The sequence below is a fragment of the Mercenaria mercenaria genome, chromosome 3 (assembly GCF_021730395.1).
Source record: "Mercenaria mercenaria strain notata chromosome 3, MADL_Memer_1, whole genome shotgun sequence".
NCBI lineage: Eukaryota > Metazoa > Mollusca > Bivalvia > Venerida > Veneridae > Mercenaria > Mercenaria mercenaria.
In genome coordinates, this window is record NC_069363.1 from 86,312,746 (window position 1) to 86,384,834 (window position 72,089).

Genomic DNA, 72,089 nt, shown 5'->3' on the forward strand with positions numbered 1-72,089 from the left:
AAAGCCCAGATTACCCATTTTCGAACTCCTTTTGGATTTCATCAAGGGAATCATTCTGACTAAATTATATGAATATCCAGTGTAAAATGCAGTCCCTATTGTGTACACACGGTTTTTCTTTAATTTCACCAGGCGACCTAGTATTTGACCCCAGATAACCTACATTCAATCATGCCCTCGATTTCAGCCAGACAAACATAAATTTTCATGAAGTTTTGGTGTAAAATGCAGTCCCTATTTCATACAAAAGGTTTTTCTTTGATATGACCTAGAGACTTAGTTTTTAACCCCAGATGACTCACATTCGAACTTGACCTAGAGTTTATGAAGGCAATCATTCTGACCAAAATTCATGAAAATCACTTGTAAAATACAGCCTCTATTGCATACACAAGGCTTTTTTATTTAACCTAGTGACCTAGTTTTTTTTCCAGATTACACATTTTCAAACTTAACCTAGATTTTATCAAGATAATCATTCTGAACAAAATTCATGAAGATCAATTGAAAAAATACAGCCTCTATTGCATACACAGGGTTTTTCTTTTATTTGATATAGTGACCTACATTTTGACCCCAGATGACCCATTTTCTAACTTGGCCTAAATGTGATCAAGATAATCATTCTGACAAACTTTCACAATGATCAGTTGAAAATACAGCTTCTATCGCATACACAAACTAAATGTTGACAGACAGACAGACGACGGACGCCGGACATCGAGTTATCACAAAAAAAATAGAAACACACTGTGTGAATCAGCACGTATGTTTACAAATGCAATTTCATGGGATTAAGATAACGTTAAAGATAATAATTTCATACATGATAAACAATAGTAATTTCCATAATTCCCATATGGGGAAAGTAAGTAACCTTTTTTAAACATCGTGAACAGCACACCATCCCATAATATTATAAAAATCAATTCTCTAATATCAATTATGCATAGACGATAGAAAACAATTTAGTATCAACGGATCATTGGAGTGGACTATAACAACACTGAGTACTCTAATAGATCCTCTTACTTCAGAGCGTACGTATTGTCTCAGTACATACATTCTAGTGGTTTAAACTGAATATTACCTTTTTGAAGGTCTTCCACATTTGCATACATATTGTCTGTCTTCATCCTGTGTGATACACCTGCAGATGTCGCTATTTCATGAATATTGTCATCTACAGAAATAGCTATTTTAGTTAAAATGATGTTATTTGATCAAATAGTTTTATGTAACATACATTGTTTTAAAAAGAAATCTGCATTTCAGTCACGCTTTCAAAATCAACGCATATCTTAACAGATCACATAATTATGCAATATCGTGGAAAAAAAGATAACGTTAAAGATCATATTTTTATACATGGCAAACAATAAATTCGATGATTCCCCTGTGGAGAAAGTAAGAAACCTTTTTCTAAACATCGGAAACAGCACAACAGCCCATAATATGGACATGTTCATCAGCATAAAGAACATATCATCTGACATAAATTTTACATAGATGATTGAAAACAATTAAGTATTAACGGATCATTTAAGTCGAATAAAACAACACTGAATACACTTATAGATCCCCGAACGTCAGATATAGTATAGTATTATCTCATTACATACATTCTAGAGATTTAAACTGCGAGTTACCTTTTTGAAGGTCTTTCACATTTGCGTACATATTTTCAGTCTTCTTTCCTGTGAGATACACTTACATCTGTCGGTATTTCATGAATATCGTCATCTACAGAAATAGTTATTTTAGTTCTTCTTCTTCTTCTTATCGTTCGCGACTACACTGTCAGATCAGTAGCCTCGATGAAATTTGTGGTTTGCCGCAGATCCTCAATGCCTCCATACAATTTCTGGTGGATTTAGGTATCTATCGGCCAAGTCGCAGCTCGCTCCTGGTCATGCCTTTTACATCTCTGAAGTATATGCTCCGCAGTCTGATCTTCTTCACCACATGGACAAGTTGGCGATGATGTCAGTCTGTATTTCTTGTACAAGTGAGCATTGAGCTTGTTGTGCCCTGAGCGGCGCCTGACCATCATCACTTGTTCAGACCGATCAAGGAGATGAAAAGCATCTTCCTCCATGACGGTGACTTTCTCCTTGTAACTCACAGGTTCTGTTGGTTGTTCTGACTGAGCTCCTAGCTTAGTCAGTTTGTCTGCCTCTTCATTGCCTGCAAGTCCACAATGGGATGGAATCCACTGAAGTGCTACTTTGCAGGGTTATACTCAGGCTCTGCATTCTCCTGGCTAGCTGCGGAGCTTTATTGTTGACCAGAGCTTCCATGACAGACAGTGCATCTGTGAGAAAGACGACTGAGGAGCTTTCTTCTGCCGAGTCTTTAACCATTGAGACTGCCTTTATGAGTGCTTCAGTCTCTGCCTTGTAATTGATGCAGTGTTTTCCTGTGGCTGCATGTAGTGTTTCTCTCTTGCCAGATGGGTATTGAATGAAAACTCCTACTCCTCCATCTTTGACGGCGCATGTGGCTGATCCGTCTGTATAGACATGAGTCCATGATTCCGGAGGATAGTCTTCATTGATCATAGCAAGTGTGAGGCTCTTCCGAATGCCTTCATCCTCTTGCTTCCCGCGGTCAAGACGAGGAACAGCAAGTCTCACAGTCACTGAGGACAGATCATTCGCTAGTGAGTTTATAATGTCTTCACTACCTAAGGGAGTCGTTGGTCTGTTCAGCTCAGTTTTGAACTCTCGGTTGAGTTTCTTTGCTTCATGTACGAAGCTGCTACGTTTGAGTCGATTCTTTGTGTAACCATCTAGCTTGGCTTTCGTGGGATGGTCTTGAAAAGACCCGAACTTCTCTGCTTGAAACAGAACCTTTGCATGTCTTCTGTCCTGTAACGGATGTGTGCCTGTTAGCTTCTCCATGAAGGAGATTGGTGTAGACTTTGTAGCACCTGTCATGATCCGCAATGCTTGGTTCTGGACCTTGTCTAAAGCCTGTTGGTTAGTTTTGGCAGTAGTGGACCAGGCAGTTGAGCTATACTCTAAATGGGATCTCACTGTTCCCTGATATACTGTCTTGAGTATTTGCTCATTTGCTCCCCACGTTGTTCCAGCATGTTTGCGCATCATGGCAAGCTTCCTACGGGCCTTCTCATCTGCTTGACTAATATGGGGCTTCCAGGTTAGCCGTTTGTCAAAGGTCACTCCGAGGTATTTTGCCTCGTCTGCCTCAATCAGCAAAGTATTTCCCATCTTGATTTTTCCCGCCGTCTGCTTTGACGACAGGGAGAATAGTGTGGTGGACGATTTCTCTGTATTGATCGATACACACCAATCTTCAGCCCAAGCTGAAAGCTTGTTGATGGCTTCTTGCATCCTGAATGTGGCTGTAGTGGCATATTCTTCCTTACACCATAACACCAGATCGTCAGCGTAGAGAGCAGCCTTAACTCCTTTCGGTAGTTCAGACACCAGACCATTGATGAAAAGCAAGAAGAGGGTAGGGGATAAGACTCCGCCTTGTGGGACATCATGACGCAACAGGAACTTCCTACTGCTGGCATGTTCTAAACTGACTCTTGCTCTCCTGTTGTGGAGGTATGACTTAATCCACCTCAGCATGTGACCTCCTACTCCAGTCCTCATCAGCTTGACGAGGAGTCCATCAGTCCAGACTTTGTCAAACGCCCTCTGCAGATCAATCCATTCTGTAAGCACGACTTTCTGCTCTTGGAAGGCGTCCTCTATCTCTTGCGATAGGTAAGTGGTCTGGTCCTCAGTGGAGCGGAATTGTCTGAAGCCAGCTTGTTGCGTTGCGAATAGGTTGTTAGTCTCCATGTACCACTTCAGGCGTGCATTCCAATCCTCTCCAGGGTCTTTCCAACACAGCTGGTTAGGCTGATTGGGCGGTAGCTTGCAGCCTGTTTTGGGTCCTTCCCTTTCTTGTGGATGGGGATCATGACTGCCTCTTTCCATATCTGTGGAAGCAGTCCTTGTGTCCAGCTGTAGTTGTAAATTTCCAGGAGTTTGCAAATTGCTTCAGTGCCTAGATGGGTCAGCATTTCATTTGTGACTCCATCTGGTCCAGGAGACTTCTTTGTCTTTAACTGCCTAAGAGCTGTCTGTAGCTCATGCAGTTTAAGACCCTGCTTCATGCATTCTGGTGTCACTTGGCTTGTCTGCCTTTCCCTTTTTTCTCTTCGGGCTTCTCTTTGCCGTTCCCTGTTGGTGGGGATGTTGGTAACATCTTTGTAGTTAGAGGCAAAAGTGTTTGCCGCTTGTTTACCTGTCAACAGTTCACCATTCTCTTCCAGAGTTTTTTTTATTATTATTTATTGTTTTCCCTTCATGTACATCATACAGACAATAATAATAACGTTACATAATACATATAGAATTTTACCAACTAGTTTTATACATGTTATATATCGAATACATGTCTGCTTCTATTGTTTTTCATTTTTATACCATGATGCTCATATATTATCATTTGTTTAATGTACATCAGGAAATTTCTTGAAATCTCACATCAGTCTCACACCCACCCTCAAACATACATATTTTCATACAAAACAACCTCCCACGCAAATCATACACACACTCACACATATCCTTATATACATATGTGATATCAGCTGATATAGTGTTGTATATCTACGTTTTGTATCCAACTGCCATATTCCAATCTAAAAGTATGTTTAGAGAGAGGTTTTTTTTTTTTAAATTATGTAGTTATTTGTAGAGGGAATCCATTCCATTTATAGTAATATTCATTTATTTTGTCATGTTGTAGCGCTATTAACTTTTCCGTTTCCAATCTTGTCTTCAAGTAATTTAAGAAATGTTCCAAAATTGGCATAGTTTTATTTATTTTATTTTTATAAATAAAATATTTTGCTGTTAAAATGATACCATTTTAGCTTTACTTTGTAGAACTGGTTCCGTAATTAAAAAAAGCCACTGTCTCATATGTGAGTTCTAAATGTACGTTATTTTGTTGAAGAAATTTTCTCAAATCTCTCCAAAAAGTTTGTACATGTGGACATTCCCAGAAAAGATGTTCAACGGATTCAACATGCATCTGACAGAAATCACACAGGTTTGATTCGATAAGACCTTGTTTTAGTAGAAGTTTATTTGTCGCTATTATTCTGTGTATAAATTTATACTGGAAGTTTCTAAATGTACTATCTATCGTTGCTGTAAAGATATTTCTATATATTGATTTCCATATTAAATTTGCTTTTGAAGTAATACTCTCCCATTTCGTTTCAGCTTTATTTTTCAGTGCTTCTTTTTTTTTTTTGATGTTCATATAGGAATTTATTTGCCCTTTTTGTGTCCGTAAACCTTTTCAAAATAGCTTTTCTTTTTGAAGTTAAAGGTACATTTTCTATCTTGATTTTTTGTTTTAGTTCTGTAGGTATACTTTTTATTAAAGACATGTATTTGAGGTAGTCATGTTCAGGAAGACTATACAGATTTTTAACGTCTTCATATGTATAGAATTGATTTTTTCGGAAATCATATAAATGTTCGAGATATAACACACCTTTGTCGATCCATGTTCTATAGAAAAATGTTTTATCGTTTACTTTTATTTTCCTGTTATTCCATATTATCTCTGTATTTACATTTGTGCATTCGGACAGAATACCGATTTCAATCCACGCTGTAATGATATCTCTTAAAAAGTGATTTGTCTTATATTTTTTAAATATTTCTCTTTCATTTAAATTACATTCAAAAATCAAGTTTGCTCCTATTTTTTCTAGTTTATTTATGTAAATAGCTTTTATTATTGATTTGTTATTATCGTCCAGTAACTTTTTAACCCAACAGGCCTTTAATGCTCTATTAAACTTGGAAAGATCTATCATTTTTATACCTCCATTTAAATAGTTTTTCTTTATTGTTTCCCTTTTAATTTTATCCGGTTTCTTATCCCATATGAATTCAAACATGTTTTTTTCTAATTGGTTTATTGTTTGTTTTGGTGGGGTTTGTAAAACAGATAAATAGTAAATCAATTTTGGTAGAGCAAAACTTTTTATAACTGTGACTTTTCCCAGTAGCGTCAGTTTCCTATGCTGCCACTGTTTGAGGCAGTTCTTAAAGGATTCAATTTTTGTTTCTAAATTTTTAGATTGCGACTTTTGTATATCTGTGTAAAAGGTAATTCCTAGAGATTGCGCAGAATCTGATGTCCATCTAAATTTTTTATTTGTACAATATTTAAAATTTGTATTACGTATTGAACCAGCTTTTAATACTTGACACTTTTTTTCATTTAGTTTTAGACCGGAAATATTTCTAAAATTGTCTAATATGCTTATTAACGTTTCAAAAGACTTTCTTGAACCATCAGTTATAAAAGTGGCATCGTCAGCAAATAACACATTTTTAACTTCAATATCATCGATATGTATTCCTTTTACATCATTGTTTTTTTAGAATACAGTTTGATAATAACTCTATACAAATAATAAACAAGTAAGGAGAAAGGGGACATCCTTGTCGTACACCTCTTTCGACTTCAAAAAATTCTGACATATGACCGTTATTTATAGTGCAACTTTTTGCTTCTTTGTAAAACAGTTTTATCCATTTTGTTATGTAATTACCAAAATTGAAGAATTCAATTGTTTGAAACATGAAATTATGATTAAGGCTGTCAAAGGCCTTCACGAAATCAGAGAAAAATAAGACTGCTTCCTGTTCTGAATTTTCCATTTGTTCAAGAACTTCAAAAATAACACGAATGTTGTCTCCTATGTGTCGCCCTTTCATAAAGCCTGATTGACAATTGTTTATTATCGATGGTAAAACATGCTTAATTCTATTAGCTATTACTTTAGCCATTATTTTATAATCTGTATTCAGCAGGCTAATGGGTCGCCAGTTTTCAATATATGTTGTATCCTTGTTTGGTTTCGGTAAAAGCGTTATTATACTTTGTGTTTGCAGCTCTGTTAAAGAGATAGTTTCAAAGGAGAACTTAACGGATTTTATATAATGTTGTTTTAAATCATTCCAAAATATTTTGTAAAACTCTGTTGTTAATCCATCAGATCCTGGACTTTTATTGTTTTTCATGTATCTCAAGGCAATGCTGAATTCTTGTTCTGTTAATTCTTCACTTATTGTTTTATTTTCTATTTCACTTAGGGTGTTTATTTGTGGATCCATAAAATTGAATTGTGATGTTTTTTTCTCTTCTTCTTTTTTGTAAAGATTTTGATAAAAACGTTTTTGTTCTTTCAAAATTTGCTTTTGATCAGTTATAATAGTCCGTTTACATGTATCTGTTTCATAGATTTTTTCTCATAGTTTTGTTTTTCTAAGTTTGAGAAGAACTTACTATTTTTGTCATTATATTCACCTTGCTGACCTTTTGACCTCATAATTATTCCTTGTATCTTATTCTCATTTAATTCATTTAATTCTGTTGTATACTTATCATATTCCTCTGTTAGGTTATCAATATTGTTTTTGTCATGTGAAATTTGTTTTTCTATGTCTTGTATTTTTAACTGTAATTCTTTTTTCTTTTTTTCCTCCTAGTTTTTTACTTTTGTAGCGTATTTTATAGTTACATTCCTAATGTTTCCCTTGATAACTTCCCAAAGAGTATTTGGATTTGCCTTTTCGTTTAATGTAGCTGTTTCCTTGATTATATCCTTTATTTCTTTTTGAAAGTCATCTTTTAATAAGAGACTGTTATTCAGTTTAAAATATCCTTTCCCTTTCGGTTGATTTTGTATATTCAGTGTTAAACCTACTCTTGAATGATCTGACTTATACCCGACATCTATTTCGGATGAGTTTGTATTATTGACAAGACTTTGAGATATCAGAAAATAGTCTAATCTACAAAATATAGGCGGTTTATCGCTAGAGTGCCAAGTAAATTGTGATTTTTTAGGATTTTTTATTCTCCAGATGTCGCAAATACCAAATTTTTCCATTACATCTTTTAATAATTTTCTGCATTTTTTATGAGTATTTGGATTTCCGTTCTTTTTATCTAATTCTGGATCTAAAACTGTATTTACATCGCCTCCCGATATAACATTTTTGCCTTCATGCTCTGTAAGAAATTCTTCTAATTTACTAAAAATTGAAATGTCATCATTATTCGGTCCATATATGTTTACTATCAGAAAGGATTTCTCTTCAATGTCTAGTTCAATTGCTATTAGATGACCCCTGATTATTTCTGTAAATCTAATGTTTTCAAATGCAAAATAATTGTTTAACAAAATGCATGTACCTGCACTGTTGCTTTTTTCCCCACTGAAATATGACCCCTTTCCCCAGTCTGATTGCCAAGTACTACTTTTATCGTTATTTAAGTGAGTTTCTTGCAAAAGATATATATCACATGTTTGCCGTTTTAGCCAATAGAATAACTCTTTACGTTTCGACTTATTTCCTTTCCCTCTGACATTGAGACTACACAACTTAATACTCATTTACATAAAACAAAGTCTCTATTCAGAAACACGACAGATGGATACAAAACGCAAAGAAATGGTGAACACATTAACTTATTCGTTTTTGTTCATTTGTATCTTATTGCAATAGACATGTAGCAACTACATACAGGAACGCACACATACAAATATACATATATATATTTATATATTAATTCATGAAAAAGACCACGATACGGGTGGAAATATTAAAAAAAAAGGTTTTAAGGAAATAGCCAAATCCTTTTGAGCTTGTATATTTGATTTATTCCTCAACCGGTTTCAAAAAATATCATCAGGAGGGTTACAAACAATACGGCGTCCTTTGACGTCGTCAATAGAAACAAGGGACGTCACTGTTAAATAAATGACGTCTAATTAACTAACGAATAAAATTGACGTGACGTCGTTGTAAAACATATCTGTCAGGTATGATTTTATGTGTCTCTATTTAGTGAAGGTTTAAGCTGCCTTATAAACATTATTTCTCGTTGTTTTCTACTGTCCGTGAACATTTTGAAAAATGGAAATATTTTATATTTCGGGAACTTAGCTCCCGCACAAACGTCAATATGTTCGCTTACGTAAAGTACCCTTTTGGTGGCGTCTCGGATGTGTTGGTTGTGTAAGGTCACTCTGTTTCGAAGATTTGAAGTTTCACCGATGTATTCTTGTTGACATCCCTGGCACTGAATGACATATATTACGTTTTTCACATCGCAGGATATTGATTGGTTCACCTTGAATATCTTTCCGCATTTAAATGTGTATGAGTCTCCTTCTATAATATGCTTGCACAGACCACATTTTGAGTTGTTGCATTTACTTACTACTGGTTTTCTGATGTTTTCGGTAAATTTTGCTTTTGTTAATATCTTTTTAAGATTTGGTGGTTGTCTTTTACTTTTAATAATTTTGAAATCTGAGAGAACTTTTTTCATCCATGGGTCTCGATGTAGAATATTTAAATCATGTCTGATTTGTCCATTTATTTCAGGGTTGAGTGGGTTAAAGGTGCTGACGTATGGTATGGTATCTAGCAGTGGTGATTTGTTAGCTTCTGATAATATTTCTTCACGGTTTAGTTCTTTTGCTTTTTGAATTCCTGCTGTAATTAAAATGTCTGGATATTTCTGGATCTGTAGGTACTTTTTCAGTTCCTCGAATCTTTTCATAAGTGTTGCTTCATTGGATACTATGAGTTTAAGACGTCTAGCCAGTGAGAATGGTATACTGACTTTGGTGTGTTTCGGATGGCATGTATATATATATACATACATACATACATACATACATACATACACATACATGTGCGTTCGTGACCTTTACTTTTGTTACAGAAAGCGTAATGCTAAATATGATCAAAAATAGGCTGTAAGCTAAAACCTTGTTTGACCGATATGTACCAAGGTTAATGTTCGTATTTTTTGTTTGTTCTTGGTTATTTAATGACATTACTTTGTTTTTCAGTGCTTTACAATATCTATATATAGTTTTTCATGTTTCAAAATAAAGTGCTACTGTACTGTAATTTCTTTTACTTTTTTCTTCTATCCCTATTTTTTTCCTTACCAGAAAAAAGAACGAAAATGGTAAGGTCAATTTAGGATAAAAGTCCTAATATATCGAAAAATAATAGATATCTTTGTCTTTGCGAAAAAAACTACATAATAAAGACGTCTTCACTAAGTATTTTTTCTCTAAAAGATAAATACCTGTGTTTGTCTTTCTAAAGAAAAGTAGAGAACGAAAATCGCAAAGTATAGTATACCTACAAAAAATATTAAATAGATTTTCTTTTTATCTATCAATAATTTAGAAAGTTTGATCAGTATAATTTAAATAAGTATAGTTATCAATACAAGTATATACTTAAAAGCTGTAACAACATTCTATACTTATAACCTTTTCTATACCACAAAACCAAACAAAAGCAATGTTCACCTACAAAAAATATATTCAAAAAGTGTACTCTACAAAAAACATTTTCAATAAGCGCACTCTACGTCTGTTTCTGTTTTAAGAAAGTTTTGATCAGTATACTTTGAATAAATACAAATTATACTGAAGAGCTATAATAGCACACCTAATTCATAAACCTTTTTTTTATCGAAGAGACAAAAAAGCAAAGTATAGCGCCCTTACAAAATATATTACTAAACTCATAATCTTTCTATCGCAAAAAAAAAAAATCCAAAGCATACCTACAGAAAATATTTAAAAAAATGCACTCTACATCTGACCATATTTTGAGAAATTTGATCATTATACTTTAAATACGTATAGCTATCAATACAAATATATACTGCAGAGCTATAACAACTTTTTAGATTCATATTCTTTTCTATCGCAAATCAAACAAAGTAGAAGTTTAACTAACTCTTATACTTAACATATCTCCATATTTTAGAGAATATTATTTTTTATCAGTATACACTTAATAAGTATAGTTATCAATACAAATACAAAATGTATATACTGAAAAACTATACATGTAACAGCACACTAAAATTCATAATCTTTTCTTTCGCAAAAAAGAAACAAACAAAAAACTTTGAAGTATAGTGCACCTTTAAAATATATTATATAAGTGCACGTTTTTATTACATCTTTTCATTTTTAGAGACTTTTAATGAGTATACCTTTAATAAGTATTGCTTTCAATGCGAATAAATAATAAAGAGCTGGAAGAAAACAAAGTATAGCACACCCACAACAACATATTAGCTAAGTGTATTTTACCTCTGTGCTAAAAGTTATCGATACAAATGTATTCTGAGAAGCTATAGCAGCACACTAAAATTCATACCCTTTTCTATCGCCAAATAATAGCAAAAACATAGTGTTCCTACAAAAACATATTAAATAAGTGTCCTTTATATCTGTCCATATTTTAAATAGTTTTTTAATAATTTGTTTTAAGTGTAGTTATCAATACAAATGTCTAAGTACTAAAGAGCTATGACAGCACTAAATTCATAACATATTCTATCGCAAAAAAAGACCCACAAAGCAGAGTATACGTATAACATATTATATGCTGTGCCCTTCCTTCCATTTACTACAGTATTATATTTTTTATATCTTGTTCACTGTCAATAGCAAAAGAACATAGACTATATTGAGTATATACATCAACTTTCTTTTTATAAAACATCAGTCAGTGGATAACCAAAGAGTATAATATCTCTTCCAGAGTTACTGAGCCTCTTCCTGTTTCTTCATCGTTCAGCTGTCTCGTTAATCTCCACAGCTTTTGGCCATCTCGCTCTAGGTTGAGCGGGGCTGTTTTATTTCTCCAGCTCTTCTTCTGTGCTTCCCGTTTGTGCCTGAGGAACTTGGCCTTGGCTTGCTGTAGAGAGAGGTTTCTTTCTTGTGAGGGATTGTTTTCTGCTTCCTCCCTGGCTTCTGATAACTTTGCCTGTAGATTGGCAAATTATGCTCAGCAATTATTTATCCATACAAGAAATTTGAACTTTGATATAGAATAAAATATGAGAGACAGTTATTTTTATGTTATTATTGTTACCCATACAGAGAGTACCAGATTGGATCCTGTGGTAACCTATACTTGATTTAGTTACACGGTAACATATGGTAACACACGAAATAAACATTACGTATACATTTACACCCTGGGCAGTAAGTACATGCATCCTAAGCCCAACCGACTTTTCTATTTCAGTGCGATAGAATGCGATCCTGAAAGTGGAGAAAGTATTTGTTTCTGCCTCCGACACAAAAATGGACAAACACCTATACTGTTCTCGTGTGATACTTTCGAAAATAGAGAAGTATAACAGACATTTAGTAAAGAAAAAAAAATAACATGTAGAATAAGAAAAATATACAAAAGCGTTATTTTTTAATAATGTCAGATTCCGTTACTGTACGCACAGTATTCATTTTATAGCGATGGACTTTATTTTGTGTACATTTATCCATAGGTTCGTCTAAATGGCATTTAGGAATAATGAAGTGTTTTCTATATTTTATCTATTATATATTTTAGAAATGGATTGGCAAATTATGCTCAGCAATTTCAGAGATACAGTCAACGTTAAATAATGTTTCGGCGTGAGTAAATTCTAACTACTCTTTAATTCAGGAAGATGTCAATCGGATCTGTCACATATCATTGATATGTTTCGATTTAGACAGTTTATTAAAATTCGACCTATAAGTCATTTTAACCTGAATAGATTAATAGATATATATTCAATAGCAAATTAAATGTGTTTTCGCTATGTAAGCCATTTATTAACGATTTTTTTTTCGTTACAATTTCAGAGATAAACATTGTCATAGGTATTTAAGACTGTTCAGAGAACAATTGCTAATGTAAGATACGAATCATGTTTAAATTAATTTTCGCTTGGGTATAAATATATTGCTTTTGTTAAAGACCGCTTGAAGGATTTTATCCGCAAATTGTAAACACGCCCATAAATAACACATCAAACTACACAGCCTTGAACCAGGATTTCAAACATATCTATTATTTGTATCAGGCACTAATTGGCTATAATTGGTATGTGACATTTAAAACCCATCAAAATATAATCTAGTTTGCGTCCACACTAGGCAAAGAAATGTGGTTTAAATATATACATGCACTGTTGGAAGTAAACAAATATTTTGCAATAGGCAAAAAAGGTTACAAAGAAGGAGGCTGACAGAAACAAGAAGGAGTCATCAATGTTTAAACTTCTGTGTTCATCTAAGAATTTCTGTTCATTCCATCTATAGTCCATTTTGAGCATCAGCATTTGAATTACAGTACTTAGTAATTTGAAGAAAGCTGTTTGGTGTAAGTTCTTCAGATGTATGTCTATTGTATAAAAAACTACATACACTCTTCACCTGTTTCATCAGTTATAAAATTGTTTTTACTTCAGATAATAATAGTTTACAATTATACACATTTTGAAACACGAAACAAATAATCTAAAAAAATGTCAGTCAGCATTTGTTTCAGTAAAGATATACACTGCTGATGTTTGGATATTGTTTAAAGATCTTTTTATTTACTTCTTCAGTGCTAGATTTTATGTCGCGACGGAAGTTCTTTGGCTCATAACGCAATTTGCAGCTTTAAGCGGTGTACAAGGTACATGTACCCGCCCCGCAGAAAAGAAATTTAATTCATGCGAGGACGTGGGAAACCACCTATCTTCCACAACAAATACACAGAAGTTTTTTCGTCGTATTACTGACTTCTTCAAATCCAAAGAAGTCAGAGACAAGTATTCGAAGACATTATGGCCAATCAGTCACGTAATAAGGCCATAAAATAAAGCAAAGCCTAATGGATCATTGAATAGATATAAATAGACGATAAACATGAAAAAACTAATATTTTTATATATTTGTTTTCTTTTATCTCATATCAAAACTGAACGTTACTCAATGTAACTTAAACTTACCTTTCAAACTGTTTTAAAGAATACGATTGTTCCGTTTTCTTAGCATTCCTATTAGTATATATGTATATACAACCATGAGAGATTATGACATACCGCTGTTTCCCTGTAAAACAGAAAATAAAGTATCTGAAATTATATATTTAAGATTCGTCAGTTTGATCGTCTTGTGTGTGTCTCCTTTTTTATTCAGTATTAATTATATCAATGTTATTAAAACCTTAGCCATCTATGGTGTTCTCTTTTAATGACTCTAGTACCAAGATGAGGCAAGTAAACATTAAACGAAATCTCACTCATGGTCCTATTAAATATTTCAAAAGGGGCCAGTAAATAAAAGGTACAAAGCCTGTATAAATAAAGTAAATACGAATATCCTTTCGAAGCATATTTAAAATGCACAGTAACATAATGGTAGGCCTAGTTTGATTGAATCTGTTCAAGTGAGGTAATGAAATGTGAGTCACCCTTCACGCTCCCTAGCGTTGGTTTAAGCCGAACTCAATTATTCGTGAAAATTTAATAAACTCAAAGATTTATTATGACAAGAAAATACAGCAGTAGCTAGACATTCAAACCGTGCTATTTAGAGCTCGCTAAAATGTGTTGACAATCCGCATTAATTTGAATAAAATGTCAAATATGAATAGAGAAATTTTTAATTCGTAATTATTTAAAAGAAATACACATACTTACATTTTCTCCCAAGGAGTGTGTCACACTTGACATGTAATGCTCCACAGTATGTATATTCAACTCCTTTTAATAAGTCGCTCGCACCTTTAATATAGATGTACACATGTTTATAAGATACCACAGTGACTATAGAATTCAATAAATGTATCATTTGTATTTCATAGACATAAAATTTATGCAGAAACAAGAGCTGTCTCCATAGCATGACACATGCCCCCGATGGCACTTTGAATGAATAGTTATGGCCGATGTTAGAGTTTAGGACCTTTGACCTACGGACCTGGGTCTTGCGCGCGACACGTCGTCTTACTGTGGTACACATTCATGCCCAATAATTTAAAACTCCATGCATGAATGACAAAGATATGGACCGGACACGCCCATCAACGCACTATCATGAAATATGACCTTAAACGTCTAAGTGTGACCTTGACCTTTGAGGTACGGACCTGGGTCTTGCGCGCGACACGTCGTCTTACTGTGGTACACATTCATGCCAAGTTATTTGAAAATCCATCCATCGATGACAAAGATATGGACCGGACACGAATGCACTATCATGAAAAATTACATTTAACGTCTAAGTGTGACCTTGACCTTTGAGCTACGGACCTGGGTCTTGCGCGCGACACGTCGTCTTACTGTGGTACACATTCATGCCAAGTTATTTGAAAATCCATCCATGGATGACAAAGATATGGACCGGACACGAATGCACTATCATGAAAAAATTACCTTTAACGTCTAAGTGTGACCTTGACCTTTGAGCTACGGACCTGGGTCTTGCGCGCGACACGTCGTCTTACTGTGGTACACATTCATGCCAAGATATTTGAAAATCCATCCATCGATGACAAAGATATGGACCGGACACGAAAATTGCGGACAGACCGACAGACTGACAGACGGCTCAGAAACTATATGCCTCCCTTCGGGGGCATAAAAAAAACATATTAAAATTTTCAAAGTTCCTCTTTTGCACTTTTTGAGGTAAAAATCCAAATACTCTCAAGGTCTTTTAGAACTGTCTTTAGTAAAAAAGAAACATTACGACCGTAAAAATATTGATATCGCATTGCAAGGAAGAGTTGCGGTTACATTTGTCATTCTTATCATAAAGTTGTGTATTCGTGAAATAACTTATCGTTAATTGAGAACCTAAATATATAGAAAAAGCACCTGTAAAAAGTTATTCAAATATATATAAATAATTGATCTGTAAATAATTGATTGTAATACACGAATCTGTTTGCCTAATAAAGCATAAACATTATTGTCAGTAGATCAATGCCTGTAGCCATACTAATATTAATAATAAAAAGCTTATCATTTACGAAATATTAGTACGAATGCGCAAAATACAATTTTGACTTTATACACAATGTTTGTCTTACACAAACCTTTTTCCTTGTTTTTTTTTTTATTTTACAAAAAATATATTTCGCTGGTTTGGTTATATTCTCTGAACAAGACTTAGTTTTTTTATTTTCTTTCTTGGGAAATTCTTAAACTATCGTTGAAAAATGAGTGTCCCTTAAAAGCACAGAAGATCCTTACAGTGGTAAAAAAGGAGTGATATTCAGTTAAGTGTTCAAGCCATTAGTGTATGCATGTTTGAAAATTTAATTATACACGGGACAAAAAAACGAAGCAAAGATTATAGGAAACGACGATGAAACATACAAAGGAACACAGTAGGGTTGCCGCATTGATTTGAACAAGGAAGATATAAAATAATGTGTGTGTTCGGGTTTAACGTCTTTTTCAACAATAAGATATAATATGATACCTATGTTTAAAGGCTCAGCAATAATCACCATTATCTATCATATTTGTGGAAAAAAACTTGTTCTGGTAGAAGTCTGTTCTTACCTGAAATTATATATAAATCGAACTTTGATAAAATGCATATAACACCTAAGGAGCATATACAAACATTGTTATGTGTTGAATCTATATGAACTGTCGATAAATCTTATTAACATACATGTATATAAAATCTAGTAATATTTTTAGTGTCATTATATGTTTTCCATTTTGTCTTAATATGGTTCTAACCCTACGTAGTATTTTGCAAGGGAACATTACTAATACAGGGATGGATTAACAAACGTTAATACATTCTATTGCTCGGTGTTATTGTCCATTTGGTGAAATGTTGCTATTGTTGGGTTTTTCGTCAGACCAAAACAATTATATGTTATCTGGCGGCTTTCCAGCTTTCGATGGTAGAGGAAGATCCAATTTTTCTCTTTCTACAATATCACAGGAGCGGGCGAACCACCGACTTTTCATGAACCAGTTGGATAATTTCTCCCCTTAAGGAAATTCTATACTCCAAGCGGGCAAGCGATTCGCAGTCAGCTGCCTTAACCACTTGATAGTGGAGGTACCAAATTAAATGACGAGCAGATCGTGTAAACTTGGTTATGGTCAACATTAATAAAAAATGACTTTCAACGGTCTGTGGAATTAAAAATGACAATAGTAATCTTACTGTAAAAATCAGTGGAAATAACTCTTTATAAGATATGGGGCGATTTTTACTATAGAATTACGGTGTTTAAAACCATAAATATTACTATTGAAATCACTGTATTTGTTTTCCGTAAATTGGAACTCATTACCTTGTAGACAAAAGATAACAAATTTTCGTGTTTTTTCTTTCAGTATAATATTTGTTGTTAACTGATTCATTTTGCTTTGTGTCACGCGGTGTTTATTTGATATTCTTGTAACATTTTACATAGATCGTTTTCTAATGATGTGCAAGAACTCAACAGTGCCCGTTTTAGAAGGATCCTCTTAAGTTGGAGACGACGATACTTTATTTACCAACATCTCTAAAGTTTTAAAAGGAAGTCATTTTCGATTTATGCTTTTTTTCATGGTCTAAAAAGTACTTATATTTTATAGAAACCGAAAATATATTGTAAATATAAGTAATTTAAACAGTACTAAGTCAGTTTCTGAGCAGAGTTTGTTTATGATAAAACTACTAGATGTGTGTCTTTGGCCACACTTCCAGTCATTGTACATTGCACATACTCTGTTAAATAACTCCTGATGAAATAACTTTTAAAGATAATCAACACAATCTTTTAAGCATTTAACGTGTATTTTTGACAAAACCAAGTACAGTTACTCTGGTCTGGTCGAATCAAATACCAAACAAAACACAAGGTACGCAATTTCACATGCTAAACAACAATCTTGTAATGTTTTATGACTCTAAGTCGAATAATGTCTAAGATACATGCGACACAAACTTGTATGCCCCTTTTGTATATTTCTGACAATGAAAGGTCATAACTTTAAGCTGACTGACAGAAATCCGGAACAAAACCCAGGTGTTGAATAATCCGTAGGCTGGATAGATATATTCCAGACACCGTTGCTTTGATTTTCAGAAATATTTACAGATTATATGTTTGAAAGACAGCCGTGCCTAAATACAAATGTGTCAAATATTTTTCGGGTAACACACATGATATGATATGCCAATTATATTTCCATAAATAGAAAAAAAGGTTGATATCATTTCTAATATAAAGAAATATTTAGAGTAAGAGAGAAAAAACTTTAATAACCACATAATTATGCGATGCAGTTGTGGCAAGTCTGAGTCGGTTTTAATATAACAATGTCTTAACGCTCTTCGGAAACTTCATTGAATTATCAAGTTCTGCAACTGAGCACTGAATCCTACATTGCAAAGAACCACGACCTTTACCAGTTTTACTAACTTAACTTGTAGGACAGTCTCATAATGATTAAGCAGTTAACATGTGCGTGACATGCTCTTGTCCGATACTATATCATTACTTTCCGATTAGTCTATATTGCATATAAATTCTTCATTTTTTTACTTGCGTATTTGACCCAACGGTTTAAAGACATCAGCGATCATGAGTAGCATTTATGATAATTCTGGAGGACATGTATATGTATCTAATGTGTTTAATTCAATAAATGTACTTGATGAAGTTTTATTTCATCGGCATGTAACATGCTCGGTATATTAAATGTCAAAATAATTATAAAAAGATAAGAATAGAATGATGTTGCAGCTTTTTAAAAAAAACATTTGATGGTATTGAGAAAAACGGATATCTGAAACGTTCATCTTTATTATGTTTTAAGATATTAAGTGTCACATTACATGATATTACCTGACCTACATACTTTGTCGTAAAAAGCTGTTGGTCCCCGTCAGTATATTTATTGAAACACGCAATGTTGCCCAAGAAGCGAAACACTTCTTGTAAATAAATACATATCTCTTTCGCTGTATGGTAAACGAACTAAAGTTTAAGTAAAGGATATCAGCCTTATCGATCCAGTATATAAAATACTGCGGCCCGTTTTACGGAGCCATCTTAGTAGAAAGATTCAGCCTAGGAGTAAGGTGTTTCGTGGATATTTATTTGAACTATTCGGCTATTCTAAGAATATTAACCAAAAACAAACTAAGATAGTTTTGTGCTAAAAATGAATTATTGAAGAATATTTTAAAAGATACAAGTTATACAATGTATCCTATAAAATAAATGTATTTTAAAAGTCCATACTCAGGAAAAAACTAAGGACGAAACTTACGAACTTACGAAACAGGCCCCATTTTGTTATGATTTTCTAATGCGGCCTGTTCCAAATAGGTCACTAATATATTTCATGTAGTATATTTCTTCCTTTACTGATATTGACATGCAATTTCCAAATGTTTACCCGATTTTATATCATATTATGATTTGCCGCTTGCAAGACCGTACGCCGGATAGATCAGGGGCAGTTCCGGAAGCCAAAACGAACGCCTAGCGGTTGCCCGCGGCAAATCGGCATTACGCGCAAAGTGTGAACGAATTTAGGCCCTTGGTATTGTACCGCATAAATGCCTCCTACTGGTAATTGCGCTTTCTTCGTATTCTCACAGATATCCGTAATATTAGCCTTTCTTAGCTCTTGATTCACGTTGTTGCTGTTAGTTTGTTAACTCATGAACAGAATAACAAAAAAAAATATACGAGTACAAATTCCAAAACATTGTGACAAAATTTAAGGTTCACGTAAGTGTATGTATTTAAAAAACTGGGACACCTTATTTGCAGATGTTTTCCGTTCTTTTCATGTAGGACGTCTGAACAAATATATGCAAAAATTTCAGTTCCAAGAAATGAAGTCAGTTTGATGCATGTAGATTATTATAAACGTTTATATTTTGAAAGAGAACATAGAAAAGTCCCATTGCATAATTAAATAGGTTGCCGTTTTGATGCAATATGTTCATGCGGACCAAATATCAATTGTAATGCTCTTACAAAATAAAACGTGAAGAAAGATTTTTGACAATAAGATGAGTATATTTCAACAGCTTGTGTTTGGTAAAATGGGTTAGGAAGACCTAGAGTAGTCATTTAAAACATTTTCTTTCGAAAATTGCCTGACATTTCATAGAAAGCCTACGTATATGTTTCATTTTTCCCACAGTATTTTGTATTGAAGGTACATTGAATGTTGAATTCAAATTTAACACGGAATATGTATATTTAAACCAACGTATCGCTATATAAAATTGTATGGATAATACTAAAACTTCGTCACAGTACTCAAAACAAAAGTACATTTTCCAGGCGCTCACATGAACTTCCAGAAACGTGTATGAATGTCATAAAAGTAACGCAATACATATACAGCTGTAGTCTAAGCATAAGTTTAGTTTTTTTTCCCATAATTTACAGATAAATTCGGAATAATTTTTGTGAAACGTTGGTTGTTACATAACAGTGGAGTATGTATGGAGATGTAACTATTCACTCAACTTTCTTAACTTATTACTCTCATTTTTGTGTCCATGTTGCTATATGACTGAAATACGTAAAACAGACATTCACGAATAGTTGTTGATTTCATTTCAGTTAAAGGTAGAACCGTAGTTCATAATTTACTTTCAAAATTAATGTAAGCACTATATAACCGATTCGTTCATAAGGAGGACTTTATGGTTCTGTATGACCAGTATAGCCTCTCTTGTCGCGAAACCCAGTTACTTTTCACTCGAGGCTACTGCGTGCCAATTCAAAGTCCTTATTCATACTTCGTAAACCTGGAAACCTAACTTATTTTACAGGGTGGTTATTGTGACTTAGGAAGGTAGGACAACATCGACGCATGCAGATTGCATTAATTTTATTAGTACCTACTGTTATAAAGAAACCTACGACTTTCTGTTTACCTATTGGCGGGACTCCCTAACATGAAGAATTCTACGCTGTAAGCAAGGCTCGAACCCACATCGGTAAGAGGCAAGTAATTTGAAGTCAGAGTCCTTACCCACACGGCCTCGGAGGCCGTTCGCTTAATACTAGTTGTTATGCTTCGACTTCTGTCTTTAAGCAAACTGTTATTGCACTGACTTTATATAGGTCTTATACTTTTAACAATATTCAGGAAAACGTTTATTTAGTTGGAAATGTATTAATTGTGCTTCAAACGTATAAAGCAGTTACACATGAAATTGGGAGTAAACGTTTTAAGCGAGAAATTTCATTTTGATTTGGGATAGAATATTTCAATCATTTTCAAACATTGCAATATCAAAAGAAGGGCATTCGTTATGGCCATGTCCTTGACTAAATCATTATAGTTTTAAACAGATTATTTGGGAAGGATGTGTCTACGACGTAATTTATTTTGGTTATTGATACTACCGCTTCTCATGTTCTCACATGTACTATGAATGTTTTGTATGTCGGTGCGCATTGGAGCTTGAATTGTTAAAATGTACTAGGCGCAAAACATGATCTTGCTGTTACTATTATAAAATTAGCATAAGAGATACTTCTCGACTTATATTCAAATTCATAGGCACAAAGTTATATTTAAAATAAAAATGTTTCTTTGATAGAACTAGACATATTGATTACATTATCAGTTACGTTTGGCAAGATCAAGGTCTGTATTCTTGGCAGGTATATACGTCACGTTGTCACATAATATACGTGCATTTCACTAGACGTTGCCCAGGAAAATCATGCATTGTGTCATAACGATATTATTATAGGCGATTTCTAATTTATGAACAATGCAACACTCGATAAATAATAAGATATCGTTAATAAAAAACACATTAATTTCCGACAGATACAACATGCACAATTATCTTTAAAGTGCTTTTATCTGAAAAACAACACTTTAATCGTAATCACAACGCCTTTTGTTTCTGACTTAAATCATTTTTACGTATCTTGTTTAACGTGTTTATGATAGGACTTAAGTTTTTTACTTAGACATAAGCTGAAATCACCACAAACTTAAGTAAAATCCTCAACTTAAGTCAAAACGTATACTAAAGGTGCTTTATGAATACGGCCCCAGGTGTGTTTGAAGTATGTTTTGGAAGCTTGTGTCTCCTTTCCCTATCCTACGTCCTTACAAACACTTTGTTGGTATACTCTGCCTATCCCATAATTAGATGAAAACTACGGATATTTTGACACTTGAGCCGCGCCATGGGAAAACCAACATAGTGCATTTGCGATCAGCATGTATCAAGACCAGACTGCGCGGATGCTGTTCGCTAACGGTTTCTCTAATTGCAATAGGGTTTGAAAGCGAACAGCATGGATCCTGACCAGACTGCGCGGATGCACAGGCTGGTCTGGATCCATGCTGGTTGCAAACGCACTATGTTGGTTTTCTCATGGCACGGCTCATTTGTAGGATTTAGTTTAATGAATAGCTAAGGTCTTTGTCAATAAAACATATTATAGTAGATATGAAGTGTAAATGTAAAGTTTTCCAAATATTTTATGTCACTAAAAACAAAGTTTATAATACTAACGTTTCTAAAAGAGTTGTGGAAATATTGTAAATTTATAGAATTAGAACACACTAAATGAAAATGACTTGCACATCTGAAGACAAAAGGCAACACCAGGCTTCGTCTTTCGTCAAATCTAAATTATAACATAACCGTACGGATATCTATTCTCCTTAAGTTATTTTAGTTGGAATAAAAGTCCTTTATTATTATTTTCTGTCAAGTTGTTGTATTTTGTTGTGTTACATTGTTTTTACAATTTCTTCTCACATAAATTTTAAACACATTTTGTTTTCTGACATTCAAAATTGTATATCCAAACGCTACATTCAATTAAATGCGTAAATTAAAATGGTTTTATTCTATACCGGATACATTATATCGAAATATATACCGAAATAGAATATGTGTAGTTTAAACTAGCGTTATGATATAACAGTATACTCTATGTCAGCAATCAAGGCCCTAAGAGGGGTAAACAATTGAAACAACACCTGTAAGGAAGTTCTTTTACAGCCTGAAAGTTTCAAGGGTAAAAAAGTAAGTAACGCAAAACAATTGTAAGGTAATGGCAAGTGGCTACAGTCCCATTACTAAAATACTATTATCATTGAAAAATTTAAACTTGTTAAGCATAAAAGCATATCAAAATTGTAGAATCTGCATAACGAATCCTCAATGACCAGAATACTATAGTACGTGTGATCATGTTGAAGACAGTTCTTCCGATGAACGCGGTACACTTCCACGTCGGAAATAGGATATTTGATTGTTCATGTGTAAATTGAAATATCTCTGAATGACACCAGTTGCAATATTATCTGCAAGTGGCAATGCGACGAGGGAAAGTGTAAGATATAGTATTCATGAGTGAAAGATCTTGCATGTAAAACAAACAAATTTTCTTTTTATTTCATGTTTTGATAAAATTTACTAATTTATAGTTTCTTTCCAGCGTAAACTATATTTGATATTTTTCACTGTGAAAATACCAGATATATTTCACTCTAATATTTCAATAATTCACCGAAAACATGTAGTAATGTGCTTTATCCATGCTTTATGGTGTTCATTATGGTATTACTGACAATTAGTATGAATTACTGACAATACTGACAATTAATTCTTGCAATTAATAAATGAAGCAGTCAATTTAAGGACTGATTTATTCTTTTTAGAAGGACATTCTGAACTGAATGTGTGCGAAAATGATGCAATATACGCTTTTCCGGAGCGTCTGTTTATGTTTTGCAATTTAGTATATGGTAGCCAGGAACTTCTAAAGAAAGAACTTGTGGTCTTTCAGGACAAGATTTATGGTTCGTGTACAACATAATTATTACTAAGATTTCTCTGTCAAAATGATTATATTGTCTTTTCTGCAGTACAAAATTAAAAAAGTGTTTTATTTTGCTTAAATGTTCAAAGATTGCTGAGTGTATGAAAATTGCATGATTTATTAAATATTGTCAGACAAATTTCCTGGATAGTTGTCTCCCCTTACAGTACAGAGACCTCTGACATCACAAATATTTTATCAAGAATTTTATAGATCGTTTATTTTATCACTTTTTGTTATATTATTTCGAGTGTTTTAAGAGATTTAAAGCTAATGTGGGTGATTAAATGAAAAAAAAATATAATTAAAAATAAGAAAATAGTATTTGAATTTATTTTCAAAGGGCATTTGTGACGGTAGTGATTACTGCAGCACTACGGGAAATAATCGCTTCTGTGAGCTTGATATTAAGCGTATTCGTAACTATTGTGTACGCTAAAATGTTCGTTATCTGTATACATCATGAAGTTTTATTTTCATATATAAATCATGTTTCGCTTCGCTGGCTAAAGTAATAAAATATGTTTATTCTGTGGTATACATTTAAAAACCTTATTCAAAATGTCAAAAGAGGAGTTTAGATATTTTAACTCGATCAAATGGTTAAATATCCTATATTATACTATGATAAACACGTGCAAATCTGGATTAAACTTTTAAGGTAATTTAATTTCATTTTTAAATCAATGAAACAATCGTACGAAAATAAGAATTTCAGAGCACTTTGCTGATGAATAGTTTATCATTTAATTTTAATCTAAGGTCCGTTTTCGTCTACATTTCAAATCAGATACTTTAAATTCTTTTTCAATTTGCTTTAGCACTGCTTATTGTAGATTTTACTAAGCTCTTCGTAGCTGTAGAAGTCACGCGCATGTAAGGTAAAACCTATGCTAATTTAAAAGCATAGAGCAAAATTAACGTCTACGTCTACATTTCAGACTTAAAACTTTGTTGACATCTAAGGTGGCCGAGACCCATGTTCTCGTGATCTAGTGGAAACACTCTTGACTGTCAATCCAAATCTCCGTGGTTCGAGTCCTGACTCAAGCCATGGTAATTTCTGAGATACTCTTGAGTGTCTTCCATCTTACTTAGAGACCAGTACTGATTCTTCCTAGGTAAGACGGCTCTCTCTCTCTCTCTCCCTCCCACTCCCCCCCCCCCCCCCCCCCCCTCTCTCTCTCTCTTTCTCTCCTACATCATGCACTCTACTATTTATCTTCACAAACAAGCAATATGGGCTTAATAAATCTGTAACCACCTTACCGATAATAAACTACCAAGCTAACCAAATACTTTGCTAATAATGACCAGAAACTTGCGAACTGTTGAATTTGCCCATTGTTATTGTTCTGTACACAATGTCAGCTTTTATATCAAATATGTTAACTATATACATCTTGCTTAACGATCTAATAAGACTAATTTGAGCTTGCAAAACAGTAGTGTAGTTCATTTTTGAATTTAGGAATGTATAAAACGTTAAATTTCATGTTTTCAGAGGTTTGTTGAATATAAGGGTAAATGTTATTTATAACTTTTCACTGTTACGGAACTACACGTGATCGTGAAATAATATGAAGTATATATAAACTAATATTTTTCCAAAAGATAGATAAAAATATATGAATATATGAATACATATAGAATCATAATGCTATGCGTTTCATCACATTAAAATGCAAAAGAAATCTAAAAATTCCAGAGAGTTATTTAATTTATTCCAATATAAACAATATGCCGTCATGACTTTGCGTGTTGTGCTGCCCTATGTTGCACGGGGTATCCTGGTGAAACGCATGAAAGTCATTAATAAAAAGGAAGGTTTTTTTTCTTTTTTCCAAAAACTGTAAAAATTACCTTTAGGACTTCCCTTTCAAAGGATGGTCAGTGGTCCATCTAATTCATGACAACGTTTAAGCTCTTTACCTCTTATATACACACTCAATCAGACCGAGTCTGCAATTATGTTGCTTGGTTGTGCTCTATGTTTCCAAAGTCTCTTTTCACAGATTTTATTAACTATCACAGTAAGCAGTCTTAAAGTGCCGTGTGGCGGCTGTAGCTGTAAAAAGTCTCGCCTCCCCGTACATGGACTTAGTGTTGTTATAGTTTCTTGTCTATTCTGGGCGTGAGGGGTGTCACACATATTACTTTCGTTACCTCTCATGAACAGACCCGATCAAACCGAGTCTGCTATAATGCTATTTGGTCACGCTGTATGCTTCCAAACACCTTTTCAGAAATAAAGTTGTGATTGAAATATCAGCAAGTCAATAGTATGTCTTTAAACATGGTGGCACAGACGAGAACCGTTTTTTGCGGGTCAAAATAATATAATTTCAAAAAACGTAACATCGCTATAAAAGATTTTGAAAATAAAAATTAAAATGTGATAAAAGGTGATGAAGCAAGAAACACAAGTTAAAAGACATATATATGTAAGTTTTTAATTCGATTTCGATCTTACCACTGCATCTCGGATTTTTGTGTTATTTTTAAGATATCAACTGTGTATAATTTTGTTATATTTCAGAAAGAATGTGTCACGTAATACACCACTTTCTTTTCTTCGTAGTCTTAATATGTAAGTCTGATACAACGATTGGAGTTGTGTTTAATCAAAATGGAGATTGTGTAATTGACGAACATTCAGTTATATGTAGGAGCAGCCTACCACAAGTGCTGCCAGAGAATATCACAGAAGTAACAGTAACTGATTTCTTACACGATAACATCATTAATGAAACGTTCGAACATAACAGCTGGGAGTCCGTCACTTATCTGGATATTAACATTAATTACAACGTAAGCATTCGACTCCATGATTATAACTTCTATGCTCTAAGGAATATAAAAATGCTCGGAATACATTCCACCAAATTGACTTTTAATGGGAATACATATATTTTCAGTGGACTTCCGAAACTACAGACTTTGAATCTGCTGTCATGCTTTTTACCTCATGACTGTAGAACTGTTGATTAATTTGGAAACACTTAATAGCTTAGACACATTAATATTTGACCAGTTTGCAACAACAAATACACGACAGATAATTTTGGATAATGCATTTTTTGAAATGACCAGTAAATTGAAAATAAGAAAGTTAAGCCTAAGTGGGTGTAACTTATTAGCAAAGGGTCCCTTCAATGTAACAAATCTTTCATTTTCTTTGTCCGTCGTCGACGTTCCAAATACGACCTTAATAGCCAATCTTGATTCTTCAGACATTAAGCAAATATTCAATCCTATAGCATCAAAACTACAAATTTTAAACATTTCTCACATACCTTCGAGATTTTACGAAATTGATTATGAATTATTTGCTAGGCCATTAATACATCCTCAGTGCAATGAAAGTTTCTATGAATTGACTTATTACTATATTCATAAACTTGAGCGTCTAGAAATGAATAATTTTCTTTCTAGAATGTTAAATAATACTGTCATTGATCTGTCAGACTGCAGTATGAATCTAAAGTCTTGGCATTTAAGATCAAATAATATATCTTAATGCAACTGTATTGTTACCAAAGAAATTGCAATTATTTGAAATTGACTTATCTCTAAATGACCTGGAATATTTATCTCCCTTTGTTTTAGGGTCTGTCTTATCATTAGAAAAACTCCATCTTGGTCACAATAAGTTGTCGCTCATGGCCTCCTTTATAGAATTCGAAAATTTATTCAGTACTCAAAAACCTGAGGTACCTTGATCAATCAAACAATCAATTAAGCTGGCTCCCTAAAACAATATTTGCTAATACATTGAACTTGACGTTTTTGGATTTATCTAATAATCGGTTATCGTCTATCAGTTTTGAAATAACACAATTTAATAAACTACATTTCCTCAATATGGAAAATAATCAGATACACTACCTTGGTGGTGCTAATTTCAGAAATTTTATTTTGTTTTTACAAAAACAACCTATACAAACAAACATAAGCTTTCTAAACAACCCCATAATTTGCAGTTGTGAATCGGTAACTTTTATTTCATGGCTATCCTCTTATGTTAGAACAAGTAACCAACAAAGTTATGATTGTTCGGTCGAGGGCAAACTGGTTCCAGTTGATAAAAACGCTATTGACGTATCACAGTTCTTGTGTACACGTTCAACAATAGTCATAGCTTCAGTATCAACAGCGATAGCAACTCTCTGTATCATATCTGTAGTGACGGCAGCTGTTATATACAGAAAGCGAAAACAAAGAAACGCACGAAATAAAGCCAGTTTTCTTGAGAATTTTAAAAATGGATTGTTACAACAGAAGTTTTTATGATTTTTATCCTATTCAAGTGAAGACGAAGGAAATGATATATGTGATGTTTATGAACATTTAAGTGAAGCATTCAAAGAAAACACTGGAATAGAGCGGGAAGTTATCTGTTTAGAAAATAAACATTTTAATCTAGGATTTCCAATTGTAGACGAAATACTCAGGTGTATATCAGAGTGTTGCGTCGTCGTTTTCATTGTTTCGAACAATTTCTGTGAAAGCCGCTGATGTCAAATGGAACAACGAGAAGCCTATAAGCTTAACAAACCAATTATACTTATTTGCAAAGAGGAAATCGACTTATCACTGGTGCAACCTTTGATGTCTAAGATATTCCGACTTTATACCAGAGCCAAACTCGTCACCAAAGAAGACGGCCAGAAGGAAACTGTGCCAGTCTACCAGCAACTCTCTAGTTCTATTTTAAAACTTGCTACTACTCACTCTGAAATGTAATTATTTAACAGCAAGTGTTTATTCTATATTTATACATAGAGGGGTATGTATCTAACTAAATGAACAGCATATTTAGCGATAGCGTATTCTATTTGTGGAACCAAATACACTGTCATTTACAGGTTTAACGGTGATTGCTTCTTTTTGAGTGGTTCTAGCATGGACTTATCGTTATGTATTATTGCTTGTTTTTCTCGTGTATTGTATGACATATTTGCTTGATTGGTATCATGAGTAATCCTTTCAGTCATATGGTTTAATTGGTGAGATAGGAGGGAATGGACTATTCTGCAAAAAATCACTGTACAAAAAATAATTATCACAGTTTTCATTTTGGGATTGAGTATTAAGAAGATCAAAAATAATTACAGTACATACATGTAACAAAATTGGTACGTGACAGTTCAGATGGAAACATCCTCAATCATTGACGGAATGTGTGGTAAAGCAGCCAGATATCATAGTTACATGGCAATTTGTATTTTGCTATAGATCATATATGTTTTCTATCAGATTTGTAAGTGAAAATGTGAGTACTTAGCTTTTGACATTTTTGTCAGTGATTTCCTCTTTACGTTACAGTGCGCATGTTCTATGAGCCACGCCCCTAGTTACTTTGCATCCCTCGGGATGCGGAATGAAGATATAATAACGCGGGAGTAACTTCTCGAAATTTATGGTTCTGGATCAGTTTCGGGACAGATTTTCATTCCGACTACGGTTAATACGTATTTAAATGACATTTCAAAATATTTTCTTATTCTATAAATGTCATTTATGCACTAGTTTGACGTCCCTCGGGAGTGTAATAAAGCCATAAAAAAAATGAGAATACACTAGTAGTATAAAGCTTTGACGTCGACGTCATTTTATAGTATCGAGAGGACGTTGGTCATAATTGTTTCTTGATTATATAGTAAAGAAAGAAGTAGACTTTTTAATGTTTCGATCGGAAGCTATCATGTGATAAAAAGAATATTACATTTGATGACTTTCCACCATTTGAATTTGTTAAACTCGTTGAATAAAATTGATAAAATGCTCGACAGGGCCTCGCATTTTATTATTTTATTCAACTCGTTTAATAAATTCAATATGAAAAGACACTCATATAATATCCTCTATGTATGTAAAGTATTTCCATCTATGGGCAGGAACTTCCGTCCAGTAAACCAATGTGGAAAAAAACCTACAAAAAGTCTGCATTAAAAGCCTGTGTTTTTTCTCGCTATAATTAATCAAGTGGTTTGCTAATTGTTTTATAACTTTTTTTGTAATAATTATTCATGTTTAATATTCAATTCATTATCCTAATTACATATGCATGCAAAGTACGTGAACAATTAAGATCATTACACGTACATTATCGGTGTCTATTTTGTAAAATAATGCTGTTCCAGGAGGGAGGCTATACAATCAAATCTACAAAAAATACTATTTGCAATCATAAAACGTACCACTCATACTAATAAAACACTCGATTTTCCATTTTATTGATTTGATTTGATTTTGTTGGGTTTTTAACGTCGCAACGACAAAATTATAAGTCATATGGCGACTTTCCAGCTTTGATGGTGGAGGAAGACCCCAGGTGCCCCTCCGTGTATTATTTCATCACGGGCGGACATCTTGGTAGAACCACTGACCTTCCATAAACCAGCTGGATAGCTTCCTCACATGAAGAATTCAGCTCCCCGCGTAAGGCTCGAACCCATATCGATGAGAGGCAAGTGATTTGAAGTCAACCACTCGGCCACGGAGGCCCCCTCCACTTTATTGGGTTTGCTATTATTTTGCTTGTTGCACTCTATGCTCAAACGGTTCTTATTACCAATAAACGTCTCCCTGTACCTGGACGCAGTAATTTTATCATTCCTGCTCTATATGGACTTGCTATGAAGTTTGTAAAGACCTTTCCTTTTCTTGAACAGTATTTACGTCAGATTTGGGAATAAAATTTTCAGACAAGTAATGGATTTTCCCATTGAAACAAATTGTGCACCCTTTGTCGCATATTTGTTTTTATATTGCTATGAAATAGATTTTATGTAGAGCCTTTCTCCTGATACGCAGGCAGACATTGTTACTATACTTAATAATGCATCATGCTATCTGGATGATATTCTTAATATGTATAATCCATTTTTTGCTCATTTGGTGGATACTATCTATCCCCGGGAGCTCCAATGAGATAAAACTAATAATTCGGATACTACTGCTTCATTTCTAGATTTACATGTCTCTACTTACGACAATACATAACAATTTATGTCAAGAGGATTCATTGTAATTTTAGTATTGTATTCCCCTATTTGTTTGACATGTATCCAAGAAAACATGGTATGGGATCTATATTTCACAATTACTTCTGTTTGCCAGAGCGTGCAGTCATGTTTAGGATTTCAATGAACGTAATCAATACATTACTAATAAGCTTTTTCAGCAAGGCTACCGTTACTATAAATTACGTAAATACTTTACTATTGTTATTCAGATTTATTTTTACAATACAGAGAAAATTCATAGATAGGTATATCAAAACCCGATTTATATGGGGATGTGGTTTACACCCCCCCCCCCTATGTCCGCCTTTTGGTCAAGGCCAATATTCCAAATGTATTTAGTAAAGTTATTAAAACGTATAACTCCCCCCAAAGAGATTATGATCAAGCCGTTTTACGAACAAACCGCATGTTTAGTGTTCCGCCTTTATACTGTTGGACGCTACGCTTTCTTCTTTGATTGTGTCTGACGGAACAGGTGGAGGACTCTATGACAAATAGTTCTTAAATCCAAACGGGACTGTGTTATTTTGATTTCTATAGACTGGCCTGTGTTTCCCTAGTTGCCCTGTCTTCTTGACATGGCGTGTGTTTTTAACACTGATCTGTAACTTTGGAAGTGACCGCTCCTATGCGGTACCACACTATGTTCCTTTATTTGTTCGTTTTGTCCACGTGTGATTGCTTTATGTAAGTGTGTGTGTTGGTCGTGTTCACGTCCGTGTGCTCGGTTGCGGTTTGAGGAGGCTGTGTTTTTCGAACGTGGCTTTCCCTTGGTTATTCATAGCTGTTTTTATATAATCACAGAAGTACAAAGACATAATTAAAAATACTGCCAATTAAGGCAAATGAAACAGATAAAGGACATAACGGGGCACCGAAAAATACCTTTTTTTTATTTTCCATATTGCCATCTATCCATATACAAAGTTTCGGGAATATCTCTTGTATTTTTAAGATATCTCTGGATCCCATTTTGTATGACTGACTGGCGGACAGACGGCGAACGGGAGGCAAACCATAAGTCCTTTTTGATGAAAAGCTAAAAACATATCTTTCTAAATAAATACGTTTATGAGAGTGGAAGTATATAGCTGAAGTAAAGCTGCAACTGGGGTAATGTAATAAAAGTCCGCTTTCTGAAAATCGTGTAGTATGCAGTTAGATATTCAAAGGTTCACGTATCAAACTTTTCAACCGAACACAATTATCACCAAAATGTAAACTTTTAAGTCATATGTAATCGGTCACATCACATTGAATAATGAATTTAGAGCTTTTCAAGTTATCAAAAGTTTCAAATTTATTGGCATATCGGCCATTTACATCTATAAAAATGTATGGCAAAGACACAATGTAATATAGACAATACAACAGACTACAAAATGATATATATTTACATAATCATACAACACAAATAACACAAGTGCATTGTTTTAAACAGATTCTTTGACAACATTTGCTATTTTCAACAATTTTCCTTTTACTTGTTACTGACATTAGTTGATTAAATTACTGTATACTAGGTCAGGTAATGGTACCCAAATATGTTTTTTAATTGTTCATAATCTATCACAGCACAACTAAAAACTTAAATAATTTGTATGTTGATGTACGTGTTGAATTATTTAAATCTGCGTTCCATTTTGGACTAAACGTGTCCTAATATTTGTTTAAATTCGATAATTAACCGATTTTTGAGTGAGCAATTCTCAAAACCATTAAAGAGACTGTCCTCTTGATCGTATGATAACACGAAAAAAAAGATATCTGGAATTCATCGCTATATTTCTTAAGAAGGCTTTGAAACTTTGTTACTGACATACGTTAGGGAAACATATGAGATTTATTTATTTTACTAAACTTTCCATTCAAAATTGAAAAGCATTTGTCACGGGGACATCGCAGTTGGACTGCCTTAATTATAAAGCTTGATACAAACGGTCGTTTAAGTACGTGGTGTATTGGTCAACATGGTAGGAAAATTTTACGGGTTCGATTCCCGATTCAGACCTGTTTGTTCTTGATTTAGCATGTTTGAAATAATATAAAAAAAAAAAACAACTCATTTTCTAATGTTCATAATATGAGCAAACTTCAATTTAAAATATAACAAAACAATATTCAAAATTTGGAGTTCGCAAATTATTGCTATAATTAAGTTTATTTGGTTACACATTTCTGACATTCGTATGCAACTTGCAGAAGTTTCCAAGCAATGTGAATAAGAATTAACATTCCATAATCGATCTGTTTCAAATAAAATGTTCAAAATACTAAGACTTTGTTGTACATCAACTAAATTTTCAAACCTGATTGATATGGAAGGGAGATAATTTAAAAATGGTAATAACTTGAAACTGCAGTATTATACAACTGCAATATAATACAAAAGGCATTAGATTTAACTGATTATTTTACAGTTTTACAACGTATGGTAACTAGCACAAGAAATATATTTTCATCTTACAAAAAATCATTTTGCAGTTTCCATCAAACAGCAAAACCACTAAAAATTGAAAATATGGATATTTGCAAGATGAAACTGATTGATTATAAGAGTGTAGACAAGAATGATTAAAGTATAAATAGACCATGCTTATAACTTTAAGATGAATATCACTGATAAAGTATCTAATTACAGTTGCATGATGTTATTATTTTGTATATAAATATAAAGTAAAGTAAGCATAAGAAAATCTTCAGTTTGTAGATAAAGAAGGCTGCAAAAACACGTCATCCTCAACAATCATCACCGTTTCGTTAAGTGCTCTCATAGTCTGTGGTGTCTGTGACATTGATAGATCCGCTGATAATGCCTGCGATACATAAAATACACGTAAAAATAATGGAAAATTGACTAATGTTAGGGATGTGGCAGCACATCAATCACTAGATGAAACGTAGTTGAGGTCAAGCTGTTTAGTACCAATTTATAGTTTACTCAAAAGATGTCTTTGAATTACATTTTTCCAACGCACTTACATTTCATATAATCAAATTCTATGTGTTTGAGGAACATGATAGATGCATTACATACTTACAGAAGAACACATAGTGAAAGAAACAATAATAATGTCAATTAATAAGATAAATTCATTCATATGTGTAGTGTATATGAAAAAGGAATTACATGTACAGGTTATAAATAGACAATCAACACAATACTGTATACTAATGTAACGGCATTGACGTGCATTTAGTGATTATTAGCACGAGTAAACCTATATTTATACTGCGCCCGATTGAAATATTGGTTTGGGAGTGCTAATTACCATGTAAGTCAGGTCAGTGCTGATTAATTAGTTGTTTTTAAATACGAACGATTACACCGTCGTTTAAAGTATTTATATGTACACTATCGACGTTAACGAATTTAAAAGCAAAGGCACGTCGTACAATAACGTCAAATATGAGGTCACAAATTCATGGCATCCAATCACCAATCATTATGTCCGGTTCCTGTCACTGGCGTCGGTTACAGGATTCTGTCCCACGCAATTTTGGTACTTTATTTTAGTAAAGTATATAATAACAGTTGCAAAATAACTTGGATGAACAGATCCCTAACAAAAAGAGATATGTACTTTTGAACAGTTCTATTATATTTCAAACACTGTAAGTTTCAATATAAGCACACGATATTTTGAAGAATTTTTTATTGTATGTCAGGAAGTACGAGAGGTACTGAGACACGCAAAAGCAATGCAAATGATGTAAGTTTTATACCAATTTCTGAATTCTTTCAAAGTGTTTCCTAACTTGTTTATCATATTGAAACAGTAGTAAATAGTGTCTCGGCATAAATATAGAGGAAAAGGCATATATTTCAACTACCCGTTTGCAGAAATTCATTTTGAGAACACTCTACTAACAGATAAACTAACTTAAAGATAGTTTACTCCAGAAAAGTGTTTTACACTTTGAACAAAATTTGTAATTAGCTTCAGTGTTTGGTGCTGAGTTTTTAATGATGCAATTAACCTGTTATTTAATGACAGCCCTTCCTGTGATTATATACGTACACTGAAATATGCCAATAGCTAGAATATCATTTGGAAGAAAAGAATTGAAACAAGCAAACTAATAGCACATTTTACGTTATTATGCGCATTGCATCATCATATGTACTTAGTAACTTTCTTCGTTTGGTCTCAGAGTTGTTTACTTCTACTACCGCTAAACCAGAGTCGTCTTGATTTCTGTGACCAATATGCTTATATGAATCAGTAGACGGGCATGCCACTTGTCCGGGAGTAATATTTATTCGTTATGACTTGCATACTTTTCTCCGATCTTGTTCTCCTCGACAGTTTCGCCATTTGCTTGAAACCTACATTCCGTTAGTTGACACACGCCGTTACCGTCTGTTGAGAACACATAGCCTGGATCTGCACTTTTATAAGTTGCATCTGATTTTGGTGTAGAATATGAATCAGGATTGCTATCAAGACTGGATACGTTTCCAATGCAAATATCAGAACAAAGGCTGTGTACAGCATTTGAAGGCACACTACCAGTAATTATATGGGCATATGGCACATTTTCGTTGATGTTAATGGAATTCAAAACGTGATTGCAAGTAAATTTGTCTTGAACAGCGTTTGAATGAGGAAAACAAAAGTCTGTACTGGACATTTCGGCATTGATACAATCGTTTGAACAAGATGTATCATGTTCAAAAGCACAGAAAGAACAATCTGTTTGACTGTGAACAGTGCTATTAGAAGTTTGGATAGCACAAGGATGTTGCATAACTTGCTGACCATTGTTTAAAGGAATGACATTTTCAGAGATAGAGACGTTGGTGGGCACAGTAATTTGATGAAAACAGTGATGATCAGCTGTTACATAACAATTATTTTGAACAGAAGCGGGTGTTATATGCAATGTAGCCGGTGAGGAAGCCGATAACACTGATCCTGTGCCAGTTGTACAAGGGACTTTCGTAGATTTGTCTTGTGCGATAAAAATATCTGGAATTTGTGTAATGACAGAATTTGAATGTGTAGATATGTCAGAGATAGTGTGTAGTCCAGTTGATTGTTTATTCATAATATGATTATCTGGATCACCATTTTTGTCAGATTTAACTTGCTTAAAGTCTTTTGATACAGGTGAACTTTGTAGCCTAGTTGCATCTGTAGTTGTTGCGTAACTTGAACATTGAGAATTGGCATCGCTTTGTAAGATATTTTTAGAAGAAATTGGGAAGAGCTCAGACGTAGGGGCCACTATGGATGAGGCTATACAACTTGATTCTTGATAATTGTCAGTTGTTGTAAGCGAAAATTCATTTTCATCACTAAAAGAAAAATCATTATTTTTCAAAACGTTTGTTGGACAAGGAATATTGAAAATTATTTGCGTGTCGCCTAAAGGGAACGAAGTATACGCTTGGTGCGATTCGTGCTTTAGCTGTGTCTGGTAATTGTCAGAGTGTGTTGCATTTGTCTCACTGTCAATGACACGCAGAAGTCCTTCAGTTTGCAGTTCATCATCAGTGTCATCTATTCGATTAGGAGTTGCTCTCCTGTAATCAACATAATAATTACTTTGGCCTTTCCAAGTGTCAAGTGCAACAGTGTTTTCTCCACTAGAAAAGGACGTTTCGCTTTCAGACTCTTTATCAAATGCAACGGGTTTAGGTATGACTAGTGCTAATTTTGAGTCTCTTGGACTTTTTGATGTAACACAAAATAGATCTTGTTTGAGCACTGACATATCAGAAGATTCAGATAATGGATACGTCTTTTCTAGTTCAAGAGCGTAGTTATCAGTTGTTGTACCTTCAAGTTCACCGTTGCCTATCGTTGCAAAACGATAATCATTTGGTAAAACAAACGGATTGCTGCTTAATTTATTTCCCTTCACACCCTCATCTGGTGATGGTGTCAGGTCAAATCCACTGTCGTTACTGTCTTGACGTCCAAACTGAAAATTATAAAATATGAAAGATAAATATATACTTACAAAAGCCTTTACTACGCATGAGCGTGCGTATCCACTGTCAACTTTTGTGCAAAGGTTAAATCATTAAACACGTGACTGACTACAGAGAATTGCCTACAGGGAACTAAAATCTGCTTTATATTATTAGTTTTACAGCTTTTGCACACACATTATATTTGACCGTAAAAGTCTAAGGTCACAATTAAAAATATACTATAAAGGATCGGTTAATAAATTCGATCGAATTTCTATGAATACACGTCAAGTCTTTATTCAAATACAAGTTTGCTTACTCACAAAATAGCATTTTTAAGACACTATGAAAACATATAACATCACTTTTGTTGTAAAACTATGTACATGCAAATCATGTTTCTGTTCTGGGAAATTAAAATTGTGTTAAGGAAAACAATATAAAATTCTTACGGAAGAGAATATTTCATGATCAGGAGCATCAGGAATAGTTATAGCTCCAGCTTGCTTTATTACTGTTTGTGCTTTCTTTTTACATCGTCTGTAAATCAGCAAAAACAAACAAAACAAAACTTTATATTAAATAGTGAACAGTCTACATCTGTTTGGAACATATGAACTGATGATCTTGCATAATTACTAGTATATGAAGATGATAATTTCCTAAACTGTATATAACTTTTCATTTATATTTTACATCTTACGGATATCCTTAACAAATATTTAATTATAATAGACAATCATATAAATCTTAGGAAATTGTACCTTAACACACAGAACAATCCTACTCCCGCAAATATAACACCAACAAGCACAGCAACCGAGATCCCCGTTATTTCCGCTGGCTTTAGACCTGCAAATAAAATCAAGATTCTGTTATCATGATGTTATATTTTACATCACTGGATATTATTTCAATGCATTTGGACAAATGAAGTTCCTTAACTTAAAATAATGACATTTAGTAAAATTTCTATGAAATAATAACAAATAAATAAGTAAGTAACTAATGAATGCTACTATTTTGCACGCCTGCACTCTATACTTCCAGATGACATTCTTTTAGACTGTATTTACCATCATTTCAGTACAATGTAGTCCCGAAGTGCCAGATTACAGCTGTTAAAACTGTCCCCTAACTTGAAGATAGTGTTATAAAACTATTATGTTCTTTGGGATTATGGAGTCTATTTAATCTAACTATTTACAGGGTTCCGCTTGACAGTGCTATGAATTGTGTGAGGTGAGGTAATGTAACTATTTACAGCGTTCCGCTTGCCAGTGCTATGAGTTGTGTGAGGTGAGGTGCCCATTCCATGTCCTCTTGTAATTAGAAACATGTGCAATTGAAGTTCGGGGAAATACTTAAGTGACATTACAACAAAAACAGCAAACTCGGTTATTGTCTCTTCATTACACACGAGAATCAATGTTATCAGCGAGTCTACCAGCTGAGTTTTCGAAACCTGGCTTGGGGTGTACAATTATTTCATCGTGTAAGGGTCGATCCAGCTGGCCTACGGAAGGTCTGTGCTTCTACCCAAATGCCCACATGTGCCTGTTATAATACACGGATGAACTCATGGGGTTTTTCCTCCACCACCAAAAGCTTGAAAGTCGCAACATGAAGTAAAATTATATCAGTGTAATGTAAACCCCAACAAAATGAAACAGTTAATTTTATCACGTCATAAAACACATAAAGGACTTTGAACTAGATAAATGCTTCTTCAGTTCGTCCTTGAAACACTTCTTCTAATTCGCATGTTGGGTGCCGATCGCTGAAAGAATGCTTATAAACTCAATGAATATGTATTCAAATTTCCTATGGGAATAGTCTCAGCTTTAAACTCAAAAGATAAAATATGTACATGTATGAGATAATAAAAATGATATGTTAGTATCATTTTCCTTAGTAAATAGACACATATAATAGATATTAGTGATGGTTAATAGATATATACATCTGGAAAAGTCATATGAATGCTTTCACTTAATATACTTACAAACCGGATTACGAAAGAAATCGTCTGCAACATGAAATAATTTATTTCAAGTCAATTTCACAGGATTTAGCAGTAAACAACAGTAAATACCAGAACACCTTACTCTAAACACTGACAATGATGCATGATAGTCAGTTAAATGCAGAAACAACTGCAATACTCATATGACCATACTTTTATTTACTGGTACGCCTGATTTTTGATCGCTTTCTGGTCCATATCGTCCCTCTTTTGTGACCCCTCTGACCGTCACAAGGTACGTTTGATCCTCTTCCAAGTCCCTTAGCACAATTCTTGCTTCACCAAACTGTGACACTTGCAGACCTATTTATCAAAACAAATAACCGTTTCCATCAACACAAACGTAACGTGGCCGACGTTTTGCAAGTTTTACATTTTTACTGTTTTAAAATCACAGTCGTATAATATTATAAATTTTTCCTATTTCCAAAAATGTCTCCAGTTAGTTATTTAAACATCTAAAGTCACAGTTATATGTATTTGGACTTACTTTTGTGGTATTTTCCATTCTGTTTTCTGTATTGCAGATTGTACATTTCTATGTACGGCTCATTTGATTTACATGTTAGTTTATCCCACGTGACAACCAGTGTGTTGTCTTCAGGTCCTGCTGACACAACCACATTCTGAGGCTTCTGCTCTGGGGCTGTTAGGAGAGACAGAGCTGACAATGTGTAGTGATATACAATGTAGCTGGTGTATTTATTCTCCTAGTAAATAATTCATGGTGTACTACACTTTAATTGCAGTTTTTTTAAAGTCCATAGAGAGAAGGAATTCGTTTACTTTACAAGTGAGAACTAGTATAAGAAATTCTTATGAGACATACGGCATAAATATACGTATTTCATGTTTAGGGGTGGTCTTTGGAATCTACCCTTACCTTTTATCTTTCTTACTATGTCACATGTATGCATAAAAAATACTATTTTGATACTTCTTGCCTGCAATTAGATACCAAATTTAGCCAAAACAATTAATGAATGATTGAGGTAAATTACTGAATTCTTAGCAGGTATACTGAGTAAAACGACACACTTAGATTTACAGACGTAACTGAAGACTTACTTCTATCTTTCAGGTACACGCAATCTTGCCACTCTACACCACTGCTGCTTTGGTCTGTTATTACACTTACACCGTACAGGAAATCTTGTGGTGAGTTTATTTGTAAAACAGCGTCTTTTGCATCCGAAGTGAAATTATTCCAGTATACCTCGTGGTCCGGCTATAGAAAATAGATTGGAAAGAACCCATGGGTAAAAATACAATTAAACAGATGATACCATATCCATAAATTTTCTTCTTTTTTTGGAACAATTTGTATTTTGTCAGCATACTCCTCAAAAACATTATATATTTAAGACGCTTCATGTTTTCTCTAGAATGTTTTAGGCCTTATCTCATCTACCTTTTACACTATAAATATATATAAAGAACAGATAAGTCATGCCATATGATTTGAATATTATCCAAGTTGTTTGCTAAAGACTTTTTAAGACTGTTTTAATAATTGTACACTTATAGATGTTAAATTCTTTTCAGAACGTTTAATGCCATTTAGTTTGTTTGTTTTTTTTTGGACATTTTATGTAGACATGTTCTTTGAGCATCATTGAATCAATGTTTAAACGTTTTGTGTCGCCTCGTCTAAATAATGTTTGTTTAATTTCAGGATATTGTACGTTATAAGACCTTTCTGGTTTACTTCTAAGGCTACATTAAAACGATTTTGTCACACACGTTCTTCCGCTATCTCTGATATTATTAGGTTCATATTGAGATATCTCATCTAAATTCGCCATTCTTCAAATAACCTGCGAGCTTGCTATTTTTTTCGCATCGTGTTTTGCTTTTTATATATAAAAATTAAGTTTATCTTTACCTCGTATATATTCAACATCTTTTATATTACCTATTATGCATTTGTCACTTCACTTATGTTTTATACTATGATAGTTAATATCGTCTATAGATAAGATATATGTTCCGCTTTTATTATTTGACCCTACATTATCAATTGTAGCAAATCAATAGATAAAAGACTTTTGAACAATGGTACACTATAAGTATTTTTGTAGGTATCTATATCTCCTCTTACCTCACAGTCTCCGTTCTTATTTCGGCACCAGGCTACAATGAACTTTTTGACATTAGATTTCCCTCGGTGGTCCCAGCTGATGTAAACGTCAGACCTATTGCCCGATTCCACTATGAACTGCGGACTTTTTATTGCTAGATAAATACACTTTGCTTATTAGCCTTAAAAATAACGAGGAATTATTGTTATTTGCCTTGATGTTCTTGTGAAAATAATTTGTGCATTTAAGTACACTATCAATATTTAGATTAAAGTACTAGTACGTGTATATCTTATCCGGTAGGTGATTTTTTAATATTCTAAGATCTTAATATCCATACATATGCATTTACCATAAAAATATAAAAATTACCTGAAGTAAAAAAGTTGGTATTGTGGAGTGTTGATCCCCTTTCTGAGGTTACCATTTACCATTTCTTGTTTAAAGTAAAGTTGTAGTTGTGCTACCAGTAATGTGGAGATTGTACGTAGGAATTCTTCTGCCCAGGTTTTCTCGAAAAAGATTTTCCTTTCATTTCAATTCGTTAAACTGCCCCAGGATACCTTTCATCGGTCCATTCTTATGTTTATTCTTGACTGACTAAATAGAGATATATGTGTTACTGTGGACATACAGCAAAAATGTATTCTTTCAATGTTGTTTTCACAAAAGACAGTGAACGTTACAGTGAAATAAATAAATCTATATTCAATAAGAAAAGACTCTAAAGATAATGGCAGTCTTATTGTCCGAATGTTTGATTTTGTCTTTACAGGTTTGAAGTATACTTCTTGGGATCATCTTTAAAGCTTTACTGTTTATGGATTTCAAAGTTTATTTTGGAAAAACGACGGTAACAAAAAGTAGATACTTGCCTTCCAAAATACACAAACACTTCGTTTTTGATCTTCTCCAAAGCAATCTCTTTGACTCCAATAGTAGCCACCTTCTGACACTCTGGACTAGCATTGGTACTAAAAGGCATTCAAAATCGAACAATTAGATATTTCTTTCATATCTGTACCATATACGAAATGATTTTTATCAATAATAGTTTCCGTTGACGAAATAAAAAAGATTTATGTAACTGCTATGCTTCCGATGAAGGTAGAAGTATTTTCAAAGTTATACTTTCAAGGAAGGCAAAGTGACGAGAGAAAATATTATGGATGGTATTCAGGACAACAAGATAGTTTTTCTTTCTCTAAAAAGATTTTTATGCATTTTATTGGAAGTTATAATAAAAATGAGCCTGTGATAATTGTTTTAGCTCTTAAGGATTTTTTACAAACACAATGCTGTTTGACATTCTGTCAAAATTGTTGCGAACATTGAAGCAATTGTTTTATAATGAAACAAACATACATCTGTTGATTATAAGTCTGTATTTTCATTTGTGAAAATGATACAGTTGAGGGGTCATGCCATGATTCCGCTCTATGCTATATTTGATGGATTATTTGAGGTAAATAATGATGAAAAGTTCTTCTGTATGTACTGTCGGTCTTAAAAAATATTTTCAGACATGGGTGATGTCAGGTGAATGTACGACAAAATAGAAAATTTTGAAGAAAAACATTCTTAAGGGTTGAACTGAAGACAACTTCCGAAGTCGTTTTGTTTTGTAAAATATTTTATAATATTCGAAATTGTAGGCCCATTTTCAAAATCAATAACGCAACAGCCTTAAAGAAAGCTCATTGGCTTACACCTATTAAGCAACACCTTTTCCATCTTGAACTTTTCAGCAGGCAGGCGAAATTCAATAAACTAAGACATTTTGATGATATTAATTATTCGCTGATCGGCATTTTAGGCGAAATTCTCAAAGTTCTTTTGCATAACCCTATGTCGGCTAAATCAGGTATTTTAAGTAGTACATCATTTTTTTAAAATTGCAATTTTTTTTTACATAATTTTTATCCTTATTTCCATTATCAGAAAAAAATAAATTAATGAATAACAGGAAGCATAACATAGCTCTACTTGCATATGACTGAAGCAGATCTGATCCGAGGTAAGTACATCAATCTGTGAAAGATGTTATTTTAAGTAGGTAGAAAATATTGTCGGGAAATATGTAATCAAAGTTTTCCTTTACCGCAAAATATCAGTTTTATGCACGTTGGACCGCAAAGAAACATTTTTCATACACAATAAGCCCGGAAGTAGTTTAAATACCAAAGTTGCCATTAATAACATGTTTGATTGAACATATATACTACGAAAGCATCAAACAGTTTAAGAAAATAGTTTTATCAAACATTCACAAACTTGGTTTCCTATTCTTTGGGTAAATTCAATTTTCTGATAAACATTTAAATACTTAGTGAAAACGCTAATTATTTTTTCCTAAAAATCAGTACAACTTTTTAGCTACATAATTCAATTCATCTGAAAGAATCCATAGTGTAAACATGTTATTTTGCAAAGAAAATAAATGCACTTCCATGTGATCACTATTTAGCCAACATATGGGATATGCAAAAATATAGAAACAAATGTAGTTATATCTTAGACGGACTTACCATACTTCACAAACTTTCTTAAATTCATGTATCTTTAATTTATCGTAAAACTTAAGAGTGAAAATTCTGCTTACCGTCTGAATACGTTCTTGATACGCTATTTCTTGGATCGCTGTAAAAAAGCCGGAGTACATGCCAACTGGCTTTATGCTTACACTGAATGTGTGCTCCGTATATGGATGTAGGTTGCAAATGGTCAAATTGTGTGGATGTCTTTCCGTATATCTAGTAGTGACAAACTCAATAGTCTGAAATGTACAAGATAATGTTTACGCGCAGATTGGTTTGGTTATGTCTGCATCTAGGACTTACCTTCTCTATATTGTATTAATATATATTAAATAACAAAACCTATATATCATTTTACAGTGTTACTCAGTGTTTTATGATTATTAAAATGGAACGACTAAAAAGTGAATTGAAAAAATAACAAGAGCGAAGGTAAAGTATTAGAAACATATGATGTATTCGTTGTTACTGGACACTGGTTTCAAGATAAGAGGTTAGTCCAAGCATTATTATATTTTGGGAAATTATATCTGCTCACTCTAAGGCATCTTATATATATACATTACTATTCTAACATTTCTTTATGACATATGTCAATCATAAAACGAAGATTTATTTTAAAATTTCCTTTGGCTGAATTTTTGTGACTTCATCTTTGGATATGGGCGAAACTGCAAATATCCAATAAATAATAAATGCAAGTTGTGTTAATGTTGCACTATGATACGTAGTACATTACTGATCACATTTGTGATTGGCTGTTACATCTACCCTCCTCCTTGATATATGTGTTGGTATTGATATAGAACATCGACGCGTCTTTGATAACGAAAGCAGACTAATACATATAATACATAGAAGAATTCAAAATTGCCTATTCTGGTTAGGTTTATATAATTTACAATTTAACCATTTGCAACATATTTGTAACACTAGTTTAAGAATATACGGTATGTATGGATTTAGAACGCTTTAAGTTTACCGTTGATGAGACATACCTTTTCATACTATACTTTACATTGAACAATTAATTATGTTTGCGAACTTTAAAGTTTCCAGACAAGATTGTTATGACTTATATCAGTTATAAATTGTGTACTTTATAACAGAACTGACTTAATGATATCAGTATTTAGGAAGTGTAATTTTTTAATAATATTGGTGTTGAAATAATGTTAGAGCTGGCTAGAGTAAGTATTTTTTACACGTTCAGCTTTTCTGAAGAACTATAATACAATCTGCTTAGAACAAGATGATATGAAAAAATATATACTGATGGAAATACACTTTAATGTGCAAGATATGTTTTTATAATGTATACATTTTTCCAGCAGTTATATAAAAGACGTGTCAAATGTAAGATGGTCCCAATTTCGTTTAACTACAATAATCATCCACTATTTAACTGCCTATGTAAACTTGGAATTTATATATTTATATGTATATAGATGAGGTGAAGTTAAAAACATAATGTTGAAAACAGGGCTGAACCCGAAAAAAAGTAGTAAGTCGTAATATAGTTTAGCTTTTATTCTATAAACAGCTATATCAAACAGTTTTGCATTCTACTCAACTTTTATTGATTTGGAATTAAAATGAGTTAACCTACCTGCACATTTACTCCTTTGGCGGTTATATAATTCTATGTTCTTTGGATGTTGTGGTTCTGATCAGAGGTGTTCATAACAACTGGGATACCGTACTGTGAACTATTTTGATGAAATGTGAAAGTGGATTGTGGATCGGAAATGAAAAATACGTCCAATTTGGTTGTGGTTTATAATCAGGTTGTGAATAAAACTGAGTCTTTACTAAAACCTTATATGACTTGTCTAAAGTGTTGCAAAAATACATTTACAGTTCCAGTTGCATTGCTTAAATATTCGATCTTAGTTTTACAATTGTGCTTTCAATTACGTCACTTTAAGAAGACATTAAAAATCACGCGTATTAATTAAATGAATTGTTATTGATAACATGTAACGGTGAAAATTGAATTTAATACCGATTCTTGATGTGTCTATGCGGAACTCTGAAGAGACGTTAATATCACATTTCTGTTTCAATGTTATTCTGACAGTTATGTTAGTGTTTTTAAAATAGCCTGCCCTCGTATCTTGCCAGCAGCAATATCTATCCACTATGTTTAGGTCACTGCAATTATTCCACGATCCCGAAAATGAAGGGATTCTCCTGAAATAGGATGCGATTGTAGAGCATAATTTTAATTTAAAGGAAATATCGATACGTGTTATATATTCTAAGGTATTGAAAATGATTTAACGTTTGAGATTAAAGTAAATGGGATATATCTTGCACTAATTGAAACTCTCCAACAATTGTGGAAATATATTTTTAAACGTTGAAACCTCCTCAAGATCAATGGTAATACTCCAACAAATATCATGTTACTTTCTAAACTGTAATAGCATTGCCATGTTTAAAATTAAGACTTTTCAGAGATTAGTAGTATTTGATTTTGTGTAAATGTGATTGAAGGCAGACAAATAAAACTATAATGCATCAATGATTTTAATTTCAAAAAGATCCTAACCCAAGAGAAAAGAAAAGAAAAGATCCGAAACACATACCTGTGCTACACCGCGAGTCGTTTTGAACAAACTTTTGTAAGGATAGCATTTACTTTATAATGCCATTTTCTGAAATCATGGTATATTCATTCTGAGGTAGTTTTTAAAGTTTCATCACTGCAAAACTTATTGCGTAACTTATTGTACTAAATCATTACAAAATTGAAAATATAGGTTTGAGGATCAGTGTTGCTAGACCTCTTAAGCTTTGAGTATTTGTGCTCAAAACACGTTTTGGTTTAGCAAAAGTGCAGCAGTGAAACAAAAATGTTGGATTGCAATTGCTTTTATAATCTAAAGGTGACGAAGCCTTTTGCTTTCAATCTGGTTGATAAAAGCAAAGTCAAGTTGTCCCCTCGAAAACAATACGGCCCCTACGCCAACAAAAATGAGTACATGATTGCTCATTTTAACAGAGTTAGAGGATTTTCTCATAAAATAAGTCAATATTTACCACTGAAATATTACTTCTGGCATATTTTCTTCTCCATACTCTTTCCCATAATTCCAAGTGCATCTCATTGACAGGTAATTAAGCACAATGCACTTAAAATCTTGAACCTTCTTAGGTAGTGCTGAAGATATTATAATACTTCTTTAAATAGGTATACAAGATGTGATTTAAGCAAATATTCTAGTAACTATATTAACGATAAGCATGACAAAAGGAATACATACATTAAAGCACAATTTTACATACAGAAAACATGGCAGATTGAACAAATTGATTTCGTGGAAAGTGACATTATAAAATATCACAACAGGCACACACACATATAACAAATCTTCACATATAAAACATTGCAAAAGGAACATATGCATAGAGCACAGATTGACAATTTGCTAAAGGAAAACACGCATATGACAAGACAACACATTTCAATCATAATTTTGGGAATGGTACACAAAACGTATGTTACATCGGATTGTTTTTGTGGAAGAGGAAAATAAGCATTTAAACTGATTTATTTTTGGAAATAATAATTTATCTGGTAATTTCTCTCTGTTGCGAAGATTTGTCAGATTAACAGGAAGTAGAACTAAAATTGCAAACGCATACTTTTTAATGATTTAATTTCTGCTTGTTGGTGACGGAATTCACTGTAATTAAATTCACCCTAGTTCCTTGAAAAGTGTGAAGTTCCCGTAAACGTGAATGTCTGCATGTGATTTTGTTTTCGTAACGCCACTCTTAAAGATAAAATTTGTTCGTGAGTTGCCTTGAAATTTTACCATTTGAGTTGATATTAGATCGTCAGATAAGAGGGAAGTAAATTGTGTTGCAACAAGGATATGGTTTAGACACAAACTATCCTGGCCTAAACTCATATAAAACGTAAATATTCTTCAACTATATATTATATCAATTGGAATAATAATACAAATCTATTAATTTCAAGGGAACGCGATAGGAAATTGCAGAAAAAAAGACTTTTTTTATTAATAACAAGAGGAGTTAATACTTACGGTAAACACGTGAAGCAGTTGTTTTTCCAAGCTGAAGGGTGCCATTTGTATTACCAAATGTCTTCCAGTAGTAACTACGAACATAAAAATAAAACAGTTCTGTAACGTCTTCGGTTCCGAAACTGACGTTGTACACTGTGAACTGCGACACTGTGTCATTGATCTTTTTTATTTTGTCATGGTCAACTGCCACATATTTTCCTTTTGTTCTTCTATTCTTAACAGCAAAGCCAATTGAAAAGTTGACATTTGGTTCTTCGAGCAGCACACTTGTAAAAGTAATATTCTGTGTTGCGCAAACATTGGGATCCATTGGTTTGAGTTCTCCGTTGAATGTTTTCTCGACTAAATAGTAATAGATGAGTGAACTAAGAATAAAACAGTTACATTTTATACCAGGATAGGTTTCCCAGGAAACCCTTTTACCTAACATTTCTGTCAAAACCATCATGGCAGTACTTTCATTCACACGGGTTTCGTTTGCTACACATAATGAAAATAAATTTTCTGTTGTTTGTATCACAAATCGCAATTTATGCAAATACATATTAAAGGAAGTTCTTTATGTTTGAGACAATGTAAAAACAACTGTTATTCCAAGAAATTATACCACCGTCTGGTTTATCCATGTTCTCAACACAAAGTGCACAATTTGTGCATTTATTTCACAAACAAAGCTTTTTAAGTCTCTACCACAAAATATGCAGGAAGGTTTCCATGTTTAAATAACCACCCTTCTGTTTATAGTAACAGTTTACTAGATATATTAACTAGAAAAAAAAGGGAAGATATATTTACTTACCAGATAACCAACAAGTAGAGTATGAAACGCAATATACTAGCAGTGTAAGTGTCAGCTGTTCTATGCATTTGGCGGTCATTCTGCACATCAGGGTTAATGTGGTCCGAGTTTCTATCAATCAGCAAAAAAAAAGTAATTGAAAGAGTTTGCATATCTTAAGAAGGTTTCATATGATACTAATAAATTCTTTAAGCCTTTAAAACCTTCTAGCAGCATAAAACGCAACATAATAAAATAATAACTCGATTTGGTCGAGTCTATTCATGAGAGGTAATGAAATGTGTAACGCTAGTCACGCCCCCTAGCTCTAGATTAAGCTGAATTCTAATATGCTTATTTTTATGCCAAAAACGCGTCACGTTAACGGGCGATGGCGTCACTGTCTTTTATTTTTATTTTTTTTATTTTTGAGCCCCAAACAAAGAGCGCTGCTATATATTTTTGTTGTTGTTTTAGATAAAGGCCATATTAGAGTCAAGAGATGAAGTATATCAAAATCATATTTTACTTAAAATAATACACTCCAGTTCATTTATACGTCGCCAGAATTATTCATTCGGACTACGCCCTAGCGAAATTATTCCGCGAACTTATAACGTCTTGGTAGTGTATTAATATCTATTTGAAACACATTTTTTTTCATAATTAAATACACATATATACCAGCAAAAATAACAACACTGTGTCCGATCGCTTAAGCTCAGGTATATTTATTAAGTGCGGTGATATCATTCTAGCAAACACATTGTTGCATTTGAATTATGACAAATACTGCACATGCAAACCACCACAAGGAATTGTTATAATGATTTGTCTGCCAAGGCAGTCATTTTACGTCATATTTCGTGAAATATCACAGACAGATTTAATGGCGTTTATTACTAAAATTAATATTTTCCTTGATTTTTCAGAACGGTAATTAAATAAAAGAATTTATAGGTATTCATCGTAAAATTTATTTCTTTTTTATTCATTTAGACGTTATCGTACAAAACACAATCTGTATGTTAACAACTGATACGACAACCAAGTACATTATGTCATATCGAACCTCAAAAGAAATATTTTATGAAATCACTCGACGTCTTCATTCACACAACGCCACATACATTGTACGTACTATGAAAACTCATAAATTACGAAAAACAGTCAATGAGAAAACGAATAGAAAGCGAAAACGGATTCTCATATACATATCACCGTAAAACAATAACGATGCAAGTGCGTACATTCTTTAGGAATATAATGAGTGTAGTTAGTTTCAACCTCAGAAAATAATTTCGTGCTAAAATAAACAACGCATAAACACTGAAAATAGACGTTAAACTTCATATAAGATTTTAATCAAATATTCCGATAACATGAGCACAAAATTTAACTGCATAGCAACAGGAACAAAAAGTTATTTTATATATATATATATATATATATATATATATATATATATATATATATATATATATATATATATGTATGTATGTATATAAAATCTGTATTCAAAATAAGACTTTGTACGGATACAATACATACATCCTCTTGCACAAATGTTTCTTTATTAATGAATAATAACAAACATACGATGGTAAGGTTCAGATCCACCGCGAATAAAAACGATCCTGACATACAGTGCTTTATATTAACTTTTTTCAAAAGTAATAGATGACGTAATATTTCCTCTCAAAAAAACATGGGAAGGTTTTCTACGAAATTTCTGTTAAAACCACGTAAACCGGATGAATTTGAAAATTTGGATGCCGGTAGCCTCAGACTTTAAATTTCAATTTTATGCAGTACAAATTGCTTAAGTACGTTTTTTTTTCAGGATATCCGCCATTTCGAAAAATGTTTCTTCGAAAATTGCTTTCTAACAAAGGTTTTGCCAAACAATTAATGCTAAATAATTAAAATACGGCTAATACTGTACAATTTAACCAAACAGATTTTTCCTGTGATAAAAAAAAAAACCTTTTTAGGCTGACATTTGCCTAAAATTGACATTAGATTTACAATAGGGTAGGGGTAGGTAATTTCAAATATCTATTAATTTAAAAGTAGATCAGGTTTGGTTTTGATATTTTCCTTACTGATACATATAATGATAAACTATAATTGAAATGAAAGTTTTAAAGATAGCACTTTATCTTATCTACAAAATATAAATTTAAACAAAAAGAACAAAAAAAAATAATAAAAATCACCGGTTTTTAGCAGTTTTTTTTTCTTAATAAATCTCTTAGATGCAAGGTGACCGCAAGTTTTTTTCTTTCCATTTTGAAGCATTTTTGTGTGTCATTAAAGCTGCAAAATATCTTAAAAGTCAGACTTTTTTGTAGCACTGAATACTTTTTTCATTGAAAATAAAGTGGGTGGGGTAATTAAGTCAACATGTAAAAATGAAAGAGATTTGTTAGTGACATTTATACTTATGTAATACTGACATCATCTTGTATTCATATTAACCTGTAAGATCTGAAATCCCTATAATATTAAATGGGATATTATAGGTTTGATAAAGTACATGTACCACCATTTATTTCAATTTTACAAAATTTCAGAAATGCTTAAACAGTAAGTGAAGAAAATGCCCTATAAAAATAAAACGAAATCGGTGACTTATGTTCTTTCTTCTTTTGTTTGTCTTGGCAACTATTGTTCTTCAAGCTCACAGAAGTATGAAAAAAATCTTAACGTTAGTATATGTAAAAAGTCTGTATTAAGGTATACAACAAAGACACATTTCAAATCTACAGTATATAGAACTATTTGCATTAAACCATCCGAAACTTGCAGTAGTGTTGAAGATCCATTTAAAATGCGAATTTAAAAACTTAATCCATGTAACTACACAGTTGACCTTTTTGGCGACAAAGGTAACTACGGAAACTAATAATACAATAAAGATAACTTTTTAGCATACCAACTATATCGAGTTAAAAGTAAATAAGTTATTTAACGCCTTGATTTGTTTATATAAACGTAATTATCAAAACTACTTGATCATTTTAAAGTGATTTTTCCATAAAGGGAACAGGATATCTAGATAAAGTTGTAAGTTACAATATATTATCAGAAAAAGATTGGCAGGAAGAAATCAACATTATGATACAATTGCTGATATCCGGGCCGATGTTTACGTATTTTAATTCAACGTAGCAATAGCTGAACATAAACGGTGTGGTTTCATTCAACGCCTACTTTGCTGAAACACTTGACTCAGACAGTGTGGGCGGATAATTATAATGTTGTTTTATCTAATAATACTAATCACCGATTTTAGGTAATGAGCTACAATTTTGCAAACAAACTTAAACTTTTGTAATACCTGGCAGTTGTTCGGCGCTACTTTTTTCTTGTATGACCTAAGAAGTTAAAACATTTACATACTTAAATAAAATTTGCAAGACCGTTAAATGATATTGTATAAAATAACAAGCTCTCTTCTACAGAAAGAATTAGTTTTTTAACATAAAACAATCATACATACCATCCAATATCTAGTGTTACATAAATTAACATTACATAAATCCACAAAAAATCCAAATATATGCATCCTTAATATTGCATGGCTATGTTATGATCTGGGAAATACATTTGCCGTAGACTTCGTAACATTTCTATTTTTGTATTGAATCGGTTAACTAGCATGCACCGGTCGCTGGCTATATAAACTGATCGCAGTTACATAACTGGTTTAAAAACCATACAAAATAAAAGCTAATTGTAAAAAAATGTATGCTCCAAAGCTAGCCTCTCGAAAGTTACGGTGTATGTGATTTGAAATAAATTTGGATCATCTATTGATAGCAGATTTTTTGATGTAACCCGTGCGTTTTTCAGTTTTTCTACAGAGATTTTTCGAGCCTTTAGCCCGCTGTGAGTGACCTTAGTCTTTGGACCACTGTCCGGAACATAAATAAGGTCATATCTTTGGCAGCCATCCGCTATCGTGAAACGTTCTTCAAAGGTTTTGATGAAATCGTTTAAATGCCTACTGATCATAACAGATATAGAGGTCATGTCCAAACCACAAGTAGGCGTTATTTATCGGTAAACGTTGTTTTTTTCTTCTTCTTTTTTGTCTCATTGTCACTGTATTCTTGACTGTTTACCATATGATCCTAAGAATCAAAGGTCTAATCTACATGCCACAGACAATCACCATCAGAAGTTCAAGGGCTGAAGATAAAAGCCTTGTGTCTTGTTATTGACCGAAACCCATTCTCATGCTAAAGGTCTCAGTGCACTAACCATAACCCAATAATTCCAGTACTTACTGACCACACGCAGTAATCTAGTGAGGTATCGCGGTACCGCTTCGGTAGCCTAGTGGTAGTGCGCTCGTTTTGAGTGCAGTAGGCCGTTGGTTTGATCCCTGGTCGCGTCATACCAAGTACGTAAGCTTCCTCGCTTAATGCTTAGCATTAAGAGGATAGTGCTATGACTGGTCAGTCCGGTGTCAGTATAATGTGACTGGGGGGTATCATGTCACCGAGTCTAAGGCGTGATATTCCAGGGAAGCAACATATAAGAAGACACCATCGGTTTTTTGAATGAAAAAAAATGTTGAAAAGACGTTAAACCCGAACACACGCACGCACGCACGCGCACACACCAAATACACACAATCATACACACAGTATCGAGGTAATAGGTTCAATACATTACAGGTTGGAAACCTCTTTGGTTCAATTGTGACTCACTGTGATCTGTATCTTTAATTTAAAACAAGGGTAATTTATACATACAATTTTAAAGATATCGATTGATCATCTTCCACTAAAATATTTTATCTTTAGATATTCATTTCAAATGAATAATATCCCAATTAAATGTAACTTACCTTTCTGAATATATAGATTAAGTTTGTATATAGAAATACATTCATTAGTAAATATCATGCAGTAACAGTTGATTGAGTTTTTTTAAGTGGTAGTTCATATTTACACTGTGTGTATCTATACATGTATAGTGACCTAATAAATACTACTATTAATAAACATAAATGTGTTACGTTTATCTTCACATAAACTATATTAAGTAATTGTTCCAGTTTCTAATATTTACTTTTGATCTAATATACCTTAAATCATTTTAATATACCAATATCACAAAAAGTACCATCAAACATAGCACATATATGGCGTAATATTTCTTCTGAATAAAACATTGAGAAGTATTTTCAGTGAAATTTCTATTGCACACACGTAAACCGGATCAGTGTGCAAAGTATGAAGCCCATAACCTCAATTCTTACCTAATTTGATACATGGAAACTTAACATTTCAACTGTATATATCATAAATTCTTTACAAATACTACAAAAGGAAAAGTCCCACTTACGATTGAGAATTCAATGAGGATATATTACTTCTAAAAGATAACAGATTAAGTACTTATTACGTAAAACAGACGATATATGTAAAATATTTGGATTAAGGTAAACAATAAAGACGAATTTCAAATAAAGTGCATATAGCTATTTCCATTAAACCATTAAAAATTGCAGTATTGTTTAAAGATCCAGTTTAAAATCTTATTCTATATAACTATAAGGTGACAACTAATTTGCACTATGCTATCAAAATTCGCCAATCAATGAAGATATTTTAGCATACATGTACAAACTCTCTCGGGGTTAACGTATATAAGTTATTTAAAACCCTTATAATGCAGGTCACGATTCATGCAGACTACCGTGCAGTCTTATCAAGATTTGCACTGTTCGCTTTTGATCTTTTGGGTAAGCAGCCCTTTTAATAGTTAATAGTACTGTCCAAATTGAAATATGGACAAGTTCATTATAGAACATTAGCAGGGTCAGGGTTCACTCCAAATAGGACAATGAACTAGATACGGATTAAAGTGATTATATAAACGTAATTACAAATTTAAAGTGGTTTTCCAATAAAAAGAGCAAGATATCTAGACGAAGTCATAAAGAACAGTCTACTAATAACTATATATTATCAGAAAATGTTTTAATTATAAAATAATAAGCTCTCTTCCACAGAAACAATTAGTTTTTTAGCATAAAACAATCTTAAAATGACAAAACATTGTATTATCTAATATACTAGTGTGACATAAATTAACATAATACAAGAGGGCCATGATGGCCCTATATCGCTCACCTGAGTTTAATTGCTTGTTTGTACAAATTTCTTTGCTAAAGCTTCAATAAAAACTAGGTGAGAAGGTCATGGTAAAAATTCTTCAAGACAAGTACTGAAATCTGTAAAAAGATTATAGAAATCTCTTTGCTGTAGCTTCAAAAACAAGAAAGTAAGTCAGAAGCTTAAAGATGAGTATTGAAATCTTTATCGAAAATTACACTGACGTGGTCCAAATTTCTATGCTGTTATGATCGGTGCGCAAAACTGTAAATGTCATCCAAATTTCAAGGCTGTATCTTAAAAAACGAGAAAGTATTCAGTAGGTCAAGTTCACAGGCAAGTGTCCCCTAATTATTTGGGGTAATCAGGTAATTATAATTAAACAAGAGCTCGTAGAACACGAAATGCACCCCCCCCCACCCCCCTTGATGCATTCAGTAATTGCAAAAGGAACAGAAGTTATTTGTTCACTGTACACAAAAGTTCTATTGTTCCGGGTCAATGTGACCTTTACTTTTGACCTATTGAAAAATCAATATGGGTCATCTGCTGGTTATGATTAACCTCCCTGTCAACTTTTACGATCCTAGGCCCAAGCATTTTCATGTTATCGTCCGGAAACGGTTTGACTGTTCTGGTTCACTGTGACCTTGACCTCTGGTCTCAAAATAATATCAAAAGCCGGAAAAGGTGATACCGCAGTCGTGAAAGTCAAAACCTTGATGACGAAAGATCACTTAAATAACTTCGAAAACAAAGAAACTTCGACAAATCTTCTGCTGGTCATGACCAACCTCCCTATCAATTTTCATGATCCTAGGCACATGCGTTCTTGATTTATGGTCTGGAAACCGTTTAACTACTGACCTATAAATCGACAGAGGTCATATGCTGATCATGATTAACCTCGCTATTAACTTTAACGATCTTAGGCCAAAGCATTCTCCAGTTATCGTCAAGAAACGGGTTAACTGTTCCGGGACATTGTGACTTTGACCTTGACCTAGTGACCTCAAAATCATTAGGATCATCTGCTGGTCATGATAAACCTCCCTATCAACTTTCGTGATCCTTGGCCCATGCGTTTTTGAGTTATCATCCGGAAATCATTTATTTAACTGTTCCGAGTCACTGTGACCTTGACCTTTCACCTACTGACCTCAAAGTCAAGAGGGTTCATCTACTGGTCATGACTAACCACCCTATAAACTTTCATGATCCTAGGTCCAAGCATTCTTGAGTTATCATCCGGAACTCGTTTATCTGTTCCGGGTCACTGTAACCTTGACCTTTGGCCTACTGATCTATAAATCAGTAGGAGTCATCTGCTGGTTATGGCCGACCTTACTATCAACTTCATGATCCTAGGCCCAAGCGTTCCTAAGTTATCATCCGGAAACGGATTGGTCTACATACCGACGGACCAACCGACCGACATCTGCAAAACAACATACCCCTCCTTCTTCAAAGGGGGGCATGACAATCTAGGAAATATGATCAGATAATTTTTGAAGTAGTTTTCCTATATAACTCACATACAAGTGACCCCCGGGGCAGGGCCTCTTTTCACCCCAGAGGCATAATTTGAACAATCTTGTTAGAAAGCCACTAGGCAATGCCACATACCAAATATCAAAGGCTTAAGCTTTGGACTTTCAGACAAGAAGATTTTTATTTTTTTTCCTTTATAAGTCTTTGTAAAACTTGAGACCGCCGGGGCGAGGCCTCTTTTCACCCTAGAGGCATAATTCGAACAATCTTGGTAGAGGACCTCTAGATGATGTCATATACCAAATATCAAAGCCCTATGCCCTGTGGCTTTTGACAAGAAGATTTTCCAAGATAGATTTTCCTATATAAGTCAATATAAACCATGTGACCCCAAAGGCGGGGCCATATTTTACCCTAGGGGATTAATTTGAACAATCTGGGTAGAGGACCACTAGATGATGTTACATACCAAATATTAAAGCCCTATAGGCCCAGTGGATTTGGAGTATGTAAACCATGTGACCCACAGGGCGGGGCCATATTTGACCCTAGGGGGATAATTTGAACAAACTTGGTAAAGAACTATTAGATGATGCCACATACCAAATATCAAAGCCCTAGTGTGGTTTTGGACAAGAAGATTTTTAAAGTTTTTTCTTTCGGTTGCCGTGGCAATCAGAGTTCTGTATGGAATTGATTCATTTCAATGAGGATCATGCAAGGAACATTCCTGTGAAGTTTCATCAAATTGGACTGGTGGTTTAGGCTGGGAGGTGTTGACGGACGACGTACGACGGACGACGACGGACGCCGGACAATCACTGACCACAAAAGCTCACCCTTGAGCACTTCGTGCTCACGTGAGCTAATAAATACATATAAATCCAAACATCCATAATATTGCATGACTATGTTACGATTTCAAAAATACATTTGCTTGCCTTTGTCTTTGTCACATATTTTTGTGTATGGAAGTTACGGTGTATGTAGGTTTTTTTTTTTGGTTTTTTTTATCTTTGGCCTAAGGAATGAAATAAATTGGGATCATCCTGTGACAACCGGTCATTTGATGTAACGCGTACGTTCTACATTTATTCAACGGAAGGTTGTTCGAGCCTGAACTTTACTGTGATCTCATTCTTTGGACCACTTTTCGAAACATGAACAAGGTTTATACGTTTGTCGGTCATTGGCTATTGCGAAGCGTTCTTCAACTGTTTAGTTGAAACTATTTATAGCCTAAAAGTCACCGTAACCCTGGCCTTATACCTACTGATCAAAATAGATGTAGACGTTATCTTCAAACCACAAACAGGTGTCATTTACTGATAACGTTTTTTCTGTGGTTGTTGTTTTTTGTTTTTTGTCTTAATGTCCCTGTGATCTTGACCGTTTACCCAATAAGAAGCAAACGCCTAATCTACATATCACAGACAATTACCGCAAGTTCGAGGGCTGAATAATAAAGGTTTGTATCCTGTTTATGATCGGAAAGCATTCTCATGCACAAGTCCGCTTTACACTTACCTACAATATTTACTGACCACACGCAATAATCCAGTACAGTAACGAGGTCGTAGGTTCACTATGTTGCTGGTTCGGAACCTGTTTAGTTCAGTTGTAACTCATAGTGACTTGTATCTTTGATTCCATGACTCTAAAACAAGAACAATTGATCAATTTTTGATATAACAACTTCACCAAAAATTCCGTCAAAAACAGATATGAAATGGTTCTAAACTGACAAACAAGCAACGTACCGTTAATTATCTGTTTCGCTATTTTCACTCAGTATTAAACTTCTAGATAATGTTTTTATATCCTTTATATATACCAATGAGATGTACTGAAATCAAAATGACACCAAGTTGTATATCACGTAACGTTTCAAATATTTCAAACCTGCACCAACGTGAACTTGATGTTTACAAACATGACTTTAAATAGATTAAAATGCCAAAAAGGAGGGATTTAACATTTTTCTAACAAGTTAAAACCTAAATATTTCTAGTTTAGGTACCAATTACAAACTAGGTCAGAGGTAAAGCATACTGACCATGTTAAACAGATATTTTGCCGTGTGGGTTCGAAACTCAGCATCGGCATTTAATTCTAAATAATATTTTGCATAAAAAATAGGATTTCTTTATGTGCTCTGTGACAACACCACAGAGAAATATTTTGAGCCAATATGGCAGATGAGAACGGTTTAGCATCATATCTATAATGATATTAAAGAAATTCATGTACTTAAGCGAATAATGAACATACTGTAAACCTAGAATTGTTTTCGCGCTTTTTAAATTAGCGCCTTTCGCGGGTAGTATATTTCCGTGAAATTAGATAGCCGCGATAAACTCTGTTCTAACAAAAACGCGAAATATTCTAGCTTCAGCTTACATAGATCGCTATAAAATGGTTTTGTGCTTACACATACCTGGATATTAATCATTCATATTCTAGCACCGTAATTGTATAACATGAGTGCATAAATCCACAATATTTCAATTGATTTACAATTTACTTATTTATGAAGCAACAGCATTTTCAATATCGATCCGTAAGACAAACAGGGGATAAAACAAAAACAATATGCATCTATCGGACGACATAAACATGCAATTTGCAGTCGGCAGCCAATATATTATTTGTAAGTAAAATATTGGGTCTGTTTCTATAAAGTGTGGATTAATCGCCTATTTAAATGACAAACAAATGACAGTGTAATAACAGCAATTTACTGACTGTCAATAATTGGAGGTGTGAATAACCGTTGATATGGATGAAAAGGAATAGGGTGCATTTATAATTGAAGGATACAATAAAACTGAATGTTTTCGAGAATACTATAAATGCAACTATGCAGTGATACTTACCTTATAATACTAAATATGTTCACTTGCGACTTCATATTCGCGGGATTCGCGATTGATATGATTCCGCGAAGATTTGTATCCGCGAAAATGTTCATGTTTTGGAAAACGCGAAATATAGTATCTGCGAACATTTCTAGGTTTACAGTAATATTATGTTATATAAGGAGATATATGCAAATACAAACCAACAATTTCAAAGAAAAAAAGAGACGAAAATGTGGAAACAAACATTAAAACGAATAAGAAAAACAAAAAACAATCTGTTAAAAAATCCTCACGAGGATTCGAACACAAAACAACTATTTGCTTATATCCTATTGTTATCTGCGTTATACCCGACTGAGCTATGTTGCAGTATACTAACTGGATACTTAAAATGAAACAAATACCTATGTTTACTTTCAAGAAATATGCAAACATTATAAATGTTCATGAGAGGTAATGAAAATATAATATACAACAATCCTCACTCACTCCACCCCATCCCCTCCAGCACTGATTAAAAAGGAAATTCCATCATAAAAATACATTCAATAGACTCTTCAGAAAATATGTAACAACAATTAGTTAATAGTCAAAAAGCTAGAAGCGGTCGACTTTTTCACTGGAAAGGATATATGCCTAAAAAAGCTGATGCTTTTTGAAATTCGGTCAAGATTTCTCACTTGATATGACATGAGAATGAAAACATCATATTGCATTACAGATACAAATAAAAAAGATATTTCGTAAAGAACACTGCGTATGAAAAGAAATTTTCTTTGACATATCTTATTTGAAATTATTAATTAATTTATAAATCATATTAGAGAATAACTGCAATAAAATTGATACACATTCATGTGACTAAAACATGCTGTTGAAATTTACTCATATGTAATGAACTTTGATAAAGGTAAATTGAATAGTATCTTACATTTTGAGAAATTATATTTGTTTTTATCCAATATTATTATGTAAGTTTGTCTCACTTCCACACGAATCGATCAAACACACAGCTTTAAACTGTGGACACAAAATGAAATATATTGTCATAATATCTATCATGAATGATGCACATGTTGATCAGTATTCGATAACATTTTAAATGTACGGAAATAAAACTTAAAACACTTCAATCTCTATATTTCTGTTAATGTTAGATAACAATAATACTTCGTCACTGTTTCCTAGTGATCTATACTGTAAAATCATTAGTTTTTGTGGATTTCAAGTCAAACAATTGCATGTCTGACTCAATCCGACTACTGTGTTGTAATATATGCAAACTCAGAATATCTTGAATGAACGGCATCGATATGGTAGCCACACTGGTGCCACTTCCGTTAAACAAAAATTCATTTCGGCCGTCCAATTTGGAATCAGGGTCGGAAACAGGATTTGGTGTCAGGTGGGGGCGTAAAATATTTGTAGTAGAGAATCTAGTGGGGTTTCCGGGGTCATGCCATCCCCCTCCATCTGGTGAATTCTTATGTACTTTATTTTGGAATTGAGAAAGGACAGGTTATGTTACAAAATCAAATAACATGCTAGGTATAGTCCATGTTTTATGACTTGTCAGACTTATTTTTGCGTATTTAGTATTTCGGAATGGAATTTCTCAACCCTGTTTCTGATGCAAAGGGTTTACCAAGGTCTATTAGCATAGAAATGGTAAAGAGTGTTATAGTTATAGTTATATTTTAGTGTTAAAGTTGCTAATGCAAACTTTGTCGGATTTTGAGCATGCATATTTCATATTTTTCACCCAGAACAAATCATAAATTACATATGCGAGCGTAACGAGCGATAAAAAAATGCATACAATTTTTTTAACCCACGACAAAAGAAAAAATACTCAGCCCTGGACCCGCCCTTGGGAATAATTATATCGGGTAAGCAGGTGTGTTGTCTCTTTACCAAAAGACATTTCGGAAATGAGAATGAGACGAAATAACTATTGTTGTTTTTTTTGCGCAAGACTATGGCATTTACAGAATGGACTTGAAAGACAAAATCTGAAAAATCTTACGATCCAATATCAATTTAACGCCAAATTATGTCCGTCAACAGAGTATGTTTATTTAAATAATAATGTGCAACAGGGGCCTCCGTTGCCGAATGGTTAACGAGTTGAAATCACTTGCCCCTCACCGATGTGGGGGTCGAACCTCAAGCCGGGCGTTGTATTCTTCATGTGAGGGAGCCATCCAGCCAATCTGACTAAAGTACATCTCCTATTACGCTACGCATAGGATCTGAAAACGACCTATTCATTGCCTCGTTCTGGCGACTCTTTCGCTAGCCAATCAGGGCCTAACTTACAACATCTTGCAAATCTACCTGTAGCCTTGACTTTTGATATTTACAATTCTAATGTCGTAAGGTATCAGTTAGCCGGTTAGCTCAGTCGGTAGGCCACTTGCTTTGTAAGCGAAGGATCCCGGGTTCGAGCCCTGGAATGACTGCACATTTTTCTTACTCTTCGATATTCGAACAAGTCGTCTGATTGGATAAAATAAAAATAGCAATACTGGAAATCCAAAATATACAGAAGACGAATGTGAATGGGTCGTTCTCAGATCTTCGTTTAGAAGATCAAGTACTTAAGTCAGATTGCCATCCAGCTGGCTTGGGGAAGATCGGTGGTTCTACCCAGATGCGACAAAAGAAGGGCGACAACACGAAGTTTTGATACCCGCCGGCACGAAAAGTGATTAATATAAAAGTTCGTGTGTTCGCCTCTAAAATTTCTTTGTTTCGCCTTCAATGTTTCGTTACTTCGTGTATTCGCCTCGAATGTCGAAAGGCGAACACACGACAAGTAAGCTGTTTTCGACCTTTCGTGAGTTCGTGTCTTTTGACAATTCGACCCGCCGACACGAACAAATATTAGCATTATTTCGACCTTTCGTGTTTTCATTACTTCGACATTTCGCCTAGCCGATACGAACACACGAAATGGCAGTAATCAGCCACCATACATTATTTTAACTTAATACTGTACGCCGCTTTTCACGGAATTACACGCTCATGCATCATTGAAGGTTCACTGAGCACGTTTGTGGATGTCTATTCACTGTTTTCTTTTCCTTTTTTTGTATCTGTAGCATATGTAAATGTTGAGTTCAGCTCAACCCGGGGCTAGAGGGTGCGGACGGTATCATGCATTTCCACTACCTCCATGAACAGGCTCAATAAAACCTAGCCTGCAACAGTCTCATTTTTGTCGTTTTGAGCGACCAGTGGAGTTTCATTTTTTTTCTATTTTACAACAATAGGAAAATAATCTGACTCTGAAAACAGTTTGTAACTTGCTCCGTAAATAGTGTGGATATTTTTTCTTCTACTCATTATGTACGCCTTTGAGTCTACCTGGAAGTTTAATTTTTAGTTTTTAAGCACATTTAAAGTTGTTGTGCAAACAAATTGGTTTTTCCAGTGGTTGTTTTGAGACTTACCGCTCCAAGGCGGTGCCCTGCTGATATTTCTTTATGCATGTCTGCTTGATTGTTGCAGTTGTCTGAGTTTTGTATTTTTGTACATTTCTTACTTGTGTCTGTGTGATAAAGGCCGATGGCAAGTTTATAAACTTTTGAATAAAACATTGTATCCTGGAGATACAAGTATAAGGATTAATCTCTTGTGCATTGATCTAAACTTAGAATAAATGTATTAATATGAATTTATTTTGATACAATATTTACTTGTGCAGCCACAAGAGATCCAGGTTTTTAAAAACTGGCTTTCATTTTCAAATACGAGCCTTTTTAATAACATGAGCTCATTAACATTATGTCTAAATGCCGTCACCAGAATCAGTATACTCATAGGCCATATAGTTAGGTGATATTAAACTGTGAAAGTATGTCAAAATTATACTTTCTGTTCATAAATATTTGTAATACTTGTGTAAAGTATAGTTGATCATAGCATAGGCAGCAGTTTCACCTCCCTTTCCATGTAGCAGTATGGTGTTACATTGTCTTAAACGAGGGATTACAAATGACTAACTGATTTCTTCCCATTTCTGGCATAAAAACAAGATTTATTCGCATCCAAATATAACTGAAGTTGGAGATAAAAAATGATAAGAAATTATACTTTGACAGGTGCAATTTAGTCTGTAAGTCTGCCCAGTTGTTCGAAACTTTAACAGACTATTAATCTAATTGCCTGTTAAATTTTGATTCAAGATACTAGTCTTGGTGGGAAACACTAGTATGATGTTTTAATTTTACTGTAAAGACGTTTTAGTGTTCATAATCCTTAAGTCATACATTTGTTTTTCTAAGTTTTCTAAAATGTTGAAATATTATTTTAAAAGTTAATCGACTGTTAGCTTAATCAACTGTTAAAGTTTCGAACAACTGGGCCCAGTGCAGAAACTGATGAATTGATGATGTCATACAAAACCCTATTCGAACAAAGCATATACTTAAACAAAATACACTCATTGTGGTGCCCCACTGAATCTGTTAACTGTATGATAATTTGCATTTATCAAGACAATTTCATTGGTAATCATGTACAAACTAGAAGAAATAGCAAATTTAAATTTTCCTATGGGAAATAATTTCTATTGGAAACCTACAGGGAAAGCATTATGAGCCATGCCATGAGAAAACCAACATAGTGCGTTTGCGACCAGCGCAGTCTTGTCAGGATCCATGCGGTTCGCTTTCAAAGCCTATTGCTATTAGAAAAACTGCTAGCCACTATGTTGGTTTTCTCATGGCACGGCTCATATGCAATAACAATCCTATAATCATACGCGGTCTACGATACCTGCTTAACATGTTTTACAAACACTCCACTGAGCTGAATATGCATATAAACCTTAACTTAAAAGACAGTTTTGAATTCTTCTAATTTTACAGTTTTTTCGTTAGCAAAGACGCATCGATTTCTTTATTAATCAGACAAATGTATCAAGGAGGGGGAGGGGCGGGGGTAGGTATAATATCCTATTACAAGTACTACGTAAAGTGTGTGTTTGTTTGTTTGTTTGTTTTGGGTTTGACGCCGTTTTCCAACAGTATTTTAGTTACGTAACGGCGGGCAGTTAACCAGGATTCTGTAACAGTACAACCTGTTCTCCACAAGTAACTGTCAACATCCCACATGAATCAGAGGTGGGGACGATTGATTTCAGACACAACGACTTTTATCAAATCGTCACGGAGACCATACGGTCCGCCCAGGAATCAAACTCGAGACCCCGCGATCCGTATATCTGCACTCTCCCTGCCACTATAAACAACTTGCATTCTTTAATTGAAACTATGAAGTTCCACCCATATCCAAAGGTAAGGTCTAAACAATTCAGGAAAAGGAGATGTTAAAAGGTTACTTTGTTTTATAATTGACATATGTCATAAAGAAATGTCAACATAGTAAACTTCGTTAACATGCGAACTACATTAAACACAGTGGTATGCTGTATGTTCTCTTCTGGAGGTATTAAAGGATAATTTCGTTGTCATATGTCATAAGGAATTGTTATACCTCGCGTTTGTCTACAATGATAAAATCCCATTACCCGAGAAAGAAATATTTTGAAAAACATGTTCAACCTTTTTGACAAGTGACCAAGCGAAAATGACTGCAGGACATGTGACCGTGCTGATATTTTGAATGTCATATAAGGGCAATTAACTGCTTCAGTTTTTAGCCAAATGACTGCCTCCCTTTGATACAAATAGTAGTAACGTTGACGTATTCCGTGTGTACACAGGCGATTACCGCGTTAAAGATGAAACTGTTGAACTAAATGAATTAAAACATTTTTAAATTTTTTTATATACTAAATTTTGTTCGGTATAATAAAATAAATATCGGGTGACATTCTGCCCTCGGGTTGACAATATCAATGTCACACACGCTACCATATGATATTTATATAATGTCATCATAGTAAACTACGTTAACAGCAACAGATGTTAGGTTTGTTTTAACAAGCGAAGAAACGACATTTAAACACTGTGGTATGCTGTACGTTCTCTTCTGAAAGTTCATAAATTTAAACGTTAATAGATATATAACATTCTTTCTAAACAACAAAACAACAACAACAAAAAAACAAGCACTAAATAAACGTAAAAATGACTCATCTGGAATAAATAGTTGAAACTATAAAATTTACCAATAAGAAACGTTGATAAGTGTCGTTAGCGGTGTTTCTTAAAATTTTGCTTTGTTTGAACATAGAAAATAATGATAATTCTTTGAAGATGATAAAGCTTCTCTGGTTTCTGCTTACTACTGATATGAAAGCACTTTTTTAATTTCTGGTAAGCTATCAGACAAACACTCTATTCTGTTTAAATTGTTATCAAAGTTCTTTACAAAATGACCTGTCTAGACTATATTGCGGTTCAAGCAGTTACTTAATAACCTTTATCAAGTGTTTATGTGATTACCGTCTTCGATGCAAGTAGAATACCTCCTATACAGGAAAAAATACTTTAATATATTTATAATATAATTATAATTGATATATCATTTTATAGTGCGACTGTACCGTCGATATAATTACATTTATGCACCCTGCAAATAAAATTAAAAATGTTGTTTGTAAGGTTTAAAGTTACACGGACTTAGGTTCAGATCATGATGCAGTTTTCTAGCTTTTCACGTTGGAGAAAACCCACAGGCAGTATTTCAGGAATGGGAGAGAACCTGGGAAAACAAGTAGACCTTCCAAAGTAAGACTGCAACTGGATGACTAAGCCTCGAACTCATAAAAGTTAGGGGAAAAAAATCCAGTACAAAAGACATTAACCAACCAGCCACTTGGACCGGAGTTCAAAATTCGAGGGATATTTGAACATTTTAATGGAGCAGGATGCATTAGCTTTTTCTCTTTGTTAATATCTGCTTTTGAGTATTTAATTCTTTTTAATTACTGTTGTTGATTTACAACTCAGACCTTATAGTTGTTGACATACGGAATCCGGATCCCATTTCATTTAATATCCGCAAGCAAATTCATGTCAAGTATTTCTAGTACTTGTAAAAAGATTACATTATGAAATAACAAAATTGTTGTTTATAATTTTTACGTCTACCAATTTCCGTGCCCGAGTGATTAAGGTCGCTGACTTCAAATCACTTGTCCCTCACCCATGTTGGTTTGAGCCTCACCCCGGGCGTTAAATTATTCCTGTGAGGAAGCAATCCAGATAGCTAACGGACGGTCGTTGGTTTTGCCAAGGTGCCTGCTTGTGATGAAACAATGCACGGAGGGGCACCTGGAGTCTTCCTGCACCATCAAAGCTGCGAAGTCGCCATATGACCTACAATTGTGTCGGTGCGACGTCAAACCCAACAAAAACCCACATCGGTGAGATACAAGTGATTTGAAGTTAGCGACCTTAATCACTCGACCACGGAGGCCCCTAACTTAACGAAGTTTATCTTCAAATTTTAGAAATTCCTCTATCAGTTTCGTTCAGTTGGTTCAAATTAACTGAATTTAGGGGCCGCAAGAGCTTAAAATAGAAAAACCGTAAACCGATTTTAAATTTTTTTCATGAAACGCCAGATGGATCATCACCAAACTTAATCTGTAGTATCCTTGTAAGGTCATCTCTGACAAATGTTCAAATGGTTATGCTCGACTGAGTTTTTGGGGCAGCCAGAGCTAAAAATAGCAAACAGCTTTAAACAACTTCTTCTCATTAACTGCCAGATGGGTTGTCACAAACTACTTTGTCTGTAGCATCCTTGCATCATTTATAACTTATTTTAGGGTGAATGAGAGCTAAGAATAGAAACACTTTTAAACAATCTCTCATAAACTGCTTGATGGATCATAGAAGCATCCTTGCAATATCATCTCTAAAAGTTTTCAAATTGTTCCGCTATATTGATTTTAGGGACCGTCATAGCTAAAAATAGAAATATCTTTTAACGATTTATTCTCATTAATTGCTTGAAGGACTGTCAAAAAGCTTGGTCTCTAGCATCCTCATAAGTTCTTATATTTTCATAAAATTGTTTTGCTTGACTTATTTTGGGGCAGTATGAGTTTAAAAGAGAAAACCTTTCAAATAATTTTACTCGTGAACCGCTTGATGAGTCATCACCAAACTTATTATGTAGCAGCCTTATACGGTCATTTTTCAGACTTATACAAATGATCTCGCTGAACTGATGAGTTGAAAATGGAATAAAATCTTATAACGACTTTCAATCATGGACCACTTGATGGAATATCACAACACCTGGTCTGTAGCAACCTTCAAAGGTACTCTTAAATTTGTTTAAATGGATCCGCTCGACTAATTTACGGGCACCCAGAGTTAAAAATAGACAAGAAATATTTTTAAAAATGATGGTCGGCGAATTGTAATAAGGAAAGAAGTTTATGAATTTTTCATCTAACATTCATCTTTCATCTAACATTTTTCAAATTGCAAAACTAAACACCGCACTTTAACAATTTAAATGGTTCTCTTTTAATTTTTCGCAAAGGTTTCGTAGGGTTGCAATTTTGCTTCGTTTATTCTTAGACGAATAATTACAGCAGTAGTTTGATGAAGATTCATGAAGCGGTTCATGAGAAGAGGTCATTAAACGTGTTTATATTTTTAGCTAAATTGGTCCCTATCCCCATTTGTGACAATATAGCAGGAGACCTTACGATATTGTTACACATCGAGTTTGAAAAAAATCCATTACATTTTAGTGGTTAATGCGAAGAAAGGCATATCTACTTTTAGCTATAGTGGTCCCTAATAGGGCCCAAGTTCCTATATAAATACATTTGGAAGAGGACCTTATAATAATGCTTCAGACCAAGTATGACAAAGATCCACCAAGCTGTTCATGAGACGCTGTATAAAGGCATTTCTAGTTTTAGCTCTAGCAGCCCCTAAAAGGGGTTAAATGTCCCAGCTTAACAAAGTTGGCTGCGGGCTTAATAAAGATGCTACAAATCAAGTTTGATTAGAATACATGAGAAAAAAATCAATTAAAGGATTTTTTTATTTATCATTTTTATTTATTTCTAAAATAGGCCAACTGATCCCGCTTTAACAAATGCATATTCGCTATTCATGAATCTTTGGACAATGACGTCACACCTATAAAAAAGTGAAGGTCAAGCAAAACATTCAATTGTGATTATTTCAATATTTCTATTTCATAAGCAAATTTTGACCGTAGTCATATCACATAGATAAACTGTATGCAGCGTACCTTCATTTCCGTGTAATGAGATTCAGTCATTATATAGCATATATATAATAAAACAGATTTCAACTGAGTTCAATATTTGCATACCATACTAAAGAAAAATATTCATATATAATAAATCAGTTAAATAATTTATAACAAATATATCAAAGCAAACAAGTACTCATTTTAATATGCAATCTGAATAAGTCACAAAAGCAAGAAACCTTTTCATACACAGACGACAATTGTAACAAGGAAAATCTTTTAAAAAGCACTTCTCTACATAAAAGACTCTTATCACACCCTTATTCATGTGATACGCAGACCGTATTCAGCTCTTTCTTTAATTTGACATACGTTGGTATTTGAACAGGTTTTTATCATATTTATTAAACTTACTTATCATTTTGAGATATATCAATATTCTTGCTAAATATACTGAGCCAAAGTTAGCTTTAAAACTGTGAACAGCGTCGTTTAGGATAAACGCTTTGTCTACATTTAACTCAGCGTAGCACAATCAACATAGTGAAAGAAATTGACACTCTCGTCCAATCAGGCAGAGTGTTGCATAAATCTTCCATTTTGATAAATTATCTATAATGCGTTATCAAGTAGTTTGATTTGCAAACTGAAGTCACGTGGCATAGGTAACGAAAACGAATATAGACGGCGTCGCCGAAAAAATATTGAAACAATAATTTGTCATGAATAGAAGGATGGTTCTTCATCAGACTTGGTCTATAGCATACTTATATTTATGATCTCTCTCAAATGTTTTTCAAAACGTTCAGCTTGAGTGGTTTAAGGGCCTACATGAGCTAAAAATAGAAAACAATCTTTAAATTACTTCTCCTCTAGAACTGATTTATTGATCATCATCAAAATTGGACTATAACACCTTTATAAGATCCTCTCTAAAATAAATTCAAGTGGTTCCACTTGACTGATTTAAGGGGCTGAGTTATATATAGAAAAAGGGTTTTATAATATTTTTATCATAAACACAGTTGTTACCATCTATGATTCAGCGTGCCAAACATATATTCAAGGTCAAAGTTAGTTTCAGGTTAGCGACTTAGGGCTAAATTTGCCCTCTTGTTAGTAGCATGGTTTTCTTGCGAAAGCATATAGCCCGTAGCCGGTCACCAAAAACACGTGTAACAATCGCCCTTTGCATGCAAAATTATAAGATACGTATGACGGTGTTACATTGTCCTAATCGGTAGACTACAAAAGAACTGCAACTATTCGACTAGAATCTTCCCATTTCTGACCTAAAAACAAATCTATTGATTTATTCACATTCACATATAAACAAAATTGGAGGTAAAACGGAAAATATTAGACTAGCTCCTACACTATGATATATCTTTTTACATTTTTATGACTGAATGTAGTGAACTGAGCCAGTCTATATCCTATCCAATATCATGTAGCAAAATATAACATGCAAGCTGTTTCGGTATACAAATAATAGAATGTGGTCGTTTGTTTTTCTCGCGTAACTGTGGCAATTCCACGCAGCGCTACCTTCCCTAGAACCTATAGCAACTGATCTGGAAGAATTAAGTTTTAAAACTTAAGCTTCCCTTTTACATTATTCATATTTTGCGCTCATTATTTATTGTATTATATGCAAAAATCATACCTCGTAAAAGTAACACTTTTATTAATCCACATGTAAACATATAATCAATAATGCACAGTATAATTCATATCGACGTTTGTTATGAATGAGTCTGTGCTCGGAACAAGTGCTTGTTTAATGACCTATTTAAAGACCGAGGTCATAAGCTATAACGAAGTGGTCGCTGGAATCCCGTTTCCATTTAAACAACATGAATGATTGTCTTAATGTTTCGATTAAATTTTAATTCGATGAGTTGAATATATTAATGTTAAATACGTCTTACATTTCGTATGGTTTATTAGCTTTATCTCTGCATATTACACATTGCGTGTATTCTGTCAATGAGTAGACTAGCTCCTAGACTATGATATATCTTTTTCCATTTTTATGATTGAATGTAGTGAACTGCGCCAGACTATATCTTATGATAATGTTAACATCATTCCTCTGTGAAAATCTCTAAAATAGACTGGCTTTTGTCTTTATTGAATTGAATTCGTCAAAAAGGGGAAACACGTAGAAATGTATTTATTATCAGTCTAGTGGCTAGTCTAGCAAAATATATAAGACGACTAAATTTTAGGAATACACTGTATGCTTATTCTGGATAATGTATATTACCGGCCCAAGTATAGTATAAGCAAAAAGTAGTTTCGTGATTTAATTTTGGAACTACTACGCTATAAATCATTAGTACGTGTTTACTACATTTCGAGGGATGATCGCGAAACTATTGTATCTTGTGAATTATTAATAAACAGTTACAATAGTTTCGCGCTCAGCCCACGATTTATAATTATTATTACTACGCTTTTACTACATTTATATTTTTATATACATGAATAATATTTTACATAAAATAAGTAAATTATAACGTAACCCGGCAGTAATTAAATTTATATTTATTGTAATATTCATTTTAATAAAGCAGGTTGGCAAGTTGACAGGCTGACATGTAGACAGGTCGACAGGTTGACTGGATGACAGGTAGACAGGTTGACAAGTAGACAGGTCGACAGGTTGACAGGTCGGCAGTTATTACATTTATATTCATTTTATTTATTTTAATTATAGCAGGTTGACATGTAGACAGGTCGACAGGTTGACTGGATGACAGGTAGACATTTTGACAAGTTGACAGGTCGACAGGTTGACAGGTAGACAGGTCGGCAGTTATTACATTTATATTCATTTTATTTATTTTAATTATAACAGGTTGACAGGTGGACAGGTTGAAAGGTAGACATGTTGACAGGTCGACAGGCTGACAGGTAAACAGGTTGAGAGCTCGACAGGTTAACAGGTCGGCAGGTTGACAGGTAGACAGGTTGAAAAGTTGATATGTCGACAGGTTGACAAGTTGACAGGTCGGTAGGTTGACAGGTAGACAGGTTGACAGAATGACAAGTTGACAGGTCGACAGGTTGATATATTGACAAGTTGACCGTCGACAGGTCGACAGGTTGAAAAATTGACAGATTATAGGTCTGTAGGTATTTGAAATGTTGTCATGTTCTCAAAATGATTTGTAGTTATGATTGTTCGTAATTGAGTTTTGTGATATTATTCATCAGAATATGGTTTACATCCCCATTACCTGTAGCGATACGTAAATTCTTGCAATATTTAGTCTATTTTATCATGAAGTATTCCTTCCATGGATTTGTTATTGTGTGAATTGGTATTTTGTTTGACTTGTTGACCTGTAAAGCATTCCATGTGTAATGTATAATGTTTGGGAAAAGTAAATAGTATTATGAGTTTGGTCAAGTGACATGTCAACCAGTCACTTTAAACAATATTTACATATATAATTTTTAACCGTCTTCCTCAATACGAATTATAAAGACTAATGTTATTTGGTTTGTCAGCCTGTCAGCCTGTCAACCTGTCGACCTACCAACCTGTCAGCGCCATTATATTTATAGATTAATGTAATTTGGTCTGTCAACCTGTCGACCAGTCAACCTGTCAACTCCATTATATTTATAGATTAATGTAATTTGGTTTGTCAACATGTCGACCTGTCAACCTGTCGGCCTGTCAACCTGTCGACCTGTCGACCTGTCAACCTGTCAACGCCATTATATTTATGGATTAATGTTTATAAATTATTAACTATATGCACTCTTTCGTAACTGAGTTACTCATTTATTACTTCCGAATTACTTTTTTACTTGAAACAATAACAAATTACTATAAGATCTATTTATTTTCTGAAATCTATAGCCTTATAACACACTTCAGTAACCAAATTACTCATTTATTACACCAGAATATTTTTTGTTTATACTATACTTGACCCTAAGTTACTGTATACATGCATTTATAAAATCAGCAAATTCATACAAATTATTATGTCGGTTAAAAAGAAGGAACTTGGGGAAATTGTGTAACAGTTGTAAAAAGTAATAAGACATTCATTAATATTTACGTATGGGTATTTCAAATTATAGTCACTTATTTAAGACACAAGTGCAATGTAGTTTGGATAGAGCTTTTATAAGCATTTCGTTTCAAGTTCAATCCATTTTCTCTTGATACATGTACAATTATTTTATAATATGTATATGATAACGACGAATAAAATATTTTTAAACTAATGTAGTTAGTAAGTTTACACA

The 72,089-nt window shown here is 33.7% G+C and overlaps 2 protein-coding genes across 4 annotated transcripts; both read right to left on the minus strand.

Moving 5' to 3' along the window:
- Window positions 1-32,051: 32,051 nt before the first annotated feature.
- On the minus strand, window positions 32,052-41,054 carry LOC123524169 (uncharacterized). Of its 3 annotated transcripts, XM_053539151.1 has the most exons (8): window positions 40,814-41,038; window positions 39,781-39,940; window positions 39,203-39,358; window positions 38,866-39,015; window positions 37,451-37,538; window positions 37,139-37,226; window positions 36,550-36,694; window positions 32,052-33,579 (listed from the first exon to the last, which is right to left on the minus strand). In XM_053539151.1, the coding sequence occupies exons 3-8, from the start codon at window positions 39,246-39,248 to the stop codon at window positions 33,524-33,526; spliced, it is 573 nt and encodes a 190-aa protein (XP_053395126.1). In that variant the 5' UTR covers window positions 39,249-39,358; window positions 39,781-39,940; window positions 40,814-41,038; the 3' UTR covers window positions 32,052-33,523. The 3 variants fall into 3 exon arrangements, with proteins under 3 accessions (XP_053395126.1, XP_053395125.1, XP_053395124.1); XM_053539150.1 differs by having other exon boundaries at window positions 32,052-36,694; window positions 39,203-39,422; window positions 40,814-41,054; XM_053539149.1 differs by having other exon boundaries at window positions 32,052-36,694; window positions 40,814-41,052.
- Window positions 41,055-43,942: 2,888 nt separating this feature from the next.
- LOC128555955 (uncharacterized) lies at window positions 43,943-59,724 on the minus strand. Its single transcript, XM_053539806.1, has 7 exons — window positions 59,587-59,724; window positions 57,339-57,451; window positions 48,191-48,301; window positions 47,389-47,733; window positions 46,376-46,496; window positions 45,336-45,523; window positions 43,943-44,001 (listed from the first exon to the last, which is right to left on the minus strand). Exons 3-7 carry the CDS (start codon window positions 48,276-48,278, stop codon window positions 43,943-43,945), a joined length of 801 nt encoding a protein of 266 aa, XP_053395781.1. The 5' UTR covers window positions 48,279-48,301; window positions 57,339-57,451; window positions 59,587-59,724.
- Window positions 59,725-72,089: the final 12,365 nt, after the last annotated feature.

Coding starts and splice junctions, on each gene's coding strand:
- LOC128555955 (XM_053539806.1), bottom strand. CDS start 48,278: ATGTGCAGAATGACCGCCAAATGCATAGAACAGCTGACACTTACACTG. Junction 46,497..47,388: donor AACTGCTTCACGTGTTTACC/GTAAGTATTAAC, acceptor TAATATCTTCAG/CACTACCTAAGAAGGTTCAA. Junction 44,002..45,335: donor CATAGACACATCAAGAATCG/GTATTAAATTCA, acceptor GGATATTTGCAG/TTTCGCCCATATCCAAAGAT.
- LOC123524169 (XM_053539150.1), bottom strand. CDS start 39,248: ATGTACAATCTGCAATACAGAAAACAGAATGGAAAATACCACAAAA. Junction 39,016..39,202: donor GAATGGAAAATACCACAAAA/GTAAGTCCAAAT, acceptor TTTGATAAATAG/GTCTGCAAGTGTCACAGTTT. Junction 36,695..37,138: donor ATCATGAAATATTCTCTTCC/GTAAGAATTTTA, acceptor TATAATTTTCAG/TTTGGACGTCAAGACAGTAA.